This window comes from Myxine glutinosa, chromosome 9, assembly GCF_964187855.1.
Source record: "Myxine glutinosa chromosome 9, kmMyxGlut1.1, whole genome shotgun sequence".
NCBI classification, from domain to species: Eukaryota; Metazoa; Chordata; class Myxini; order Myxiniformes; family Myxinidae; genus Myxine; species Myxine glutinosa.
This window is the reverse complement of record NC_136269.1, coordinates 7375159-7430972: the sequence shown is the minus strand read 5'-3', so window position 1 is coordinate 7430972 and position 55814 is coordinate 7375159. Positions and strand designations below refer to the sequence as shown.

General features: G+C 44.8%; 1 long non-coding RNA gene across 1 annotated transcript; it reads left to right on the top strand.

Moving 5' to 3' along the window:
• Positions 1-7552: 7552 nt before the first annotated feature.
• Positions 7553-55243, top strand: LOC144893539 (uncharacterized). The gene is made up of 3 exons (XR_013624442.1): positions 7553-7719; positions 54260-54336; positions 54493-55243. It is a non-coding gene; the product is annotated as an uncharacterized LOC144893539 (long non-coding RNA).
• The last annotated feature ends 571 nt before the right edge of the window (positions 55244-55814 follow it).

Here is a 55814-nt window from a genome sequence, read left to right as displayed (position 1 = left end):
GTCTTTCTGTGTGATTCATGTTCGCTCTTTCACGAGCCTCGATCTTGTATACAAAAAAACAAACAAAAAAAAAAACCCCCAACCCCCAACACCATCCCTGTACTGTATAATATTACATAATTTATTATTTTCTCTCACTATGTACCTCCTGTGCTTTATGCTGTGGGTGGTGTCGAGACTGGGTCGTTTCGTGCGGAGAGGCATCCACTGCAACTTTGCGGAATTGCAGAAGTACAACCGCTTCGGTCTACGGGTAGGTGAGGAAGATACAAACCACGTGATGAGTAAATGAAACATTGGTGAGGAAGACACAAACCATGTGATCAGTAAATTAATTATTTAAAACGAGTAGAAAACCCGTCAAAAATGACAGGTTGGAACAGTTTATTTGCCGGGGCAGCCTCGTGATCGTGCCAAAGTCTGAAGCCTGGGCCTCGTGTCAGGTGTGCTTATATCTTCTTTATTTATTAGACATCCTGCAGACGTAAATGAACACTCGGTTTACTCTGCGCATGTTGAACATTACATGCAGTGAATTTCACCTCCACGTGCCTTGTATTTATTGTGATGAAAAAAAACTCCCGCTTCTGTACAACATCCTTGAGGTTCAGTTTGCAAGCCACCATCTACAATTCCAATGTAAGAGACATAATTACTCTTCTTTTATGTCTTTGGAGTCCTCAAGGTCTTTTGGGTTAATTGGGTCCTCGGGGTCTTTTGGGTCTTCTGGTTTCATGGCATCTTTTGGGTCATTTGAGTCTTTTGGGTCCTCTGGATCTTTGGGGTCCATGGGTATTTTCGGTCCTCTGGGTCGTTGGGGTATTTTAGGGTTTTTGGGGTATTTTGGGTCATCGGGGTGATTTGGGTATTTGGGGTCCACTGGGACCTCGGGATCTTTTTGGTGTTTTGGGGTCTTTTTGATGTTTTGGATATTGCTTGGGTCTATGGAGTCGTTAAGGGTCTTTGGGATCTTTTGGATCTTCAGAGTCTTTTGGGTCTTTGTGGCATTTTGGTTCTCAGGGTATTTTGGGTCTTCGTGGTGTTTTTTTCGGCCTTTCGTCTTTTTGGATATTTGGGGTCTTCATGGGGTCTTCGGGGTTTTTTGGTTCTTCGTGGTGTTTTGGGTCACATGAAGAGTCACATGAAGTGTATGAGTCACATGAAGAGTGAAAAGTGTTCGCATTAATTATATAGAGTGAATGAATCATGAATGACTTATGAAGGGTGTTTTATTGATAGCATAAGATAAGAAAAACCAATCGTGTTCTTACGTTAACTAGTTAGACCAGCGACGAAAGAATCTCGTCACAGAGCAGTAACTGAAGTCTCATTCTCAACGACAACGGTACTCAGTGGAAAGCACACCTCCGCCAGGTTGAACAGTTTACGTTTTGTGTCAACTGAACCGTTCGTTCTGGATCCGACATCAAGCAAAATCGAATCAGCTTGTTCTCGTCACAAACCCAACTCATCCACAAAGTTTTGTCATAACTCGTCCACAACTTTTTTCAAATTTCATGCTGCATATCGTTTTTGTCCCGATCACTCAACAGTGAAGAATCGCTTTAAAATGTTTAAATCCTGGTATCCGTTTTTCGGATCTTCACCAAATTTAAATCAACTCGCAACGGCACCTGCCCTATGGGCGGGGCTCCAATTGGGAAGCCCAAATGAAAAGGTAAAATATCAGAAATTGAAGGTTTTTTTATTTTAAACGATTCATATAAACATCCGATGAATCATATCACACGCAAATCATCAAAATCTAAACAGCATCTTAAGAATTTCAATAAAAGCCACATCACTGTTCATATCGGTAAATATTATTCCATCGTGTTTCAAATCGTGATCGATGCACGATGATCGTGATGATCGTGATCGTGAATCGTGTTCACAACCGCGATGTCGAACGTAAAACAATTATTACCTGACGATCGTTTCTCTTCCACTTTTTCTTCATCCTTGTAAACCAAGACCACATCTTGCTTTGAATGCAGAAGGTGGATAAAGGGAGCGCAAAAGACTCACACGCGAACTCGAACACGAAAATTCCGAAACGCAACAAAGCTCCGTGCGTCACAATGATAGGGGGCGGGGCTTCATCTCCATCCACTCAAACACCAACGTTCCGAAACGCAACAACAAAGCACCGTGTCACAATGGATGTGGGCGGGGCTTCATCTCCATCGTTGCCCTCATTAACAATGACTTATGGAATAAACTTAAAACTGGTGACACATCCACACCTTTTGGTTTTTAAAATATCGATTTGAAAAAAAAACAAAAAAAAAACACTTTTCTTCGGACCACAGAAGAGGCTCAGTTTTCTCGACCTCACTGAACTTGATGGTTCTGGTTCGGGAACGTTTGGTGCATCGCGATGAACCCGAACGTTCATTTCCAGCCCAGGTGTGGGTGCGTGGCAGGATGGTCTCGAGGTGCACACCTGACCTTTAAGCTGCACTGTCTAGCCTGCGTACGAATGCCGACTCAGCTGTAAACTCCCATCCTGGTGTTTCACAAACATCTTGCCACCACTGTGCTTCCCTTCGAAAAATCACTCCGCGTGCCATTCCTCAATCGTCCTATGATCCTCCCGATACAGTTGGTGTGACTTTTGCAGCAGATGTCCTAAAGCGTGGGCGTCAACTGATCTTGATCTTGCGCGAGTGCATCACTTCCTGCACCCGTTCCCCTCTCATTTATGACGAACGCCATGACACCCTACGTGACGGCCTGCTCAAACTCATCAGTGAACTTCATCCGATGGAGGAGCTCCCTGCTGTCATCCGGACTGATCAAGCCTCTGCATTCAAGTCTCCCACTAATGACAAGCTCCTGCAAGATCACCGCGTCTCCCTCGAGCTTCGTCGCGTCAAAAACCCTGTCGCCGAGAAAGCCATTCAGGAATTAAAAGCTGAATTATTACACAAAGACCCGTTAGCAGGTCCAGTGTCGCCTCGTCAGCTTTCCACGGCTACTGCCCGATTAAACTCACGTATCAGATCTCGCGGTATGTCTGCACGGGAGATGTGGATACAACGTGACCAGTTCACTAACCACCAGATTCCAATCTTGAATCAGAACCTTGGCCGAGAGCAGCATGCCCAACGCTCCAGGAACCAAACTTATAGTGAGAAGTCCAAGTCCCCATCAACAAAACGCTCTGCTACTCCGACAGCTCATGTTGGAGACCTGGTGTACTTGCACTCACATGGATCCAAGTCTCGAGCACGGGATCGTTACCTGGTTGTGTCTGTGGACGTGAACTGGTGCGACATCCGCAAGTTCGCTGTCTCTCAACGACGACGCTCGTCGTATCATGTACTACAATCGGAATGTTACATGGTACCTACATGGACTACACATACCATCCCACACCCGCACAGAGGTTCCTGTGATGATTCTCTCGGTGATGAAGACGACTTGGATGGGCCACCTATTGCTCCCCCCCCCCCCCCGATCCACCCCACATACCTCCCATTCTCTCAACTCCAGCTGAACGTCTTCTGCGCCCAAGTCCTCCTCCTGTGGTTCTACCCTCTGTCCCTCTATGCTTGCCCATCCCTGTGATTCCCAGGTCCAACGCCATGTTACTGACAGCACGGCAACCGCATCACCTCCTATCAGGTCAGGACGTCTTCGTTCACGCCCCCAAACACTTGGATGACGACGTTCTTGATGGATGACTGGTTGCATATGTGTCAATGGGGCAGGAGAATCCCGAGGCATCTGAGGACAGCCTATCCAGTGATGCGGTTGCAATGGTAAAGTGATGCGGTAAACGCTTTTCCTCTTAACCTGACATCATCGGTCTACTGCCTTCAGGCACGTGTACAAATACTGTTCTGCTTTTCAGTTTTGTGACCCGACATTGCAGCATTTCATGGTTTGACTGAATTTTTGCTGTTTTTATATTCCCATACATGTGTACATGAAAAACCATTCAACGGAGGAAATTTAAACTTCACCACATGTCTCATGACCATTTGATATCGCGCATATTGAGTGTACATGAAAAATCATTCAACGAAGGAAATTTAAACTTTACCACATGTTACATGACCATTTGATATCGCGCATATTGAGTGCACATGAAAAATCATTCAACGGAGGATATTTAAACTTTACCACATGTTACATGACCATTTGATATAGCGCATATTGAGTGCACATGAAAAATCATTCAACGGAGGAAATTTAAACTTCACCACATGTCTCATGACCATTTGATATCGCGCATATTGAGTGTAAATGAAAAACCATTCAACGGAGGAAATTTAAACTTTACCACATGTTACATGACCATTTGATATAGCGCATATTGAGTGCACATGAAAAATCATTCAACGGAGGAAATTTAAACTTTACCACATGTTACATGACCATTTGATATCGCGCATATTGAGTGCACATGAAAAATCATTCAACGGAGGATATTTAAACTTTACCACATGTTACATGACCATTTGATATCGCGCATATTGAGTGTACATGAAAAACCATTCAACGGAGGAAATTTAAACTTTACCACATGTTACATGACCATTTGATATAGCGCATATTGAGTGCACATAAAAAAACAATTCAACGGAGGAAATTTAAACTTTACCACATGTTACATGACCATTTGATATAGCGCATATTGAGTGTACATGAAAAACCATTCAACGGAGGAAATTTAAACTTTACCACATGTCACATGACCATTTGATATAGCGCATATTGAGTGTACATGAAAAACCATTCAACGGAGGAAATTTAAACTTTACCACATGTTACATGACCATTTGATATAGCGCATATTGAGTGTACATGAAAAACCATTCAACGGAGGAAATTTAAACTTTACCACATGTTACATGACCATTTGATATAGTGCATATTGAGTGCACATAAAAAAACAATTCAACGGAGGAAATTTAAACTTTACCACATGTTACATGACCATTTGATATAGCGCATATTGAGTGTACATGAAAAACCATTCAACGGAGGAAATTTAAACTTTACCACATGTCACATGACCATTTGATATAGCGCATATTGAGTGTACATGAAAAACCATTCAACGGAGGAAATTTAAACTTTACCACATGTTACATGACCATTTGATATAGCGCATATTGAGTGTACATGAAAAACCATTCAACGGAGGAAATTTAAACTTTACCACATGTCACATGACCATTTGATATAGCGCATATTGAGTGCACATAAAAAACAATTCAACGGAGGAAATTTAAAATTTACCACATGTTACATGACCATTTGATATAGCGCATATTGAGTGTACATAAAAACCATTCAACGGAGGAAATTTAAACTTTACCACATGTTACATGACCATTTGATATAGCGCATATTGAGTGTACATGAAAAACCATTCAACGGAGGAAATTTAAACTTTACCACATGTCACATGACCATTTGATATAGCGCATATTGAGTGCACATGAAAAACCATTCAACGGAGGAAATTTAAACTTTACCACATGTTACATGACCATTTGATATCGCGCATATTGAGTGTACATGAAAAACCATTCAACGGAGGAAATTTAAACTTTACCACATGTCACATGACCATTTGATATCGCGCATATTGAGTGTACATGAAAAACCATTCAACGGAGGAAAGTTAAACTTTACCACATGTCACATGACCATTTGATATAGCGCATATTGAGTGTACATGAAAAACCATTCAACGGAGGAAATTTAAACTTTACCATATGTTACATGACCATTTGATATCGCGCATATTGAGTGTACATGAAAAATCATTCAACGGAGGAAATTTAAACTTTACCCCTTGTTACATGACCATTTGATATAGCGCATATTGAGTGTACATGAAAAATCATTCAACGGAGGAAATTTAAACTTTACCACATGTTACATGACCATTTGATATAGCGCATATTGAGTGTACATGAAAAATCATTCAACGGAGGAAATTTAAACTTTACCACATGTTACATGCCCATTTGATATAGCGCATATTGAGTGTACATGAAAAATCATTCAACGGAGGAAATTTAAACTTTACCACATGTTACATGACGTGACGGCCTGCTCAAACAGGCCAAAGCCAAAGGCCAAAGATTGCATCTTCTCAGGAAGTTGAATTCATTTGGTGTTCTCTCTCGTGTGATGCGGATGTTGACAAATTCCTTACTGATCAGTGTTTGTCATTTAATTTGATTTCCTGGTACAGTTATCTTAATGTGCGGAATAATTCACGATTGAGAAAGGTCATTACACTGGTATTTAAAGCTGTCGATGGGCCTCAACCAGTCTGGAGTCTCTATACTTGCGAGCACTGAAAAGGAGGGCGGTGCAGGTGTGTACTGATGAAAGTCATTTCTTGAACGGACTTTTTGAAAAACTGCCATCAGGGAGACGTTTTCGTGTAAGGAGGTTGAAGAAGAACATTTTCAAACGGTAATTTGTACCATGTGGAATTCAAATGCTAAATTCAAATTCATAGACATTTAGCTGTTTAGTCCATCTTGCATATTTTTATATTTTATATTTATTTTATATTTTATATCTTATATTGTTTTCTTATTCCCTTTGTGTTTTACGTGTTAATGATGGTCAACTTACGGTGTCACCAAAGAATAATTTCCCTGAATATTGGAAAATAAAGATTTATTATTGTTATTATTATGACCATTTGATATCTCGCATATTGCGTGCACATGAAAAACCATTCAACGGAGGAAATTTAAACTTTACCACATGTTACATGACCATTTGATACAGCGCATATTACTCGGGTGACGCCCGTCCCCTCAGAACTTACCTGTTGAATTAAACAAAGCCTAACGCCCAGAGATATATATACAACAGGTGTTGTTGTCGTTTGCGTTAGCACTGGCTGGGGGTGCTGCTGGCCCACCTTTGCTGACGGTATCGAGGTTGAAGGGCCGAAACGGGATGATGCTGAGGACCCCGTCAGTGCGGCACACGTGTGACCAGGTGTGTTTTGAACTTATATATATATATATATATATATTCGCACCAAGTCCATCTGAAGACTGCGCGGGGTAAGTATTCTCTGAATACTTCTAGTTCATGGGAAGTAATTGCCATTGAAGGAATGTCATTCAGTGTAGTTTACGAGCTGTAAAGGGACACGAGGACCGGAACTTGTCGATGTTTCAAAAAGAAACAATCACAAACACCTTCTGTTTGTCTCTGTTTCACTGGTTACATTCAAATCGTTCAGCGTGTGTTTCAAGGTCTTTTTGTGGATTCACCATCGACATACTTTGGATGTTTCAGTTCATGTACAATAAACACAATGGGCTATCTGTTCTCAAAGAGACGCCCCTCGTGTTCCGCCATGATTCGTTTTGCTCTGGAATTCATTCGGTGTGGGCGCGAGTGTCGATGGACGAACGTGTGTCGCGTTTGCAAAGGTCGAGTGCACATTTCCCAACTCGGTGAGGGTGCATGGACCTCGTGCAGGAGGAGGAGGAGCTTGCATCGAAGGTACTCTGGAGGCGGTGCTTGCCACGCGGAGGGGCGGAGCCAAGGGGGCGTGGCCAAGTGCGAGTCGCGCTCGCGCAGCGCATTTAATCGGGACATTTCCGCCGGCGTGGACCTTCTGACCGTAAGGAGACATTCGGACCGGCGTTCGTGTTCACGTCTTCCGAAGTCGGTGCTGCTCTCTAGCGACTCCGCATGTTGGGCTCTTCCTGCTGATTGGTGAGTGACCTTACCGTACGTGGGTGATGGGGTACGTCTTGGGTGCGACTCTTCAATGCGCAGTATTCCACACTGGAACGTCCTGTCCTGGAATGGTACTTTATATCTGATTCCATGGTAAAGCACAACACGGACGAGAAACCATGCTGAGAATTCTGCTGATACGGGTATCCTTTGATTCATCTTATTCTCACCAAAAAATCCTTGTCTCGGTATATCATGTGTTAATGTGTGTTGTGTAGGAGCTGTGCTCCCACGTCAATCGGAAGAATCGACGCGACAAAAAGCTGGAATTCGCCCGAGTTTCTTTATTCTTTGTTTTCACTGACGTCACAGTTTCTGTGTACACACTTCAAATTACCCATCTCGCATTGCGCGGCGGCCATTTTGATACCCATGCTAATCTGTCCGTGTGCGCTGATATTGATTTGTTGCGTTGGTTTATGGTGAATGCGGATCGCAAAAAGTCTGTTTTATAAAGTAATTCTGTTTGTTTTGTCACGTTCATGTGGAGTGTGGTGCCATCTAGTTTATATTACGTATTGTTGCCCAACAAACACAGAACATTCGGTTTAAGTTTGCCGTGGACCAGTGAACTGGTGAACACCTGGGCAGTGGGTCAACCTGCAACCAACTACCTGTAGAACAGACTTGGAGTGTACGTAAGGATACGGTAGATCCAGGCTTGAGTATGGCTAGCAGTGCGAGTGCCAACCATGGCTACCAAGAGACGCTCCCCCCGGACGTTCTTGTTCGTTACAAAGAGAAGATTTCTGTCATTGGGTGTGACCCTTATGGTCTATCAAATGATCAATTTGAGAAGAATGTGAGCAAGTGGCCTCAGGTGACCCACATAGACGTGATCAACTACCTGTTGTTCAGCAAATCGGCCTCTACCAAAGATGAGCAGAAAGAAAGATAACTTCAGACCCATCTCCAACCTACCCTTTCTGTCAAAGGTTTTGGAACGCGCTGTAGCCACTCAACTCAAACATCACCTCTCTGCCAATAACCTGTATGAAACATTCCAATCCGGATTCCGCTCCAACCACAGTACTGAAACTGCTCTCCTCAAAATCACCAACGACCTTCTCCTCTCCTCTGACGCTGGCAACCTCAACATTCTCATCCTCCTCGACCTCAGCGCCGCCTTTGACACCATCGATCACACCATCCTCCTCACCCGACTTGAAACCACCTTTAACATTACCGGCACTGCCCTCTCTTGGATTAAATCATACCTCTCTGACAGACGTCAGTTCATCTCCATCAATAACTGCAAATCCCCCACTGCTCCCCTCCCCCAAGGTGGCCCCCAAGGTTCAGTTCTTGGCCCCCTCCTCTTCATCCTTTACCTGTCCCCCCTCGGTCACTTAATCCGCCGTCATGGTCTCCAATTCCACTGCTTTGCTGGTGACATCCAGCTTTTCATCTCCACCAAGTCCATCTCCACCGCCACCCACTCTATCCTGAAAAACTGCATCACTGAAATAAAATCCTGGCTTCAAATCAACTTCCTCAAGCTTAACTGTGATAAATCTGAAATAATCATCATTGGCCCAAAAACGCTCACCAAGTCCACCCATAACTTTGCCCTCAACATCGACGGTTTCCCAGTATCCACTTCCCCTCACATCCGGAATCTTGGCATCATCTTTGACCAAACCCTCTCCTTTGACAAATACACTAAACAGATCACAAAGACAGCCTTCTTTCACCTGAAAAACATCGCCCGTCTCCGTCCATCCCTCTCCTCCGTGGCTGCAGAAACCCTCATCCACGCCTTCATCACTTCCCGTCTGGACTACTGCAATAGCCTCCTTTATGGTTCACCCTCAACAATCACCAATAAACTCCAATACATTCAGAACTCCGCTGCCCGTCTACTCACCCATTCCCGGACCCGTGACCACATCACCCCCGTCCTTTACAAGCTTCACTGGCTCCCCATCTCCCAGAGAATCCAGTACAAAATCCTCCTCTTGACATACAAAGCCCTCCATAACCTGGCCCCATCCTACCTGGCTGACCTCCTCTCCAGACACACTCCCACCCGCAACCTCCGCTCTGCTGATACCAACCTCCTGACCCCCCCCCCATCCGGACCAAATTTAGATCCTGGGGGGACAGGGCCTTCTCCATCGCTGCTCCCACCCTCTGGAACTCGCTACCTCACACCATCAGAGACTCCTCCTCACTCACCACATTCAAAACATCACTCAAGACCCACCTGTTCAACACTGCATTCAACATTTAACCCACAGCATCTAACCCCTGACTATCTCCTCTCATTCTCCCTCCTTTGTGCTTTGAATATTTCCCTATTGATTCTTCTTTTTTTGCAATTGTTTTTATGTTTTGCTATGCATTATGTTTTGCACTCTGTCAAAGCGTCTTTGGGCTTCCTGAAAAGCGCTATATAAAATAAATGCATTATTATTATTATTATTATGAGTTGAAGAAGTATAAATCCCTCGAGGCATACAGGTTGTACCAAGATGGATGGGTGCGACAAATCCTACACAAAGAACTGAATGACGTCCACTTGATTCGATCCAAGGTATTAATATATTAAACAAACATGTATTTTTTAAAGCTGCTTGTGTTCATCTTATGGACCTGATTGATTAAGTGCCCTCCATTTGTTCAAAAACCACTGCAGTTTTAAGCTGTGCATGCATGTGTGCATACTTTGTAGACTTGTGACGCACAGTGCGAAGTGAGTGCCGCCATGTGTGCTTTGTGCGTATGGCCATAAGTCATCACCTATATTTATCATGTAAGCAACGAATACATAGCACGTTCTTCACATGATAAAATCGAGATTCATTTTGACCGAGTTGATAAGAGTACATAACTTTAGAAAGTTTATTGGACAGTTTCAAATTCAATACTTTTATGTTCCAGGTTTCGCATTCCATGAGGATCCATGACAAGCCGCTGGAGCCGTGGATAATCCTGAGCAGTAATGGTGTGATTCAGTCAGCCCATTGCACTTGTGTGGCCGGTCTTGGCGAAGGCTGTAGCCATATAGCAGCCGTGCTGTTTGCGCTAGAAAATGGAACGCGCATCACACAAGAAACATCTGTCACTGATGTGCCAGCCTACTGGATGTGTCCCACACCAGCCAATTTTCAGACTCCATTGAAAAGAATACAGGACATGGACTTGCGATCTGCTGCCAAGAAACGGAGATTAACTGAAGAATTTCCACCCAATGAGCAAGTGCATGCATCCAGTGACCTCAATACTTTGGGCACCATACCTTCCCCCACAAAGCAGGAAGTAGATGCATTCCATGCCAAACTGTTCAAGGCGCTGCCAAACTCTGCTCTATTATCACTGACGGACACGTACAGTGATACCTTTGTGCCAAAGTCTGTTCTAGGGCTACTACCCAAAGAAATGACATTGTATTATGACAAAAAGTTGGAGAAGAAAAGCTACAAGGACTTAATGGCTTATTGTGCTGATTTAGAGATCTCTGTCAGCACCGAGCAGAAAAAACAAGTAGTGAAAATGACATCAACACAATCATCTTGTGCTTTGTGGCATAAAATGCGACTTGGTCGTGTGACAGCATCAAATTTTTATGCTGCATGCCATTCAAGTGTGCTGCAACCTGCACTATCAACAGTGAAAGCGATTTGCACACCCCAGTCCAAAAGCTTCACTTGTGCCGCCATAGAATGGGGGAAGGAAGTACGAAGGTGTTGCCCGTAAACAGTACGAACTGGGGCAGCACAAGATGCACAATGACTTTATTCTTCAGCCGAGTGGCTTGTGGTTGAGTGAGGAATATCCAATGTTTGGAGCCAGCCCAGATGGACTGGTGAGCTGTGCGTGCTGTGGATCCGGATGTGTCGAAGTAAAGTGTCCATACACACTAAAGGATGCGGATGTCAGTACTTTGAAGTGGATTGAAGTGGATGACAATGGCGATATGCACTTAAAAAGAGGCCACAAGCATTATTACCAAGTGCAAATGCAGTTGTTCATGACAAAGACACAGTATTGCGATTTCATTGTCTGGAGCCCCGACAAGATCATGAAAGAGCGCATATTCGTTGATGAGGAATTTTGGGAGAAGATGTCGGAAAGAGCAAAACAATTTCACCAAAAATGTGTTATGCCGGAACTTTGTGCAAAATATTTGACCTCTCGTGCCACACTGAAACCTGGGAGGGTCAGCGAGAACACTGCTGCAACGCCTGCAGCACAGGACACCGAGCTGTACTGCATATGTCATGGGCCAGACAATGGGACAAAGATGGTGTGTTGTGATGGAGAGAACTGCAAGATGCGTTGGTACCACACACACTGTATTCAGATGAAGCGTGTGCCTAAAGGTTTGTGGCTGTGTCCACAGTGTAAATTAGATTTGTAAAGTGTATGTACTATCATGTCTTGGATGGCAGGCCTTCCAGAAGGAAAACCTACAACTCCCAGGACAGGATCAATATTTGTGATTGAGATATTTGTTTATTATTATTAACAAGAGTTCCCTTGTGCATTCCAATTCTATACATGAAACCGAAAATAAGACCATATATATTTTATTTAGAAGAGTATCAGATGAAATGTGGGTTTTGAAGCCACCTTTCTGCAATCTGTGTGCTAAACCTGGCCAGCGAACTGCCTGGGTAATGAGATGAAGAGTGAAACATATATTATTTTATAGGATTGTCTATGACCAGCACATTGATGCAGTTCAGCATAGATTTCATTCGAATGGAACAACAGAAGGACAGAGACTTGCAAAGCAGCAACACACACGGACAACTTTATCAATGGTTGGCGTTTTATCACTTTTCTTTTTCTTCAAGAATTCCAGAGGTATTTCCGTGTCGAAGATTCTGAATTTCCTCACGACAAGCCCGATGACGCGTTCAACGTGGATGCGAACACTGGCGATTTTGCGAGTGTTTTCCACTTCCATGGGGTGGAGTTGGTTTTTTCCACCTTTGAAGTCGGGAATCACCAGCTTTGCCTGATAAAAGGCAATATCATCCGCAATTTTGAAGCCTCTATCTGCAAGCACAATATCTCCAGGCAATAGATTTTGTAAGAAGCCAGATTTCTGTACAATGTGCTTGTCAGATGTCCGACCCCCCCAACCAGCAGAAATGAATATGACTGTCCCTTGTGGAGAAATACCGATCAAGTATTTCACTGTATGGTGTTGCTTGTAGTTGGAATATGTGTACACCTGGTTCAAAGCACCACTAGGTTTTTCTGTGAATAGTTCAAAGCAATCAATTATCACCGATACTCGGTCACCAAAAGTTCTCCGAAAACACATGGGCATAGACTTTCGTAGATTTTCACGATCAGGCCATCTGACACAAAACTCTAATCTCACATACAGCACATCAAGTGTGGCATGGAACACGCGCTGTGCTGTGGACAGTGATATATTTAACTGATATGCTATATCTTGGAACACATAATTCATTCTCAGTTTTATCAGACACAATAAAAGTTGTTGATACTTTGAGATATTTTGCATATTTGGAAGCTGGTGTTCTACCATCTCATAAACTACGTCCATAAGTTCAATATTCGGCAACCCAGTGTACAACAGAACCTTGTCGGGGGATGCAACATAGGTACATCGGTCAAAATTGTTGTTTCTTTGTTTCACCATGTCTTCTGCTTCAACAATTCGCGCTTTGTTGTCACTTTCAAGTTGTGATATTGCATACGACGTCAAATCAGTCTGGACCAGCTGGTGTGCAGATTCAATGGTGTCCAAAGAGGATGTGCTTCCTTCATTATCAATCATCACACTTACCGCTGGCTGCTCCAGATCAGGTGACTGAGGCAGAAGCAGCTTCACCAACGCTGCATTGCTGTCTTCTGTTCAGAGACAACAGCGATGAAACGGCATCAGCTTCTTGTCTTTTCCGTTTGCGACCGCGCGCTCTGTCATACCTCCCAGAGGCTGGTGTGTCCTGTCCACACTTGGTATAACCAAGTTGCAAGGTTGGCAACCAAGAAGGATTTGTCTTGAGATGGAGATAGCATTTCTCATCTGAAATATCACAAAACATACAATAATTGCAAATAATTTAGGGTGTTCAGAATAACTAAAAATGTGTCGAGAGACACAGCTGATGCCCTCCCCATTAAAAGAAATACAAGGCGAGTTTCTTAAGTCCAAATACATGGCCAAAAAAGTGAAATATTCAATCAACAGTCAATATTTTATATTTAAATGTCACTATCACTGATATCATAAAAACCAAATATTGTATTCAATATCATTAATGATTTATAGTAATTGTATGGTTATACAATGAAACATGTTCTTACTTACTGTTAACAAAATGCTCGGAGCAGACAAGTGTGCGATCCCACTGTGATTCTGTTTGGATGTCACTGCGATTGATGGCAGCCTTCCACAAACGCTGCCTCTCTTCACTTAAATTTCTTGTTTCCTCACCCTGATTCAGTAGAAGTTTGGGCGTTTTGTAAAACTTAACTCCTGGCCTAACGCCTGGCCTCTTTGAACAACGAAATACGCCGCAAATTGGCATGACTGGTCGTGAACAAAAACTATTTAATGTGAATCCGCTGACGACGTTGTTCGAGAGGGTATCAAAATGGCCGAGGTGTCCCAGGGTGCCCTGCGCGCGTGCTCCGATGGTCACAAGAAAACAAAGAATTGTCACAAAACAACTCAGGTACTCTGAAAAGCCCGTTAATCGGGCAGCAATATATATATATACACATTATCCCGGAGCGTTTGCCCGGGAAAGGCGAGAGGGGATGTGGCCGGGCGTCCTGGCCGCGGCCTGGCAAGTCGAGAGCGGGCATGGCAGGGCATGCCCGGGCGTCCCGGCCGAGGCCTGGCAAGTTGAGAGCGGGCCTGCCCGGGCGTCCTGGACGAGCCCGGCATGGTGATCGCTCCGCATCCTTGGTAGGTGCAAGGCGATTGTGTAAACCCAGCGGTAGCCGCTATACACGTCCCCCCAGAATCGACTTGCACCGGCAGGGTCAATTTAATGGGGGTCCTGATGACCTGACCGAAGCGACCCCTGGCGGGTCGTGGGGGGGGGGGGGGTCCGGTGTGGTGGTGGGCGGTCGAGTGGGGGGCACCGTGGACGGGGGGCGGCCTCGCCGCGGCGGAAGGGCCAACCATGGCGGTTGGTCGATGTCCACGTGCGCCGGCTTGAGGCGGTCCACCGCAATCCGGTCCGCCCTGCCGCCGATGTCGATGACGAACGACTTGTCGTCCCGTCGCAGGACCCGGAAGGGTCCGTCGTACGGCGGCCGGAGTGGCCCCCGATGTGCGTCATGACGCAAAAAAACGTACTACGCTGTGCGAAGCGCTGGGGGGGACGTAGGACTGGGGGTCACCGTGGTGGGACGTTGGGACGGGCGCAAACCGTCGGGCGGCCGGCCTCCTGGAGGTCCGAGCGCTGGTGAGCTGCGGACCAGCGACTGGTAGCGTCGGGCACGAATTCGCCCGGGACGCGTAGCGCCTGGCCGTAGACAAGCTCGGCGGTGGATGCCCGGAGGGCCTCCTTGGGGGCCGTGCGGAGGCCCAAAAGGACCCACGGCAGCCGGTCGGCCCAACCGCCGTCCTGAAGGCCGGGCATGAGTGCGGCCTTCATGGAGCGGTGGAAACGCTCGCACAACCCGTTGGCTTGGGGGTGGTAGGCCGTAGTACGGTGAAGCTTGACCCCTAGGTTGCGGGTGACCGCGCCCCACAGCTCGGAGGTGAACTGCGGTCCGCGGTCCGACGAGATGTCCGCCGGTGCGCCGAAGCGGGCGACCCAGGTGGCGATGAAAGCCTGCGCCACGTCGGCGGTGGTGGTGGAGACGGGAACGGCCTCCGGCCACCTGGTGGTCCTGTCCACCATGGTGAGCAGGTGTGTGAACCCCCGTGATGGGGGGAGGGGGCCCACCAGGTCCACGTTGACGTGGTCGAAACGTCGTTCGGGCACGGTGAAAGGTGCCAGCGGGGCCTGGGTGTGTCAGTGAACCTTGGCCTGCTGGCAGGCTGTGCAGGTGCTGGTCCAATCGCGGACGTCCCGTCGAAGGCCGTGCCAGACGAATCGCGCCGACACCAGCTTCTGGGAAGCTTTCCGGCCCGGGTGGGAAAGGCCGTCGAGTGAGGCGAAGATGCGGCGTTGCCAGGTAAAGGGCACGATGGGGCGAGGCTGGCCTTGGGAGACGTCGCAGAGCAGGACAGTGTCCGCGAAGGGGATGTTGGCCAGGCGGAGGACCGTGTCCGCCGCCCGGAGGGCTTGCACCGTGGTGTCGGTGGTTTGTTCTGCCGCCATAAGCGCGAGGTCCACGCCGAGGTGGACCATGTTCGCGCTGGCCCGAGAAAGACAGTCGGCCACGGCGTTGTCTTTGCCGGCGACGTGCCGGATGTCCGTGGTAAACTCCGACACGGCGGAGAGGTGGCGCTGTTGGCGGGCCGACCACGGCTCCGTGACCTTGGCCATTGCGTAAACCAATGGCTTGTGGTCGACGAACGCCGTGAAGGGTCGGCCCTCCAGGAGATGGTGGAAATGGCGAACGGCCAGGTGTAGACCGAGGAGCTCACAGTCAAACGTGCTATATTTGAGCTCGTTCGGCCGGAGCTGCCAGCTGAAAAAAGCGAGTGGCTGCCAAACCCCGTTCACCCATTGCTCATGTACGGCGCCCACCGCGTAGTCGGAGGCATCCGTGGTGAGGGCGATGGGAGCGTTGAGCACCGGGTTAGCGAGCACTGTTGCGTCGGCGAGGGCCCGCTTTGAGCTGTTGAAGGCCGCGTCCATTGCTGCGGACCAGACGACGTCGTGCTTGGCCGGCCTGCCCCGGAGGGCTTCGTAGAGGGGCCGCATGAGTTGAGCAGCGCGGGGCACGAAGCGGTGATAGAAATTCACCATTCCCAGGAATTCCTGCAGGGCCTTTATGGAGCGGGGACGCGGAAACGTGGAGATGGCCTCGACCTTGGTTGGCAGCGGCACAGCCCCGTTCTTGGTGATGTGGTGGCCCAAAAAATCAACGGCCGTCGTGCCGAAGTGGCATTTGGCCGGGTTGACGAGGCCGCGCTCGCTGAGGCGCCCGAACAGTATTCGGAGGTGGAGGAGGTGCTCGGCCCGGGACGTGCTGGCGACGAGGATGTCGTCCAGGTAAACGAAGAGGAACGGCAGGTCACACAGCACGCCGTCCATCAAGCGCTGGAACGCCTGAGCCGCGTTCTTGAGGCCAAACGGCATCCGCAGGAATTCGAACAAGCCGAACGGCGTGATGACGGCCGTTTTAGGGACGTCGGCCGCCCTGACAGGTACCTGGTGATATCCCTGTATTAGATCGATTTTTGAAAAAATGACCCGTCCTGCCAGACGGGCGGAGAAGTCTTGGATGTGCGGGATCGGATACCTGTCGGGGGTGGTAGCGTCATTAGGGCGGCGGTAGTCGCCACATGGGCGCCAGCCACCCCCTGGTTTTGGGACGATGTGTAGTGGCGAAGCCCATGCGCTATCGGAGCGCCGCGCGATGCCGAGGTGTTCCAAAGCGTCGAACTCGGCTTTGGCCACGGCGAGCTTCGCTGGGTCGAGGCGGCGGGCTCTGGCGAAGACCGGCGGGTCCGTGGTTGGTATGTGGTGCTCGATTCCATGTCGTACCGCGACGGCCAAAAACGTCGGCCGCGTGAGGGCCGGGAACTCCGTGAGCAGGCGAGCAAACTCGTTCGCCACCTGGAGGGCGCATGCCAGCTCGGTCGGAGCGGAGCTGCTCAAGGAGTCTCTCGTTGAAAAGGAGTCTCGCGAGATCACGGCGAGGTCACGTCTTTTCGAAGCTGCTCCATGCGCTCACGCTTTCGAAGCTAAGTGATATTTCTCAATCGTGTTTTTGTCGAGACTGTATCTATCTTTCGGTGTATGTACCTATAGCGTATCTTTTGGAAAATTTTCGGTGCTAATTTTTCGTACATGTATACACAATCGTCGGTTAATGGTATCGAGTATTCTGCGGCCTAGTACTCGTAGGCTTGGACTACCGTACCGTCTCCGGCCTTGTGGTTTGTTTTTCTCTCAGCGATTCGTCGAATGCGCTGAAATTATTTTCGTTCACTGTTTCGTCCCAGTCGTTCACCCCGTACCTCCTTGTTTAATATCTGTACTCACAAAAAAAAAAAAAAAAAAAAAAAAAACCCCAAAAAAACTATTTCCTTCCCAGGTCTTATTCGTTTATTTGTTCTTTTTGTTCGTTCGTTCTTCGTTCGTGATCACGCGGTTAGAAATGTATAATCTCTCCCCTGAACAACTATTTTCTCTCATATATTATAACACCCTTTTCTTCTTTTCCTACAAAAGGATGGTTTCGTCTTGCTCACCAAATCTATTCATTCCAAAAAATATATATAATACCATCTCTTACAGTTCCTCCTTTCTACATTCCCTAAACTATCCAGAACTCCATCCCTCCTCCAGTGTCCTCAAACGTATTTTTGACTCGAAGGTCTCAAACTCATTTTGCAAAAAATGTTCGTTTCCCATGAATCGTACACTTTTCAAAATCCAATCTCACCCCTCCCCTCCAAATCCTCCCCATCACCCATCCCTTTCAAATCTCCCCCCTTGCCCCTTCCCCCCCCTCCCTCCTAAACTCCCCCCACACCCCTCCCCTCCGAGACTTTCCCTCGCTCCTCCCCTCCTAGACTCCCCTCTCACCCCTCCTCCTCAAAGCATCCTCCCTGCTTCTTCCTCCTTCCAACTTTCACCTTCATCTCCCCAAACCTTCTGCCTTGCTCTTCCCCCTCCTCAAATAACACCTCACTGTGCCTCACCCAATCTCCATCAAACCTTTTGTCTGCCCCATTCTTCCCTTTCTCCAAGCTATTCTGAAATCTCTGACACACCTTCAACAGCTCTCCCTACCTCTTCCTCCTCTTCCACATCTTACCCTACCCCTCCCCCCCCCTGTTCTGGACCCGATGCTCCCCCTTCCTCTTCATTAACGGTATGGACCTCAAACATCCGGGGCCTTCGCTCAAACTTGACTGACCTCTCCATACAGGTTGCTTCTGACAAACCAGATGTGATCTGCTTAACAGAAACTTTCCTCCTTCATGATGTCTCTGATGCCTTGGTATCTCTCCCAGGTTACTCCCTCCTCCGGTATGATAGACCTGAGCCTCGTCCTGGAGGTGGGGTTGCTATCTTTATAAAAAACTCTCTTCCTCACTCGCCCTCCACTGCCCTCTCTCCACCTCACCCCCAGGAATACCTTTGGCTACGGCTTCCCCTTCGCTCCCACCTTTTGTTCATATGTGTGTTGTACCGTCCACCAATCAGTGATGACTCCATCTACATCTCACTGTCTGATAATATGGACCAACTTCTATCTACCCATCCCAACTCTCTCTTCCTCATATGTGGTGATTTCAATTGTCACCATGCCAGTTGGCTGGGTGTGGGTACCTCTCTCACCAGCCATGGCTCTTCAGCAAAGGACTTCTGCGACTCACTGGGACTGACACAATCTGTCAATTTCCTGACCCGGATCTCAGTCAACGGAGCATCTTCTCTTCTGGATTTGGTTATGACAAACTTCCCTGAAAATGTCTGCTGCTCTTCTTCTGCTCCAATCGGCTCATCTGATCATGTGCTTGTCAAAGTGGACATCTCTCTGACCATTCTCAGAGAGCCTCCTCAGCGTCGACGAGTCTGGCATTTCACTCAGGCCAACTGGCACGGTCTTCAAGCAGCCATCAATCATCTGGACTGGTCTCCCATCTCTACCGCCTCTGACATCAACTCATCCTGGGAATTCTTTCAAAGTAAATTGCTCTCTCTCATGCACAGATTTATACCATCTCGTCTTCAGTTGTCATACCCTTCCTCCCGTCCATGGTACACGGAATCTTGTGGTGAGGCTGTTGCCCTGAAACAACTTGCTTTCGTCTCCTGGAAAGCAAATCCAACGGAAGGAAATCTCATTTCCTTTCACAAAGCCAGAAACAAGTGTGTGTCCACCCTCAGGAGAGCCAGGAAACAATATCTCACCATTCTCAAGACCGAACTCTCTTATCTGTCTCCCTCTTCCAAATCCTGGTGGCGTCTGGTCAAATCTGTTTCTGGTGTTTGTTCCCCCTCCATCCCCTCCCTCACCTCAAACGGCTTAACGGCTGACTCCGCACGTGAAAAAGCTGAATGCCTCAACTCTGTGTTTGCCTCTAAATCTTGTGTCCCAAACCCATCCCTCTCTGTACCCACCGTACCCAGTCGTACCTAGCTGCTCCTGGACTCTGTGTCCTTTCCTCCTGACAAGGTGGAAAAGTTTCTGGCAACCCTCGACTCTGATTCTGCAACTGGTCCTGACGGCATCAGCCCTCGGGTCCTAAAATCATGTTCTTCTGCACTTTCACTCCCTCTTTCTGTTCTCTTCACCCTCTCTTTTGCTCAAGGTCATCTGCCATCTGCTTGGAAATCAGCCAACATCACCGCTTTGCACAAAAAAGGTGCAAAAACAGATCCCAGCAACTACAGACCAATCAGCCTTCTCCCAATTATCAGCAAAGTCATGGAATCCATCATTGCTTCAGATATTAAATCTTTCCTCTTCTCCAATGGCTTGATCTCTGATCATCAATTTGGTTTCAGACCTGGTCACTCTACTCTGGACATGCTGCTTCTGCTTTCTCAACAATGGATGGAGGTCCTCAACGCCAAACAGGAAATTAGAGCTGTCTCCCTTGACATTTCACGTGCCTTCGATACGGTCTGGCACCCTGCTCTGCTCTCCAAACTCTCCTCCTTTGGTATCCATGGAAATCTCCACGCATGGCTGGCGGACTTCCTCTCTGGTCGTAGTCAACGTGTGGCCCTGAATGGGTTTCTCTCATCTCCTCTTCCTGTTCAGGCTGGAGTTCCCCAAGGTAGTGTTCTGGGCCCTGTGCTTTTTCTGGTCTTCATCAATGATCTCTCTGACTCTCTTGAAAATCCTCTCTATCTCTTTGCTGACGACTCTACTCTCTGTCGCTCCATTCCTCATCCCTCAGATCGGCAGTCTGCAGCCTCCGCACTCTCTGCAGACCTGGACAAAATCACAGACTGGTCAAACAAGTGGAACATGTCTTTCAATCCTGACAAATCTCACACTCTTACAATGTCTCTCCGAAAGGACCGACTGGACAACCCTCCCATCTACTTTCTCAACAATCCTCTCCAAGAAGTTCTGTCGCTCAAGCTTTTGGGTCTCACTATCTGCCATGATCTTTCTTGGGAAAACCACATTTCCAAGCTGGCCTCCAAAGCCAGTCGCCGACTGGGCATCCTCCGTCATGCGAAGTCCTTCCTTGGCACACCTGAGCTCCTCACCACATACAAGGCTTTCATCCGCAGCTCAATGGAATACTGTTCCCCCCTCTGGGCTGGTGCTCCTGCCTCACACCTTGCTCGGCTTCACGCTGTTGAGGCCAAAGCTTTCAGAATCATTGGAATCTCTTGCGATGTAGTCAACGCCGAGGGCCTTTCACTCACTCACCGCAGGCAGGTTGGTGGTCTTTCTGTCTTCTACCGACTCCTCTCCGGCCTTGCTCCCCCAGCTCTCTCTGTGCTCTGTCCCCCCAATATTCCTTCAGGTCGCACAAGATCTGCCTGCAACCCTCTTCTGGTTAAACTGCCAAAGTCTAGGCTCTCTGCTCACCTTCACTCTTTCATTCCCCTTTTCTCCCGCCTCTGGAACAAACTCCCCCACTCCCTTCAATCCCACTCCTCCCTCCAGGTCTTTAAAACAGCTGTTCACCACCATCTCTTATCTTCCCCCATCGAAAACCTTGATCTTTTCTACCCCCGGTAATTCACCCCAGAGTCCTTGCAGTGTTCATATGTTTTAATCCTCTCCCACCTCCCCCCAAGTCCTCCCGATGTCCCTGCTCTCAAATGTTGTGTTTGTGTCCTTCCCCCTCTCTTTTGTGTCCTTCCCCCTCTCTCCCCATCTTGTCTACCGCTCCCCTTGTTTTTTGTGTTTTGTGTGTCGGTTTGTCTTTTTGTGTGATTAATGTTAGCTCTTTCACGAGCCTCGATCTTGTATACAAAAAAAAAAAAAAAAAAAAAAAAAAAAAAAAAAAAAAAAAAAAAAAAAAAAAAAAAAACAAACAAAAAAAAAAACAAACAATGTGCATACCAGGGAGCTGAAGGTCTCGGCGTTGATGAGGCGACGCCGTTGGACGTCCACCAGCAGTCCGTGTGCGCAGAGGAAGTCGGCGCCTAGCAGAGCCATGGGCACGCTTGCGGTTACAAACGTCCAAGTAAAGCGTTGGCCGCCGAAGCAGAGGGTGACGTTGCGCGGGCCGAAGGTGCGGATGGCCGATCCGTTGGCCGCAACCAAGGAGGGTCGCAAACCGTGGACTGCTTGTCCTGATCAGAGGCAGGTATGATGCTCAGTTGGGCGCCGGTGTCGCACAGGAAGCGCCGTCCGGACGCTTTGTCCGTGATGAAAAGTAAGTTGCCCATGTGGCCGGCGCTCATGGCTGGTAATGAAGGCCGGCCCGGCCGTTTCCCGGCCTGCCGAAGGTGCACGGGGGTCGGCATGTCCGGGCCTTCTGTCCGAACCTGGCATGATAGTAACACCACGCTTGGTCAGGTGGAGGCCCCGGTCGTCGTGCTGGAGGTGGTCGGCTCGGCGTAGCGGCCGCCAATTGCGTCGGCAGTTCGGTCGTCGACCGTGCCGGGTGCTCCGGCGCCATGGGCGTTGCGTCGGACGGTGGTGGGCCCCAGGTCGCTGCTGCAATGTGTTGGCCTGCCGCGGAGATCTTGTCGGCTTCTCTGGCGAGGGCGCGGGGATCCGTGATCGTCGTGCTCGCCAGGGCGAGGCGTACCGGGCTAGGCAGCTGACGGAGGAACAGCTCCCGGAACAGGAATGCCGGAGAGTGCTCGCCGAGCAGCGAAAGCATGTAGTCCATTCGCTCGGACGGGCGCGTGTCGCCGAGCTCGGGCAGGTCGAGCAGGCGCCGTGCGCGTTCCGCCGATGAGAGGACGAAAGCGTCGAGGAGGAGCTTTCTTTCATTTCTCCAACCAAAAAGTCGAAAATTTGGAATATACCCCAACTACAATAAACTTAGAATCCAGACACATGCTTTCTTCTCTCATTCGTTCATGAAGTTGCTTGTTGTGAAACAACGTGACGCCCATTTGAGATTGGGGAATGAGTGGTTCTCAGTAAAGTAAAAAGTGAAATCATTTCAGGAAACAGACTGAAGTTTTCTGTGTAGAAGTGTCAATGGTGGTGATCATCACACAGTATCAGCTGGTGAGGAGGCTCGCACTTGTTTATACAATAGATTGCCTGGTGAGGGCTTCGATGCCCTGCGTTCCCGAAGGTTCTCCGAGAAGATATCAACAAGTTCTACCTTTGCAGGTATGCACATCCCTCCAATATAGTAGCCACAGTACACTATTATAGTACCTGTGTGTATCTTAAGGTTCAACGGTGGATGGGAAAATCTCGCAACATGGATCCAGAAGGCCTTAGAATGGGTAGAAATTCAGGGTAAGCTTTTTTCCCCCTTTTTTTTTTGTATACAAGATCGAGACTCGTGAAAGAGCTAAGATTAATCAGGGGAGCGGTAGACAAGAAAAAGTCAAACCGACACATAAAACACAAAATAAGGGGAGCGGTCAACAAAATGGGGAGAGAGGGGGAAGGACACAAACACAACATTTGAGAGCAGGGATATCGAGAGAAATGTGGGAAGGAGAGGGCTTGGGGGGAGGTGGGAGAGTTATAAAACATATGGACACTGCAAGGACTTCCAGGAAAGAAGTTGGAATTTCAAAAAAGTGTATCTGGAGTGAAATAGTGGGGGTAGAAAAGATCAAGGTTTTGGATGGGGGAAGATAAGAGATGGTGGTGAACAGCTGTTTTAAAGACCTGGAGGGAGGAGTGGGATTGAAGGGAGTGGGAGAGTTTGTTCAAGAGGCGGGAGAAAAGTGGAATGAAGGAGTGAAGGTGAGCACAGAGCCCAGATTTTGGCAGTTTAACCATAAGAGGGTTGCTGGCAGATCTTGTGCAACCTGTAGGAATATTTGGGGGACAGAGCACAGAGAGAGCTGGGGGCGCAAGGCCAGAGAGGAGTCAGTAGAAGACAGAAAGACCACCAACCTGCCTGCGGTGAGTGAGTGAAAGGCCCTCGGAGTTAGCTTCATTGCAGAAGATTCCAATGATTCTGAAAGCTTTGGTTTCAACAGCGTGAAGCCGAGCTAAGTGTGAGGCAGGAGCACCGGCCCAGAGGGGGGAAGAGTATTCCATTGAGCTGCGGATGAAAGCCTTGTCTGTGGTGAGGAGCTTAGGTGTTCCAAGGAAGGACTTCGCACGACGGAGTATGCCCAGTCGGCGACTAGCTTTGGAGGCCAGCTTGGAAATGTGGTTTTCCCAAGAAAGATCATGGCAGATAGTGAGACCCAAAAGCTTGAGCGACAGAACTTCTTGGAGAGGATTGTTGAGAAATTAGATGGGAGGGCTTTCCAGTCGGTCTTTTCTGAGCGACATAGTAAGAGTGTGAGATTTGTCAGGATTGAAAGACATGTTCCACTTGTTTGACCAGCCTGTGATTTTGTCCAGGTCTGCAGAGAGTGAGGAGGCTGCAGTCTGCTGAACTGAGGGATGAGGAATGGAGCGGCAGAGAGTGGAGTCATCAGCGAAGAGAAAGAGAGGATTTTCCAGAGAGTCGGAGAGATCATTGATGAAGACCAGAAATAGGACAGGGCCCAGAACACAACCTTGGGGAACTCCAGCCAGAACAGGAAGGGGAGAGGAGAGAAATCCATCCAGGGCCACACGTTGACTATGACCAGAGAGGAAGTCCACAAGCCATGCATGGAGATTTCCATGGATACCATAGGAGGAGAGTTTCGTGAGCAGGGCTGGGTGCCAGACCGTATCGAAGGCACGTGATATGTCGAGGAAGACAGCTCTGATTTCCTGTTTGGCATTGAGGACCTCCACTCATTGTTGAGACAGCAGAAGCAACATGTCCAGAGTAGAATGACCTGGTCTGAATCCAAATTGATGATCGGAGATCAAGCCATTGGAGAAGAGGAAGGATTTGATATCCGAAGCAATGATGGATTCCATGACTTTGCTGATAATTGGGAGCAGGCTGATTGGTCTGTAGTTGCAAGGATCTGTTTTTGCACCTTTTTGTGGAAAGCAGTAATGTTGGCTGATTTCCAAACTGATGGCAGATGACCTTGAGCAAAAGAGAGGGTGAAAAGAACAGAGAGGGGGTGAGATAGAGCAGAAGATTGAAGCTTGAACCTCAAACAACAGATCTACCACCAGCTTCAGATGCTCTTCCTGGAGTGAAATCAGATTGTGATAAAAGAAAAGGTGTACTGTACCTGCAAGAGACATGACCTGGAATGGTATCTTGCCTGCGGAGACTGAATGGGTGATGGCGATGCAAATTTGGCTCATCTTCCATTTGCCACTGTTGGTGATGAACTCTGAACTATCACATGCAAGGAGCTAGAAGAATGTTTTTGGGATTTTTCTGCAATGTTTGGATAACAAGGTGAATTTTCGTGTATGCTGATGATTAAAAATTGTTCTTGATGAAAATATTAATTATTGTCAGAAATGATTAGTTTTGAGATCCTGATTATGACCGGAAATGGCAAATTTAAACTTTGTTTATCCAGACAAAATAGACTGGATAGCAGAATTTATTGAACAAGAATTAATTAACTGCTTTAAAATGGTAATCCACAATAAGTCTCATACGTACGACATGACAAATGTACCTATGTCCTCTTACATCTTTAACATGAAAGAAAATAGTTTGTTGAAATTTGAATTAACGACACTCTGGAATACCCTTATATCCTACATTTAAGGATGAATTTATAAATGTTCCGCCAAGGCCATTTATCTACATTTTTAGTATGTTATTCAACAATATTTAAACTACTAGCCGAAACCCGTGGAACATCCACGGAAGGGAGGATGTGGTGTATGGATAGAGTGTACCAATATGGATGGCATAGGGGATTTGCTTGTCCGAGTAAGAGTTAGGAAGAAAGATGAGAATGAAGAGGGATCTCGCGAGATCTTGGAGACGGCGGCAGGGATTTTCGAAGCTCCACACGGTCTCCACGTTTTTCGAAGTTAAGTCTGTTCACAATTGTATTTTGTCGAAACTGTATTTATCTTTCGGTGTGTGAAGTTATTGTGTGCAACTTTGGTTGTTTCTCGGTGTTTATCTTTCATAAATTGATCGTCTGTTTGCCGTGTCGCGAGCAAGGCCTTGTACAGTGTGCACTGTACAACCTTGAGGCTTTGTTTTTCTCTCAGTGGTCCGTCGTTTGTGATCCAATAACTTTCGTTCTCTGTATTCCCAGTCTTTTCACCCATAGCCTACTTCCTTGTGTAAATCTCAACTCAAAAAAAAAAAAAAAAAAAAAAAAAAAAAAAAAAAAAAAAAAAAAAAAAAAAAAAAAAAAAAAAAAAAAACATTTCCTTCTCTGTTCTCATTCGTTTATTCATTCTTATTCGTTCGTTCGTTCTTCGACCACGTGTTTCTCCCCCATTTCCCCAGATAGTTTTCACTCATTAACCTTCAATGTTTACACTTTCCCCTCAAGTTATGTATTCCGTCATATTTTATAACACCTTTTTCTTCTTCTTCTTTAAAAGGCTGCTTTCGACTTGCTCACCAAATCAATTCATCCCAAAAAAAATATCCATCTCCTATAGTGCCTTTGTTCTACATTCCCTAAACTCTCCTGCACTCCATCCTCCATCCAGCGTCCTTAAACGTATTTTTAACTCGAAGGTCACAAGAAACTCATTTTGCAATAAATGTTCGTTTCCCATAAATCGTACACTTTCAAAAATCCAATCTCACCCCTCCCCTCCAAATCTTCCCCATAACCCCTCCCCTCCAAATCTTCCCCATCACCCCTCCCCTCCAAATCTTCCCCATCACCCATCCCTTTCAAATCTCCCCCCTTGCCCCCTCCCTCCTAAACTACCCCCTCACCCCTCCCCGCCAAGACGCCCCCTCGCCCCTCCCCTCCTAGACTCCTGCCTCACCCCTCCCCTCCAAATCTCCCCCATATCCCATCCCTTTCAAATCCCTCCCCTTGTCCCTTCCCTCCCAAACTCCCCCCTCACCCCTCCCCTTCAAATCTCCCCACCCTCATTGCTTCTCAATTTCCCCCCGCTCACTCCCCCTCCTCAAAGCGTCCTCCCCGCTTCTTCCCCCTTCAAACTCTCACCTCCATCTCCCCCAACCTTCTGCCTCGCTCTTCCCCCTCCTCAAATAACACCTCATTGTGGCTCACCCAATCACCATCAAACTTTTTGTCCGCCCCATCCTTCCCTTTCTCCGAGCTATTCTGAAATCTCTGACACACCTTCAACAGCTCTCCCTACCTCTTCCACCTCTTCCACATCTTACCCTACCCCTCCTCCCCCCTGTTCTGTATCTGATGCTCCCCCTTCCTCTTCATTAACGGTATGGACCTCAAACATCCGGGGCCTTCGTTCAAACTTAACCGATCTCTCCATACAGGTTGCTTCTGTCAAACCAGACGTGATCTGCTTAACAGAAACATTCCTCCTTTATGATGTCTCTGATTCCATAGTATCTCTCCCGGGCTACTCCCTCCTCCGGTATGATAGACCTGAGCCTCGTCCTGGAGGCGGGGTTGCTATCTTTATCAAAAACTCTCTTCCTCACTCGCCCTGCACTGCACTCTCTCCACCTCACCCCCAGGAATACCTCTGGCTACGGCTTCCCCTTCGCTCCCACCTCTTGTTCATATGTGTGTTGTACCGTCCACCAAACAGTGATGACTCCATCTACATCTCGCTGTCTGATGATATGGACCAACTTCTATCTACTCATCCCAACTCTCTCTTCCTCATATGTGGTGATTTCAACTGTCATCATGCCAGTTGGCTGGGTGTGGGTACCTCTCTCACCAGCCATGGCTCCTCAGCAAAGGACTTCTGCGACTCACTGGGACTGACACAATCTGTCAATTTCCCGACCCGGATCTCAGTCAACGGAACATCTTCTCTTCTGGACTTGGTTATGACTAACTTCCCTGAAAATGTCTGCTGCTCTTCTTCTGCTCCGATCGGAACATCTGATCATGTCCTTGTTAAAGTGGACATCTCTCTGACCATCCTCAGGGAGCCTGCTCAGCGTCGACGAGTCTGGCATTTCACTCAGGCCAACTGGCACGGTCTTCAAGCAGCCATCAATCATCTGGACTGGTCTCCCATCTCTACCACCTCTGACATCAACTCATCCTGGGAATTCTTCCAAAGTAAATTGCTCTCTCTCATGCACAGATTTATCCCATCTCGTCTTCAGTTGTCATACCCTTCCTCCCGTCCATGGTACACGGAATCTTGTGGTGAGGCTGTTGCCCAGAAACAACTTGCCTTCGTCTCCTGGAAAGCAAATCCAACGGAAGGAAATCTCATTTCCTTCCACAAAGCCCGAAACAAGTGTGTGTCCACCCTCAGGAGAGCCAGGAAACAATATCTCTCCGTTCTCAAGACCGAACTCTCTTATCTGTCTCCCTCTTCCAAATCCTGGTGGCGTCTGGTCAAATCCGTTTCTGGTGTTTGTTCCCCCTCCATCCCCTCCCTTACCTCAAACGGCTACACAGCTGACTCCGCACGTGAAAAAGCTGAATGCCTCAACTCTGTGTTTGCCTCTAAATCTTGTGTCCCAAACCCATCCCTCTCTGTACCCACCATACCCAGTCGTACCCTGCTGCTCCTGGACTCCGTGTCCTTTCCTCCTGACAAGGTGGAAAAGTTTCTGTCAACCCTCGACTCTGATTCTGCAACTGGACCCGACGGCATCAGCCCACGGGTCCTAAAATCCTGCTCTGCTGCTCTATCTCACCCTCTCGCTGTTCTCTTCACCCTCTCTTTTGCTCAAGGTCAACTGCCATCTGCTTGGAAATCAGCCAACATCACCGCTTTGCACAAAAAAGGTGCAAAAACAGATCCTAGCAACTACAGACCAATCAGCCTTCTCCCAATTATCAGCAAAGTCATGGAATCCATCATTGCTTCTGATATGAAATCTTTCCTCTTCTCCAATGGCTTGATCTCTGATCATCAATTTGGTTTCAGACCAGGTCACTCTACTCTGGACATGCTGCTTCTGCTGTCTCAACAATGGATGGAGGTCCTCAATGCCAAACAGGAAATTAGAGCTGTCTCCCTCGACATATCACGTGCCTTCGACACGGTCTGGCACCCCGCTCTGCTCACCAAACTCTCCTCCTTTGGTATCCATGGAAATCTCCACGCATGGCTGGCGGACTTCCTCTCTAGTCGTCGTCAACGTGTGGCCCTGAATGGGTTTCTCTCATCTCCTCTTCCTGTTCAGGCTGGAGTTCCCCAAGGCAGTGTTCTGGGCCCCGTGCTTTTTCTGGTCTTCATCAATGATCTCTCTGACTCTCTCGAAAATCCTCTCTATCTCTTTGCTGATGACTCCACTCTCTGCCGCTCCATTCCTCTTCCCTCAGATCGGCAGTCTGCTGCCTCCTCACTCTCTGAAGACCTGGACAAAATCACAGACTGGTCAAACAAGTGGAACATGTCTTTCAATCCTGACAAATCTCACACTCTTACTATGTCTCTCCGAAAAGATCGACTGGACAACCCTCCCATCTACTTTCTCAACAATCCTCTCCAAGAAATTCTGTCGCTCAAGATTTTGGGTCTCACTATCTGCCATGATCTTTCTTGGGAAAACCACATTTCAAAGCTGGCCTCCAAAGCCAGTCGCCGACTGGGCATCCTCCGTCGTGCGAAGTCCTTCCTCGGCACACCTGAGCTCCTCACCACATACAAGGCTTTCATCCGCAGCTCAATGGAATACTGTTCTCCCCTATGGGCCGGTGCTCCTGCCTCACACCTAGCTCGGCTTCACGCTGTTGAAACCAAAGCTTTCAGAATTATTGGAATCTCCCGCGATGAAGCTATCTCTGAGGGCCTTTCACTCACTCACCGCAGGCAGGTAGGTGGTCTTTCTGTCTTCTACCGACTCCTCTCCGGCCTTGCACCCCCAGCTCTCTCTGTGCTCTGTCCCCCAAATATTCCTACAGGTCGCACAAGATCTGCCAGCAACCCTCTGATGGTTAAACTGCCGAAATCTCGGCTCTCCGCTCACCTTCACTCTTTCATTCCTCTTTTCTCCCGCCTCTGGAACAAACTCCCTCACTCCCTTCAATCCCACTCCTCCCTCCAGGTCTTTAAAACAGCTGTTCACCACCATCTCTTATCTTCCCCCATCCAAAACCTTGATCTTTTCTACCCCCGCTAATTCACCCCAGATCCACCTTGTTTGAAATTCCAACTTCTTTCCTGGAAGTCCTGGCAGTGTTCATATGTTTTATACCTCTCCCACTGCCCCCTTCCCACGCCCCCCCCCAAAGCCCTCGCCCTCTCTCAGATCTCTCGATGTCTCCATGTCTCTCGGTCCCTGCTCTCAAATGTTGTGTTTGTGTCCTTCCCCCTCTCTCCCCATCTTGTCTACCGCTCCCTATGTTATATGTTTTATGTGTCGGTTTGTCTTTCTGTGTGATTAATGTTCGCTCTTTCACGAGCCTCGATATTGTATACAAAAAAAAAATAAAAAATAAATAAATAAATAATAAAGAGTGCGTATATGAACAACGTATTTATTGCAATCTACTTAAATGACAACGCTACGATATACTTTTGAAAAATGAATGGATTCGTAATAGGAATCGGCATAGCACCACTCTGGCCATTTTTTATGAGACTATATGGTGTGGGTTGGATTTGTGTGAACAAAATCAAGAAAAAGGCGACACTTTGTGGAATCCAACTTACACTGTGTATAAAGTGTCACCTCCTGACTTTGTATTTTATATTGTTAGAGACAAAACAAACACTAAATAACATAGCCACATACCAAAAACGTGTATTTTCAATTTTCACTTGTGCAAAAATGCTACTCACAATTACATCGCCTGTGCGTCGGCCTGTGATTGAGCCAGAGAGTTGGCCTGTGAGTCAACTTCCTTTCCAATGTCTGCAAGAGTTGAAATACTGATTGTGCATGTGTAAAATTATATGAAAGAAGAACATGCATATCAATAGATGATGCCATTGAAAAGGAGCGCAGCTGTCAATAGAAAAGGATGTCTGACTTATCAATTTGACATTATTGCACAGGAAATGACAAACAAAGAAACAGTTCATTTCCATCGGGTAATATTACGACGAGAGATCAGCCGATACCTTTATTATGTCCATCAGCATCCATGGCACTTAGGAAAAAAAAAAACGTGGCATCAGCCAGCCGCAGCCAACTATCACGTACCGTCTCGAGGTCAATGCCATCCTTTTATCTCTTCGTATACACCTCACTGATTTCTACCTTATCGTGAACAGGGTAAAGCCTACTTTGATAATCATGAACGGTGGCAGATGCAGGAGCGAAACGTAAGCATAGGCCTCGGCCCTACCTATCCAGTTGTTGTTTCCGTTGTGTAAGGGGGAAAAAAAAACAAACATTTTGGCCTCAGACCTTTGAGAGTACGTCGTTCCGTGAACTTTTTGAACGGGCCTCGTATGCCATGCTTCGTCAACGTTGGGTGGTTTTTAAATGATTTGAAGGATTAACTTAAGCACCGTGAATAGAGCAGATACTGATGGGCTGCTGATCGGTTTCACTTCGTTGTTATCACAGTATATGGAAGAAATTATGGTAAACCCACCTGATGAGGTTAGCGTGCACCGCCATCGATGACACCGGCACAAATGGCGGAACAGATGGATTCTTCTTCATCGCATTGCATCGCATTCTCTTCCTGTGAAACTGTTTCATAGAACTGTGTCGTTTATGTACATTTTTAGCCACGTCGCAGACGCTGCTCATAGAGTGCACTCTGCTGTTGTTGTTGTTACCACGTCTTCTTCTTCTTCTTGTTGTTGTTCTTGCAGAGAAGACAAAACCTCAAAGCTCCACCCATTCTGGGAACCATAGCTCCACCCATTCTGGGAGAGCCTTCATATAAACAAATATCCACCATTTTATTAACTCGCATCGCTTTGAGGCCTGTTTTGTAGGCCCGTGGTGGCTTCCTCTCACAGTTTTCTTTCAAATCAAATTCGATATATCATTTCATTTTTCACAGTCGCTAACATAGTTTTAGACTCGGTTGAAAAAAAAACGGGAAGAAAATGCGATGAAAGTTGCCCTTTATAGAACGAAATGAATTCTCAAAGGCCTGTAACTTCAAGTCCATTGACATTTTTTTTTTTTAAATCGCGGCATGCTCAGTCATACACCGCCCGAAATAAGAGACGGGAAAATGCCGAGATATATATACAGTGAAACCTTGACTTACGAGTTTAATTCGTTCTGTGACCGAGCTCGTAACTCAATTTGCTCGTTTCTCAAATTAAATTTCCCCATTAAAATGCATTGAAATGCTATTAATCCGTTCCAGCCCGCCAAAAACTACACCAATTTTTTTTTAAATATACAGTATATATAAAAATATCTCGCGCTTTATATTTCACCTGTATGCAGCATACAAGTTGGCAGGATGGCCTGGACTGGAGGTATGCACACTTGACTCTAAACTGTCCAGCCTGGGTTTGAATCCCGACCCAGCTATAACCTGTCATGTCGGTGTTTCACAGGCAGGGTGATTCATCAATGTGTGTACCGCTAAACTGGGCGCCCCGTTTGCGTCCCATTAGTTGTTGGATGTTAAGGATCTCACCGTGTTTTCCACAAAGAGAAGGCGAGCTATCGCCGGCACTCTGAACAAGTTGTGGCCTGGCATGCTCTTCTCCTCTGCCATTATATACGTCCTCCTCGGCATCTTTTTCCAGAAGAGCCCTGTCTCGTCAGAGTTGAAGATTTGCTGGGGGATGTATCGTTCGGCTTCTATCAGTTCGGCAAAAGTTATAAGAAAATCTTCAGCTGCCTTCACATCCGCCTCACCAAGTCGACAACACGCACACCTCGCTCATGTTTTTCGACGATTGCGTGTTTTATATCCAAGCACATCATCCTCTTCTTCTTCTCAGTACTTCCCTTGGCACTAAATTTCTTAGGACCCATGGTTAAAACTAAGAAATTTTCCAAAATAACCAAAATGCGAAAACAAAGCAGCAGCTATATATGGCAGAGATGCTTGCACGGCAAGATAACCACGTGACCTGAACCCACCTGGTGGCGGGTGGCGTAAGCTCCAAAATAACCAAAATGCGAAAACAAAGCAGCAGCTATATACGGCAGAGATGCTTGCACGGCAAGATAACCACGTGACCTGAACCCACCTGGTGGCGGGTGGCGTAAGCTCCAAAATAACCAAAATGCGAAAACAAAGCAGCAGCGATATACGGCAGAGATGCTTGCACGGCAAGATAACCACGTGACCGGAACCCACTTGGTGGCGGGTGGCGTAAGCTCGTAACTCAGATCTCGGCTCGCATCTCAAAGCAATAAACCGCCCGAGCGACGGCTCGTATCTCGGAAAACTCATAAGTTGGTGCACTCGTAAGTCAAGGTTTCACTGTATTTTGTTTAAATCGCGGCATGGTCAGTCATACACCGCCTGAAATAACAGTTGGAAAATTGCCGAGATATATTAAAAATTCGTCCATTTGATGACAATCGTCACGATGAAATATTTAATTTATACGTCGTCACAATAATGTGGAGAGAGGAGCATAGCTTCGTTCACGTGTCGCCACACACGGGAAATTGCCGAGATATATATTTTTTTCAATCGCGGCATGGTCAGTCATACACCGCCTGAAATAACAGACGGGAAAATGCCGAGATATATTAAAAATTCGTCCATTTGATGACAATCGTCACGATGAAATATTTAATTTATACGTCGTCACAATAATGTGGAGAGAGGAGCATAGCTTCGTTCACGTGTCGCCACACACGGGAAATTGCCGAGATATATATATTTTTCAATCGCGGCATGGTTAGTCATACACCGCCTGAAATAACAGATGGGAAAATGCCGAGATATATTAAAAATTCGTCGCCACACACGGGAAATTGCCGAGATATATTTTCACTTTGCACAAAAATAACATCAAGTAATCGAATCAATAGGAATGTCCTGTGCTTAAAACATCGACGTTATAGGCACAGCTGCATCTAGGCTTTGTGTAACATCGACGCGGCTTTTGTTTTAATTAAAACTTTTTGTACTTGTTATTTTATTACATTCACGTAGTTTCACATTCTTGACTTCGTGGACCTTCAATCTTTTGTGGTTCAAAAAAATAAAATAAAGATGGATTCTTCTTCATCGCATCGCTTTCTCTTCCTGTGAAACTGTTTCTCCATTTAACGTTTCCAAAATCAAAACTTCAAAAACTTCTTCACTTCGATTCGAAAAAAGTTCAAACTTCAAAAAACGTTTCCAAAACGTCACTCCATTTAACTTTATTAAAATGACGATAAAGACCATTTGACCATCGCCTTCGCCCAGCAGACGCCAATACGATGGTGTCGTAAGATGGCGTCGTATCGGCCGATAATCGGATGCTTTTGGGTCCCAAAGTCGGCGAATTCAGATTTTTCGAGTATGGCTGTACGTGATAAACAAAGAGCGCGGTTCGTAGATGGAAAATGCATTAGTGCCGTGGGCATCGGGTCACTGGGTGCGGCGTAAAAGGGATAACAAAGTCGAGTCCTTCCGCTATTATTATATAGATTCATCACGATTAAAATAATTTATTTTGCAATTTGTTTGAGGTTGGAACCTACTGGACTATTAGTCACAGATAAGTGCGTAGTTACATTTCTCTTACCTTGGACAGGTACCAGAGGATTGTAATATAGTAAATGTAGCGTTGATTTAACAAAGGATAAATGCAGAGAGGACACAGAGATTTGTACATCTGTTCGTTTAACGTTTTCATTTGTGGGGAAGATATGTTAAGGAGGGATCAGATGTGGAAGCATTTCGATAAATTAAAACTTATTCAAGGTAGTCAGCACGGATTCATGTTTAACAACTTCATTGGAGTTCTCCGAGTCAGCTTCTCATTGGCCGGCCAAGGGGAGTGCAGTGGATGTAGTTTAACTCGACTTTCAAAAGGCTTCTGGTAAGGGCCCACACAGAACGGCTGTTGGTAGACTGGATTGTGGAGTAACTGGTAGAGAAGATAACTGGATTAGTGATGGGAAGCTGTGACTCGGAGGTTGTAAATTGTGGGGTACCCCAGAGATCATTTTGATGATCATTATTATTCATTCTTTACATTCATGAATTGGATAGTGGGGTTAAGAGGAGGCTTTTCAAATTTTCAGATAACACTAAACTTGGAGGTAAAACTATAGAGCAGATATGGAGGGCAGGATCAGATTCAGAAAAGTCTAGATACTTTGATGGATTGGGTAAAGGATTGGCAAATGTAGTTTAACATGGACAAATGTGCGGTGCTTGGGGTGAGTAAGAAAAAAGAAAGTAGGGATTATATAATACTAGGGACAGTCTTGGAGCGTGTCACACAGAAAGAGGATCGACCTGGGGATGGTAATAGACCAGGGGGAAGGAGGGGGAGGGAGAGGCTGGGTCAAGTGGTGCAGATAGCACAGTGCAGGGCAGGTATTGGTTAAGCTAACAGGGTTTTCGATTGTATTTGTGGGGACATAAAGGATAAACTAGAACGGCGCTCAGTAGAGAGCATACCTCTGCCTGGTGAACAGTTTACGTTTTGTATCTCAGAGTAGACCAGAAAATCACAATACAGAATTTATATGATGTAGAAACATTCTTCACCAAAATTGAATCGATTCTTCCTTGTCACACACACTACCTAACCTGTCCAACAAGTTTTGTCCAAATCCATCTGTAACTTTGAGATATCCTGCTATGTATCGTTTTTGGCCCCATCTCCCAATGTTGAAGAATCACTTAAAAATTAAATAATTCTCATATCCTAATCCATATTCAGATCTTCACCAAAATCTAATATATTTGTCCTTGTCAGACACCCAACCCTTCCACCAAGTTTCGTCCAAATCCGTCCACACCTTTTTGAGATATCCTGCTATGTATCGTTTTTGGCTCGATCTCCCAATGGTGAAGAATCGCTTTAAAATTCTAGTAGCCGGATCCGAATCCGGATCTTCACCAAAATCTAATCATTTTGTCCTTGTCACATACGCTACATCTCTGCCAAATTTCGTCTGAATCCGTCCGCAACTTTTTGAGATATCTTGTTCACAAACGGACAGACCGACAAATGGACAGACAGACAAACAGACAGAAACTGGTGGTTCGTCCGTTGCGCGTGGTGAGGGACCGAAGTGCTCAACTCAGACGGAGCCACATGGGTTTATTCTCGGACCGAACACCATGCAAAGAAGACACAACAAATGAAATAGCACAATAATGAATTTAATGAAATAAAACATGGCAAATTAAAGGTTGATGTTACAGTTTGTGATACCAAAGTGTGTGTTAACAAACCCCCCCCCCCTCACCACACCGTGGGTGTTCCACACCCCCATGGGTGACCCGTGTGTGTGTGTGTGTGTCTGTGTGTATATATGTGTCTGTGTGTATATATGTGTCTGTGTGTATATATGTGTCTGTGTGTATATATGTGTCTGTGTGTATATATGTGTCTGTGTGTATATATGTGTCTGTGTGTATATATGTGTCTGTGTGTATATATGTGTCTGTGTGTATATATGTGTCTGTGTGTATATATGTGTCTGTGTGTATATATGTGTCTGTGTGTATATATGTGTCTGTGTGTATATATGTGTGTCTGTGTGTATATATATGTGTCTGTGTGTATATATGTGTCTGTGTGTATATATGTGTCTGTGTGTATATATGTGTCTGTGTGTATATATGTGTCTGTGTGTATACATGTGTCTGTGTGTATACATGTGTCTGTGTGTATACATGTGTCTGTGTGTATACATGTGTCTGTGTGTATACATGTGTCTGTGTGTATACATGTGTCTGTGTGTATACATGTGTCTGTGTGTATACATGTGTCTGTGTGTATATATGTGTCTGTGTAGGTGTGTGTGTGTGTGTGTGTGTGTGTGTGTGTGTGTGTGTGTGTGTGTGTGTGTGTATGTGTGTGTGTGTCCCACCCACTCTCCCTCGTAAGTGTGTTCCACTCTCCCTCGTAAGTGTGTGTTACCCACACCCCACGGGTGACCCACGGGTGACCCGACTAGTTATTTCATAAATGCGAATACAGATGGTAAACATTATTTTGTAAACAGGCTGGAGTTCCTCAAGGCAGTGTTCTGATCTTCATCAATGATCTCTCCGAGTCTCTGGGAAATCCTCTCTTTCCGCTCCATACCTCATCCATCAGATCGGCAGTCTGCAGCCTCCTCACTCTTCGCAGACCTGGATAATATCACAAACTGGTCAAACAAGTGGAACATGTCTTTCAATCCTGACAAATCTCACACTCTTACGATGTCTCTCCGAAAAGACCATCTGGATAACCCTCCCATCTACTTTCTCAATAATCCTCTCTCATAAGTTCTGTCGCTCAAGATTTTGCGTCTCACTATCTGCCATGATCTTTCCTGGGAAAACCACATTTCCAAGCTGGCCTCCAAAGCCAGTCGCTGACTGGGCATCCTCCATTGTGCAAAGTCCTTCCTTGGCACACCTGAGCTCCTCACCACAAATAAAGCTTTCATCCGCAGCTTGATTGAATACTGCTCTCCCCTCTGGGCTGGTGGTCCTGCCTCACACCTAGCTCGGCTCCACGCTGCAGAAACCAAAGCTTTCAGAATCATTGGTATCTCCCGCGATGAAGCTGATTCTGAGGGCCTTTCACTCTCTCATCGCAGGCAGGTTGGTGGTCTTTCCGTCTTCGACCAACTCCTCTCCAGCCTCGCTCCCCCAGCTCTGTCTGCTCTGTCCCCCAAAAATTCTTTCAGGTCGCACAAGATCTGCCAACAACCCTCTTCTGGTGAAACTGCCCAAATCAAGACTCTCTGCGCACCTTCACTCTTTCATTCCTCTTTTATCCCGCCTCTGTAACAAACTCCCTCACTCTCTTCAATCCCACTCCTCCCTCCAGGTCTTTAAAACAGCTGTTCACCACCATCTCTTGTCTTCCCCTATACAAAACCTTGATCTTTTCTACCCCTTTTAATTCACCCCAGATCCACCTTTTTGAAATAGGTCGGTATTATTTCTTTCCTGGAAGTCCGAGCAGTGTCCATTTGTTTTATACCTCTCCCACCCCACCTGCTGCCCCCTTTCCCTGTCCCCTCCCGCCAAGCCCTCTCCCTCCCACAGATCTCCTGATGTCCCTGTTCTCTTCCGTTGATGTGCTTGTGTGCTTCCCTCTCTCTCCTCATCTTGTCTCCCGCTCCCTTTATTATATGTTTTATGTGTCCGTTTATGTTTTTTGTGATTAATGTTGGCTCTTTCACGAGCCTCAATCATGTATTCAAAAAAAACCATAAATACATATAGTGAACATATTATTTTATAAACACCAATACAGATAGTAAACATTATTTTGCAAACACCAATACAGATAGTGAACATATTATTTTATAAACACCAATGCAGATGGTAAACATATTATTTTATAATTACCAATACAGATGGTAAATATTATTTTATAATTACCAATACAGATGGTAAACATATTATTTTATAAATACCAATACAGATGGTAAACATATTATTTTATAATTACCAATACAGATGGTAAACATATTATTTTATAACTACCAATACAGATGGTAAACATATTATTTTATAATTACTAATACAGATGGTAAACATAGTTTTATAATTACCAATACAGATGGTAAACATATTATTTAATAATTACTAATACAGATGGTAAACATATTGTTTTATAATTACCAATACAGATGGTAAACATATCATTTTATAATTACTAATACAGATGGTAAACATATCATTTTATAATTACCAATACAGATGGTAAACATATCATTTTATTATTACTAATACAGATGGTAAACATATTATTTTATAATTACTAATACAGATGGTAAACATATCATTTTATAATTACCAATACAGATGGTAAACATATTATTTTATAATTACTAATACAGATGGTAAACATATCATTTTATAATTACCAATACAGATGGTAAACATATCATTTTATAATTACTAATACAGATGGTAAACATATCATTTTATCTATCTATAATTCCAGTAATCTCTGTGTGTTTGTTTGTCTGTGACCGCTGTTTCTCGACAACTACGGGTCCGATATACTTTAAACTTGCCAGGTATATTGCTGGGGACCCGAGGATGTGCCTTTTCAAGGTTTCATATTAATCGGACAATTACTTACCGAGCTATGTCCAAAAAACGATTCAACCAATCAGAGAGCAGCGAGCTATCGCGTGTGCCGAACGTGGCGAACACACTCTGCCTCGGATGGCACATTTGAGAGCGTATTCATTTATTTCATGTTTGCAAACTATGTTGGCGCTATGTTGGCGTTAAACTATGTTTTAAAACTAATAAAAACGAATTTGCGATTCATCGTAACTGCGATATACGACCTTCCGGAGCTCCCGTGAGAGCGTGCGCCATTACGGATAGTAATTCAATTAAAAACATAAAAACATTGTCCCAATTCAGTCAGAGCGAAGGGCGTTGTTTTAAGCGAAGAGCGTTTTATTTTTCCCCTTAAATTCAGTCGCCGGACGGTGAAAGCTTTTTTTTGGGGGCAGCTACTGGCAGCCACGTACGGCCAATCACAGGACACGTTGTTGTGTCGACGTGCCGTGTTGTTTTCCCTCGCGGTTTGGAATGTTTTTCCTTTTCATTTTTTTTCTCTTCTCTTTCTACTTGATGATGGTAGCAGTTCTGTACTCGCAAGCCGTTCGCCGTTCGCTTTGGCGTTGCGAATGGACCAAAACATTTCATGGAGCAAACCATTTCATGTAAAGCGTTCGCCGTTCGCTTTGGCGTTGCGAATGGACCAAAACATTTCATGGACCAAACCATTTCATGTAAATAGAGGGGGGGATATAATTTTAGATATAGATATAGTACGGGCATGCCCTAGCATGGGCATGAAAACATTTCATGGACCAAACCATTTCATGTAAATAGAGGGGGGGATTGTCACCGTACTCGCAAGCCGTTAGCTTTGGACCAAACCATTGCATGTAAATAGAGGGGGGGGGGGGGGGGATATACTTTTAGATATATATATAGTACGGGCATGCCCTAGTATTTTATAATTACTAATACAGATAGCAAACATATTGTTTTATAATTGCTAATACAGATGGTAAACATATTATTTTATAATTACTAATACAGATAGTAAACATATTGTTTTATAATTACGAATACAGATGGTAAACATATTATTTTATAATTAGTAATACAGATAGTAAACATTATTTTATAATTACGAATACAGATGGTAAACATATTATTTTATAAATACCAATACAGATGGTAAACATATTATTTTATAATTAGTAATACAGATAGTAAACATTATTTTATAATTACAAATACAGATGGTAAACATATTATTTTATCATTACTAATACAGATAGTAAACATATTGTTTTATAATTACGAATACAGATGGTAAACATATTATTTTATCATTAGTAATACAGATAGTAAACATATTGTTTTATAATTACGAATACAGATAGTAAACATATTATTTTATAATTACTAATACAGATGGTAAACATATTATTTTATAAATACCAATACAGATATTTTTTTTTTTTTTTTGTGTACTGAGTCGAGGCTCGTGAAAGAGCTAACATTTATCAAACAAACAAGCAAACAAAGTATATAAAAAGGGGAGCGGTCGACAAGATGGGGAGAGAAGGGGAGGAAGCACACAAACACAACATTTGAGAGCAGGGACATCGGGAGATGTTTTTGGAGGGAGAGGGCCTGGGGGGAGGCAGGATAGGTATAAAACGCAAGGACACCAAGGACTTCCAGGAAAGAAGTCAAAAGTCACCTCAAAAAAGTGGATTTGGGGTGAAATTAGTGGGGGTAGAAAAGATCAAGGTTTTGGATTGGGGAAGATAAGAGATGGTGGTGAACAGCCGTTTTAAAGACCTGGAGGGAGGAGTGGGATTGAAGAAAGTGAGGGCGTTTGTTCCAGAGGCGGGAGAAAAGAGGAATGAAGGAGTGAAGGTGAGCAGAGAGTCTTGATTTTGGCAGTTTAACCATAAGAGGGTTGCAGGCAGATCTTGTGCGACCTGCAGGAATATTTGGGGGACAGAGCCCAGAGAGAGCTGGGGGAGCAAGGCCGGAGAGGAGTCGGTAGAAGACGGAAAGACCACCAACCTGCCTGCGGTGATTAAGTGAAAGGCCCTCGGAGATAGCGTCATCACGGGAGATTCCAATGATTCTGAACGCTTTGGGTTCAACAGCGTGAAGACGAGTTAGGTGTGAGGCAGGAGCACCAGCCCAGAGGGGAGAGCAGTACTCCATTGAGCTGCAGATGAAAGCCTTGTATGTGGTGAGGAGCTAGGTGTGCCAAGGAAGGACTTCGCACGACGGAGGATGCCCAGTCGGCGACTGGCTTTGGAGGCCAGCTTGGAAATGTGGTTTTCCCAGGAAAGATCATGGCAGATAGTGAGACCCAAAAGCTTGAGTGACAGAACTTCTTGGAGAGGATTATTCAGAAAGTAGATGGGAGGGTTGTCCAGTCGGTCTTTTCGGAGAGACATCGTAAGAGTGTGAGATTTGTCAGGATTGAAAGACATGTTCCACTTGTTTGCCCAGTCTGTGATTTTGTCCAGGTCTGCAGAGAGTGAGGAGGCTGCAGACTGCCGATCTGAGGGATGAGGAATGGAGCGGCAGAGAGTGGAGTCATCAGCAAAGAGATAGAGAGGATTTTCAAGAGAGTCAGAGAGATCATTGATGAAGACCAGGAAAAGCACAGGGCCCAGAACACTGCCTTGGGGAACTCCAGCCTGAACAGGAAGAGGAGATGAGAGAAACCCATTCAGGGCCACACGTGGACGACGACTAGAGAGGAAGTCTGTCAGCCATGTGTGGAGATTTCCATGGATACCAAAGGAGAGTTTGATGAGCAGAGCGGGGTGCCAGACTGCATTGAAGGCACGTGATATGTCGAGGGAGACAGCTCTAATTTCCTGTTTGGCATTGAGGACCTCCATCCATTGTTGAGACAGCAGAGGCAGCATGTCCAGAGTAGAGTGACCTGGTCTGAAACCAAATTGATGATCAGAGATCAAGCCATTGGAGAAGAGGAAAGATTTCATATCCGAAGCAATGATGGATTCCATGACTTTGCTGATAATTGGGAGAAGGCTGATTGGTCTGTAGTTGCTAGGATGTGTTTTTGCACCTTTTTTGTGCAAAGCGGTGATGTTGGCTGATTTCCAAGCAGATGGCAGTTGAACTTGAGCAAAAGAGGGTGAAGAGAACAGAGAGAGGGAGTGAAAGATCGGAAGAACAGGATTTTAGGACCCGTGGGCTGATGCCGTCAGGTCCAGTTGCAGAATCAGAATCAGAGTCGAGGGTTGACAGAAACTTTTTCACCTTGTCAGGAGGAAAGGACACGGAGTCCTGGAGCAGCCTGGGTACGACTGGGTATGGTGGGTACAGAGAGGGATGGGTTTGGGACACAAAATTAGAGGCAAACACAGAGTGGAGGCATTCAGCTTTTTCACGTGCGGAGTCAGCTGTGTAGCCGTTTGAGGTAAGGGAGGGGATGGAGGGGGAACAAACACCAGAAACAGATTTGACCAGACGCCGCCAGGATTTGGAAGAGGGACACAGATAAGAGAGTTCGGTCTTGAGAACGGAGAGATATTGTTTCCTGGCACTCCTGAAGGTGGACACACACTTGTTTCGGGCTTTGTGAAAGGAAATGAGATTTCCTTCCGTTGGATTTGCTTTCCAGGAGACGAAGGCAAGTTGTTTCTGGGCAACAGCCTCATCACAAGATTCCGTGTACCATGGACGGGAGGAAGGGTATGACAACTGAAGACGAGATGGGATAAATCTGTGCATGAGAGAGAGCAATTTACTTTGGAAGAATTCCCAGGATGAGTTGATGTCAGAGGTGGTAGAGATGGGAGACCAGTCCAGATGATTGATGGCTGCTTGAAGACCGTGCCAGTTGGCGTGAGTGAAATGCCAGACTCGACGACGCTGAGCAGGCTCCCTGAGAATGGTCAGAGAGATGTCCACTTTAACAAGGAGATGACCAGATGATCCGATTGGAGCAGAAGAAGAGCAGCAGACATTTTCAGGGAAGTTAGTCATAACCAAGTCCAGAAGAGAAGATGCTCCGTTGACTGAGATCCGGGTCGGGAAATTGACAGATTGTGTCAGTCCCAGTGAGTCGCAGAAGTCCTTTGCTGAGGAGCCATGGCTGGTGAGAGAGGTACCCACACCCAGCCAACTGGCATGGTGACAATTGAAATCACCACATATGAGGAAGAGAGAGTTGGGATGAGTAGATAGAAGTTGGTCCATATCATCAGACAGCGAGATGTAGATGGAGTCATCACTGTTTGGTGGACGGTACAACACACATATGAACAAGAGGTGGGAGCAAAGTTGAAGCCGTAGCCAGAGGTATTCCTGGGGGTGAGGTGGAGAGAGTGCAGTGCAGGGCGAGTGAGGAAGAGAGTTTTTGATAAAGATAGCAACCCCACCTCCAGGACGAAGCTCAGGTCTATCATACCGGAGGAGGGAGTAACCCAGGAGAGATACTAAGGAATCAGAGACATCATGAAGGAGGAAAGTTTCTGTTAAGCAGATCACGTCTGGTTTGACAGAAGCAACCTGTATGGAGAGATCAGTTAAGTTTGAACGAAGGCCCCGGATGTTTGAGGTCCACACCGTTAATGAAGAGGAAGGGGGAGCATCGGATACAGAATGGGGGAGGAGGGGTAGGGTAAGATGTGGAAGAGGTGGAAGAGGTAGGGAGAGCAGTTGAAGGTGTGTCAGAGATTTCAGAATAGCTCGGAGAAAGGGAAGGATGGGGCAGCCAAAAGGTTTGATGGTGATTGGGTGAGGCACAATGAGGTGTTATTTGAGGAGGGGGAAGAGCGAGGCAGAAGGTTGGGGGAGATGGAGGTGAGAGTTGAAAGGGGGAAGAAGTGGGGAGGACGCTTTGAAGGGGAGTGAGAGGGGGGGAATTGAGAAGAAATGAGGGTGGGGAGATTTGAAGGGGAGGGGCGAGGGGGAGTTTGGGAGGGAAGGGACAAGGGGAGGGATTTGAAAGGGATTGGATATGGGGGAGATTTGGAGGGGAGGGGTGAGGGAGGAGTCTAGTAGGGGAGGGCTGAGGGGGAGTCTTGGAGGGGAGGGGTGATGGGGAAGATTTGGAGGGGAGGGGGTGATGGGGAAGATTTGGAGGGGAGGGGTGAGATTGGATTTTAGAGAGTGTACAATTAATGGGAAACGAACATTTATTGCAAAATGAGTTTCTTGTGACCTTCGAGTTAAAAATACGTTTAAGGACGCTGGATGGAGGCTGGAGTGCAGGAGAGTTTAGGGAATGTAGAAAAAAGGCACTATAGGAGATGGAATTTTTTTTGGGGATGAATAGATTTGGTGAGCAAGTCGAAAGCAGCCTTTTAAAGAAGAAGAAGAAAAAGGTGTTATAATATATGACGGAATACAGAACTTGAGGGGAAAGTGTAAACATTGAAGGTTAATAACAGTGAAAACTATCTGGGGAAATGGGGGAGAAACACGTGGTCGAAGAACGAACGAACAAACGAACGAATAAGAATGAATAAACGAATGAGAACAAAGAATAAGAACAGAGAAGGAAATGGTTTTTTTTGTTTTTTTTGAGTTGAGATTTACACTAGGAAGTAGGCTATGGGGTGAAAAGACTGGGAAAAGCAGAGAACGAAAGTTATTGGAGCACAAACGGCGGACCGCTGAGAGAAAAACAAAGCCTCAAGGTTGTACACTGTATAAGGCCTCAAGACACGACACAAATTAACACGATTTTCAATGCAGGTATGAAAGATTTGCACCGAAAATCTTCCTCGGGACACAATATACGTACACACACCATAAAATAAATACAGTAATGACGAAAATACAAATGGGAACAATTACTTAACTTCAATTTCAAATCGCTCGCGACGCCGCAAAGGCCTTGCTCGCGATGCGGCAAACAGACGATTAATTTATGAAAGATAAACACCGAGAAACTTCCAAGGTGCACACTATAACTTCACACACCAAAAGATAAATACAGTTTCGACAAAATACAATTGTGAACAGACTTAACTTTGAAAACGTGGAGACCGTGTGGAGCTTCGAAAATCCCTGCCGCCGTCTCCAAGATCTCGCGAGATCTCAATGGTAAACATATTATTTTATAATTACCAATACAGATGGTAAACATATTATTTTATAATTACCAATACAGATGGTAAACATATTATTTTATTATTACCTATACAGATGGAAAACATGATTTTATAATTACGAATACAGATAGTAAACACATTATTTTATTATTGCTAACACAGATAGTAAACATTTTATAATTACTAATACAGGTAGTAAACATATTATTTTATATTTACAAATACAGATGGTAAGCATATTATTTTATAATTAATGATAGATAGCAAACATATTATTTTATATTTATGAATACAGATGGTAAACATATTATTTTATAATTACTAACACAGATAGTAAACATATTATTTTATATTTACAAATACAGATGGTAAGCATATTATTTTATATTTATTAATGCAGATGGCAAACATATTATTTTATAATTACTAATACAGATGGTAAACATATTATTTTATATTTACGAATACAGATGGTAAACATATTATTTTATATTTACGAATACAGATGGCAAACATATTATTTTATAATTACTAATACAGATGGTAAACATATTATTTTATAATTACTAATACAGATGGTAAACATATTGTTGTGGTTCTGTCGCCGGCCATCTCCCCTTATCAAGGGGGGATTAATCCCCTTGTTTTTACTGACCTGGCGCGAACCGAGACCTATTACGTCCCTTCCGGACAGTGCAAAATAGGGTTTCGGGAACAAATTCTCGCTCATACCTAAGTACTCGCGCTGCCCTGGAAGCGAGGAAACAAGCCTCGCACGAACCACTTGAGGTTGGAATACGCTGAGCGGTTTGCGTACACGTGATCCGCGCAGTTATAATTAATGGACCCCGATTTGAGCGATCTTATTCGTGCCACGCTTAGTCAATGGAGAAATCACGGGAACGATCGAATTCAGAAGAAAGGAAGAACAGATTGATTTTATGGTTATCACACGTATATACAGTTCAGGACGAAGAGACACAGGGAAATCCTTATACAGTCTTATTCTTAATTCCAAAGACAACGGGCCCGTCTCACACACTCACACGGGGTATTGCAGATGGTCAGGTGTTCCCCAGCGCGTCCAAGGATGGTTCTCGTTCAGCTCTCCACGGTCCCCGGCACGTCCGCGAAGATGGGGATCGGCGAAGACAAGGCTACGTAGCGCGTCTCTTGAGCAAAGGCGATATATCGGGGCAAACGGAGGGACGGCTTTTACGGCAAAGGCGGGACGGCTTTTATGGCGAAGGGCGGTTATGCAGCCTCGTTCACTCGCTTGGCTTGAATGCTCAAATTCGTTATAAACCGCGCCTGGCTGCGCCCGCGTATCTCTAGCGGCCACCCCTTCTTCCTCAACCCTTGTGTTGGTTAGCGCACGCGTTCTTATTCGATCGTCAAGTTCAACAAGCCGTACAATGCAAGCCCTCTCTCTCTCCTTTGCAAGTCCTCTTCCCCCGGCAAGTCCTCTTCCCCCGGCAAGTCCTGTTGAGGGCTTTGCGCATCGGGTTATATAGGCCCGCCCTGCGAGCCTTCTGGAACTCACCAGACTCTTCTCACAACGCCCTCTGACACAACCACCTCTGAGCTCTGATTGGTGGCTCATGCTTACCGTTATCGCCTCTGCCGCCCCTGACCTCAATGCCGCCCCCATCTTTTTAGGCCTACCTCGTGTTAACTCGACTAGTGAGTAAGCAAAGGGCAGCGAAAATGGATTGCGCCTACTGAGGTAGAATGGTTTGCCGAAGTAGGACCTATTCTCCTGTCTTTACACAACGCAGGATTAACACTGGAAAGGGCCTACTCTCACACATACCAAGAAATAACTATACCACAAATGAGGCTACATGTTACTTGTGTGACTATCTATGGGGGACAACCTTTAACCTTTATTGAGCTCACTGTACACATCTCAAAACCGTAGCAATATTATTTTATAATTACTAATACAGATGGTAAACATATTATTTTATAATTACTAATACAGATGGTAAACATATTATTTTATAATTATTAATACAGATGGTAAACATATTATTTTATAATTACTAATACAGATAGTAAACATATTATTTCATAATTACTAATACAGATAGTAAACATATTATTTTATAATTACTAATACAGATAGTAAACATATTATTTTATAATTACTAATGCAGATAGTAAACATATTATTTGATAAATACGAATACAGATGGTAAACATATCGTTTTATAAATACTAATACAGGCGGGAAACATATTGTTTTATAAATACTAATACATATGGTAAACATTATTTTATAATTACTAATACAGATGGTAAACATATTATTTTATAATTACTGACAGATAGTAAACATTATTTTGTAAACACCAATACAGACAGTAAACATATTATTTTATAAACACCAATGCAGATAGTAAACATATTATTTTATAATTACTAATACAGATGGTAAGCATATTATTTTATAATTACTAATACAGATGGTAAAAATATTATTTTATAATTACTAATGCAGATGGTAAACATATTATTTTATAATTACCAATACAGACAGTAAACATTCTTTTATAATTACGAATACAGATGGTAAACATATTATTTTATAATTACCAATACAGATAGTAAACATTCTTTTATAATTACGAATACAGATGGTAAACATATTATTTTATAATTACCAATACAGATAGTAAACATTATTTTATAATTACGAATACAGATGGTAAACACATTATTTTATAATTACTAATACAGATAGTAAACATATTATTTTATAATTGCTAATACAGATGGCAAACATATTATTTTATAATTACCAATACAGATGGTAAACATATTATTTTATAATTACCAAAACAGATGGTAAACATTATTTTATAATTACCAATACAGATAGTAAACATATTATTTTATAATTACGAATACAGATGGTAAACATATTAGTTTATAATTACTAATACAGATGGTAAACATATTATTTTATAATTACTAATACAGATGGTAAACATATTATTTTATAATTACCAATACAGATAGTAAACATTATTTTATAATTACGAATACAGATGGTAAACATATTATTTTATAATTACCAATACAGATAGTAAACATTATTTTATAATTACTAATACAGATGGTAAACATATTATTTTATAATTACCAATACAGATAGTAAACATTATTTTATAATTACTAATACAGATAGTAAACATATTATTTTATAATTACTAATACAGATGGCAAACATATTATTTTATAATTACCAATACAGATGGTAAACATATTATTTTATAATTACCAAAACAGATGGTAAACATTATTTTATAATTACCAATACAGATAGTAAACATATTATTTTATAATTACGAATACAGATGGTAAACATATTAGTTTATTATTACTTATACAGATGGTAAACATTATTTTATAATTACCAATACAGATAGTAAACATATTATTTTATAATTACGAATACAGATGGTAAACATATTATTTTATAATTACCAATACAGATAGTAAACATATTATTTTATAATTACTAATACAGATGGTAAACACATCGCACGTGACAAAGTCGAATGCCTCAACTCTGTGTTTGCCTCAAAATCTTGTGTCCCAAACCCATCTCTCTCTGTTCCCACCCTTCCCAGTCAAACCCAACTGCTCCTGGACTCTGTGTCCTCTCCTGACAAGGTGGAGGAGTTTTTGTCTAACCTCAACTCTGATTCTGCAACTGGACCAGACGGCATCAGCCCACGGGTCCTAAAATCCTGCTCTGCTGCTCTATCTCACCCTCTCTCTGTCCTTTTCACCCTCTCTTTTACTCAAGGTCATCTGCCATCATCCTGGAAATAAGCAAACATTACCGCTTTACACAAAAAAGGTGCAAAAACAGATCCTTGCAACTACAGACCAATCAGCCTGCTCCCAATTATCAGCAAAGTCATGGAATCCATCATTGCTTCGGATATGAAATCTTTCCTCTTCTCCAACGGCTTGATCTCTGATCATCAATTTGGTTTCAGACCAGGTCACTCTACTCTGGACATGCTGCTTCTGCTGTCTCAACAATGGATGGAGGTCCTCAATGCCAAACAGGAAATCAGAGCTGTCTCCCTCGACATATAACGTGCCTTCGATACGGTCTGGCACCCAGCTCTGCTCACCAAACTCTCCTCCTATGGTATCCATGGAAATCTCCATGCATGGCTTGCGGACTTCCTCTCTGGTCATAGTCAACGTGTGGCCCTGAATGGATTTCTCTCAACTCCCCTTCCTGTTCAGGCTGGAGTTCCCCAAGGCAGTGTTCTGGGCCCTGTGCTTTTTCTGGTCTTTATCAATGATCTCTCCGACTCTCTGGAAAATCCTCTCTATCTCTTTGCTGATGACTCCACTCTCTGCCGCTCCATTCCTCTTCCCTCAGATCGGTAGTCTGCAGCCTCCTCACTCTCTGAAGACTTGGACAAAATCACAGACTGGTCAAACAAGTGGAACATGTCTTTCAATCCTGACAAATCTCACACTCTTACTTTGTCTCTCCGAAAAGATCGACTGGACAACCCTCCCATCTACTTTCTCAACAATCCTCTCCAAGAAGTTCTGTCGCTCAAGCTTTTGGGTCTCACTATCTGCCATGATCTTTCTTGGGAAAACCACATTTCCAAGCTGGCCTCCAAAGCCAGTCGCCGACTGGGCAATGGGCATCCTCCGTCGTGCGAAGTCCTTCCTCGGCACACCTGAGCTCCTCACCACATACAAGGCTTTCATCCGCAGCTCAATGGAATACTGTTCTCCCCTATGGGCCGGTGCTCCTGCCTCACACCTAGCTCGGCTTCACGCTGTCGAAACCAAAGCTTTCAGAATTATTGGAATCTCCTGCGATGAAGCTATCTCTGAGGGCCTTTCACGCACTCACCGCAGGCAGGTAGGTGGTCTTTCTGTCTTCTACCGACTCCTCTCCGGCCTTGCACCCCCAGCTCTCTCTGTGCTCTGTCCCCCAAATATTCCTACAGGTCGCACAAGATCTGCCAGCAACCCTCTGATGGTTAAACTGCCGAAATCTCGGCTCTCTGCTCACCTTCACTCTTTCATTCCTCTTTTCTCCCGCCTCTGGAACAAACTCCCTCACTCCCTTCAATCCCACTCGTCCCTCCAGGTCTTTAAAACAGCTGTTCACCACCATCTCTTATCTTCCCCCATCCAAAACCTTGATCTTTTCTACCCCCGCTAATTCACCCCAGATCCACCTTGTTTGAAATTCCAACTTCTTTCCTGGAAGTCCTGGCAGTGTCCATATGTTTTATACCTCTCCCACCCCCCCCCCCCTTCCCATGCCCCCACCCCAATGCCCTCTCCCTCTCACAGATCTCTCGATGTCTCCATGTCTCTCGGTCCCTGCTCTCAAATGTTGTGTTTGTGTCCTTCCTCCTCTCTCCCCATCTTGTCTACCGCTCCCGATGTTATATGTTTTATGTGTCGGTTTGTCTTTCTGTGTGATTAATGTTCGCTCTTTCACGAGCCTCGATCTTGTATACAAAAACAAAACAAAAAAAAAACATATTATTTTATAATTACTAATACAGATAGTAAACATATTATTTTATATTTACGAATACAGATGGTGTTGAAGAACAATTTTTTGTACATAAACAAAGTCATGAACACTTGTAAATATTTTAATAACACTGGGAAAAATACTCATTTGATTACAACACAAATACATTATAGAACTCACAGCACAGGATTCACAGCACAGGATTCACAGCACAGGATTCACAGCACAGGATTCACAGCACAGGACCTGGGTCGGAAATGAGCATTCTTCACCGATTGCGCGAACCTAGCTCATTCTATATCATTTTGAACAATAGGGGAATGATGACTGTGTCTCCAACGTAGGAGGGGATATGGGGGAGGAGATCGGGGGCCGAGGGATTCCGATAAGGGGTTAGGGAGGGGTAGACGGGGATCACTGATTACTAGTCTTCCTGGCGCCATGAGGGTCTGCTTTCCATCGCAGAACTCACAGCTGTCCAGTGGCCGCTCAGTCTTCCTACTCAAACTGCACGTTTTGAGAACCCATTTGATCTTAAAATAAATTACGATTTAACTTTTGCCTATACAGATGGGATGCCGGTGATAACTCACTAGCCCTCCTCACACACATGTATGTCCTTTTATAATTCCACAATATACATACATCCTTAATAATATAATTACTCCTTTCCTACAAGGTCATTATGAACTTATAGCATAGTGCTATTAAGATTCAGCAAATAACTAAACTATTTCTATCTCATTGTCATTTTATTAATTAAGTGGGTCAGGGACAAGTTTGAATTTGACTGCCTGCGATAACTCGCCGACCCGAACAAATATAGAGGTCTTCTATAATTCCTCAATTTTTTTTTTTTGTTTAAATTAAAACAATTAATTTAAATAACTACCTACAAGGTACTCAAATTACAAATTGTTTATATGTACCATTAATCTAAACATCAATTGCAAAATACTCAAACTACAAATTTGGTAATCCAATTTTCAATACCAAAGGCATACACCGTCATCCTGGAAGAATCTGATCATAAAACATTTCTTTGTTCGTTGACTCTTTCCATGTTGATAATTCAGTTCATTTCATTTGCATCACAAATATCTCTGCAAACAAACTTCACCTTCACCAAGACACAACAATTTTAATTTACCATTTTAAAATAATAAAGCATCTGCAACATTTGGCAATTATTCTTCGAAAATACGTTTTGCTTCAGAACAAATGTTGACTTTCTATTTGAAAAGAAGAGGCTGATCACTTTTGTTTGAAATTCAAATATGAAACATTTTCTTCTGATGTCTTAATAGCACCTACACTATTTCGCGTAGGGTTTCCGCTGTTGTGATAGCTGGGCGGAGTCATAAACTGACCCTGCTCTGCATGTAGCATCCTTGCCACTCTTGCTGTGAGCCATAGTAGATTTGAACAAGGCCTTCGTCCAGTTGTTGACTTGCCTCCTCACTCATCGTGAGTGGCCAGCAAGTATTGATGTGATGTTGGTTGACCAGCAAGATGTGGAACAGAGATGCCAGATGCATTCACAACGATGTTAGGACCATGGTGTTCAAGTTCTCCATGGTCCATACCAGTAGCAACCAGCAGAATCGTGCACAGCCATTGTAGAGGAAGAAGCACAGCCGTCCACTTACAGCTCCGCGCTGGTTCCCCGGAAGTTGGTGGAGCAATGACACAAGTCACCGCATCCAGTAGAAGTTGCAGGTAAGATGTCGTCGTCCCGCAATTGCTGACGTGATGAATGTTCGAGGCATTCGAACAGAAGCAAGTGATCGCTTTTCTTCCATACGTTGCAGTGTGATCCAGGCAAGCGGTCACATAAATTTTCCTTGGTAAAGGTAAGCATCCGTTTCCAATCTTGCAAAGGAGAATGCCTTCATCATTCTTTGAGAAGGAGAGTGTATGCCAAGAAAACCAAAGAAGTACATATGTGGATACCAAAATATTTTTTAATTTCGATGATTATCTTGAAGAAATGGTGCATTATTTTAAAAAAGTGCAAGGGTGCCAATATTTTTGGCTACGACTGTATGCCCGATCGATCCAGAATAAGTTGCAGTTTCTGTAACTTATCATAAAAAAGCAATGCACCAAGTTTCATTTCAATATGTTACAGGGTAAGGGGAAAAAAAAGTCTGGAAAATTGATCCTTGTATAATGCATGATATTTTCCAATTGTCCAAAAAGGGCATAACTCTGAAAAATTGACGAAACACCCTGAAACTCAAACTTGTTCTGTAACCGATTATAACGAGATGGTATTCATAGAATACTTACCCTGCGCAGTCACCTTGGTGCGAGCCAACTCTGTTTTTGAAGTGTTTTTCTTCTTTGATCCAACCTCTGCGAGATCACGTGAGCGATAAAATCATAAATTTATATTCTGTAATATAATTGTTGCGTAGATCACGCTCAATAAATTTCAAACTGATCAGACGAAGTGTTGTCCCTGTCAAATTATGACATCATAATTACGACACCAATTACCTCATCGTTCACAGCACTTCTTCCCCATGTGTAGTTCTTTACAATGACCCATTTTTCAATTTTTTCCATGGAGCGATTTTGGAGATAAAGAGGTGGAACGATTTTCCAAGGTGGTGTCTGTGCCACGTGACATATGACGTCATAATTATGAATTTTAAAAATGATACAGGCGGAGGTGCTCCTATGGTAAAAATTTCGTGTCAATCGGACCAATGTTTGCCGAGAAAAATGAATTTTTAAAATGCAGACACACCACATGTATGCAACCGAATGCCTCACCCTGCTTTTCGCTTCGTGAGCGCAGGGTAATAAAGCCATGTAACATGCTTCAGTTGAATATGTTAACGGGTATGAGAAAAAGGTCTGAAAAACCACATGTGGGATGGACAGACCGATGGAGAGCAAACCTAAAATCCCCGCCGGTGAAACCCGTAGGGGACTAATAAGTGCAGAAGAGATCTTCAGCCGAATAGACAGTGATATGACCAGAGGACAAAGCCCGAGTTAAGATGGTAGTAAAACAAGGGTCTTTCACTCAGAGATTTGTTAATGCGTCAGTGAAACACTTCCTGAAAAGGGAGTGCTTTCAAATAGAGCGGGTAAGATTGAACTAGAAAAAATGGGGATAGAGGGGCACATGGATGTTGGCAGGTAGATGGCTGATATATATTGATGGATGATTGGATACCCATGTATTGATTGTTTCTATGAATATTCTATGTAAGTATTTTATGAATACCATCTAGTTATGATAGGTTACAGAACAAGTTTGAGTTTCAGGGCGTTTCGGCTGTGAGAGGGTCTCGTGAAACGGTGAATTTGTCAGTGTTTGTTCATTCCTCATCCTACAACCATGTTCATCTCTTACCTCTTTACCCCAAAAATTGTGCATATTCGTATTGGTCTGCCAACCCGATCATGAACAGCCCCTCTCGGACCCGCTTCCCAACCTTTGACCCTGTAGCACGATGGGTTGCTAAGCAACCACAGACGCTATCTGAGGTGATCAACTGAGGTATGGAACGCTGACAGAATCAGATGCAGAACTTGGGTGTGGATTAATCTTGGGGGTAGGCAGAGGGAGGAGTGGAGTCATGTTTGCATACTTATTATGTCGATCGGCCCTAATATGCTTGTTTCTTCTTTAGGGCACCAGATTCTGCTCCTCTTAAGAGCAAAATGATTTATGCAAGTTCGAAAAGTGTGATAAAAAGGAAATTCACAGGTATGTAAAATCCAACTCTCATGAATTGTTTTCAGTTATTTCATTGTTGATAAGTGATGCATAGTTTTTACTGAGTGGTTGGTGTGCTGGGAGTCCTGGAATTCAGACCAATTCCTAACAGATTACTTGCCTATGGCCATCGATCTCATATTATAGGCATCAAGCACGAATGGCAGGTGAACGGGCTGGATGATATTCAGGATCGCTGTGCTCTCGCAGAAAAGCTAGCCTGTAATAAGGTCGTGTCTCTAGAAGGAAAACCCATCTGAGGTCTTCACCTCGATTCTGCATTTGCACCGAACCGCATTCCAGCTGGACACGGTGCACGTGGGATCGTGATATCGGTACATCTATGGCTTGTGATTTATGTTGTAAGAAAGCGCAGGCTCGACCTTCCTGCTGCCTGGTAGAGGCTGCCACGTGCCGTCCATTGCTCGTTGTCTTCCTGTCAGCCGGCTGTAAAAGCCAAAGGAGACCAAAGGTGTCCCTTTGCCATTGGACGTTTCAACAAACTTTCAATGCATGTTGTGTCTGCACCAACTTTATATACAGCAAAATGTTTCCAAAGTTTTGTTGTTGCTCAATGTAGAAAAAGCCAGATTTCGCCCCCCCCCGCCCCCCCTCCCCACCTCCTTCTCCGATATTCTGAACAGGATATACAGTGATTGAATTTGTGGAGAGTTGTAGAAGTAGAAATATAAATTAATGTTTTCTACCGATCAGCGTGATCCTGATTCAACATTGCAATAAATCTCAGCTGACAGTTCCTTTTGTGAAATGCGGGTTTTCAAACAAATTGTGAAATATTTATAACCTGTGTAGAAGATTTCAGTGTTTATCAAATGATTATATGAACAGATTTTCTTGATCACCACGAGTGGAGCCTTCAATAAAACGGGGATTTCTCTAAATGTGTTTGCGTAATGGTGGACTGATCTTTTTGTCCCAAGAATGTTACTCAAGTACTTCTTCCACTCAGGTCTTCAATTACGGGCACATTTAAAACATTTTTTAAATGAAACTTTGTCTATAAAATCAACATCAGGGGATACCTGAAATATGTTGTAGTTTTTTCGGGATTTGACTCCCAGTTTATGCCCCAAGGGGTGGAGACTTGGGGTCACTGGGGTCAAAACGGAAGATGTTTTTTTTAAATCAAAATTTGATCTTGTGTCATTTCTGGTGGAACTTTAAGCCATTTTAAAACTTTGCTTTAGTTGGGAAGCGTGGGGATTTGCGATGGCGTGCCATCTTTTTCGATCTTGTTTCATTTGTGATTACATTGGCAGATATAGTGGAAATCGGGCAAGGATCATGAAGGAGTGAGGTAAGCATTTCGGAATGACGTAATGAGTAAGGATCGGTGGATTTGGGAAGACCACGCAGTGCAAATTTCACTGTGGGTTAGACTGGAGCGGAAGGTCACGATGGGTCAGCGAGCAGGAACCCGGAGAACACAAGGAGGAGCCGCAATGGGG